Here is a 72,089-nt window from a genome sequence, read left to right as displayed (position 1 = left end):
ACGTTATTTTTTTTAATCCAATAATGACATTAGTTTATATTTTTTTTTTCCTTTCTTTTTTTTTTTTTTTTTTTTTTGAAAATTCCAAACCAATAAGGACATTTGATAAGTGTATTTTTAGAGTAATTTTAATATAGTTTTTATTAGGATTTTTTTAGTAGTTTTAATTACTTTTTTTAGTTTTTATTTAGTTTTATTCATATTTTTATTCAAAGCTTCCTTGAAACATAATTTGCTTGATCTTAAGGAAATTTGTAGGATTTTGGCACAGAAAAGAGAAAAATAATGCAAAACACTCAAGCTCTAGCACGCCCTGCCCGTGCCTCACAGCACACTCGTGCTAAAAATCAATTATTGTTTTGAGTCGAACATGCCAGCCAGTCCCTACCACTTGCATGGGCCCACCTGAGATATTTTCCTGATATTTAAATAAGATCTAATCCTATTTAGGCAAATGGAAGAGTTCTAATTAATAAGAAATTCAAAACCTAAACAATTTCCTATCTCCAAAAAGATTTCTTATTTAATGAGGATTCTATTTCCTAAATGAAGTCGGATTTTCTCCTAGGAAGTCTATATAAAGAGAGGAGTCATTCATTGTAGAGATCTCCATTTTTGATAGTTTTTGTTCTATTGTTTTCTCTCTCTCTCTCTCCAAGACTTCAAAGTATTCAAGATTTATGTCAAGATTCAAGGAAGCCGCCCAAGCCAATCATTAACTATTTTTTATTTCTAAATTTTTTTCTTGTTTTATTTTCAATTTTCATGTTGATTATGAGAATATTTACAAGTTTAATTGAGCTTTATTTAATTACAATGTCAAACTAAATTCTCATACTAAGGATTGATGTAGCTTAATTTCTATTCCAATTTATAACATTAGATTTGTTTTTCCTTGTTCATGATATAATTTATTATTGAACTTAATGTTTCCAAGCAGAGTTACTCCCCTGGATTGATTTATTTCATTAATCACTATCAGGAGAAGGGTTTTTAATATGAATAGGGTAACAAATTACATCAGAATAATAACTTGATGCGGAAACTATATGGTTTGACTCACGGGGGTTTTTATAAGTTAATGACCTTAGGTTATGAATTCACAAAACAAACTATAAGACTTAATGATTTAATTCATGTTTGATTGTGCTATTGGAAGATAGGTAATTAGACCAGGTTAAAATAGCTAACAATACATCGGGAGAACTTGTTAGTGATTTTAAGGTTGTCTCCCCTATTTGAACAATTAAAATTGATTAACGAACTAATAAAATAAATTGGATAGAATTAAGTGAAGTCAAAATCCCTAGTAGCGTTAAATCCTTAATTTCTTTTCTTCAAATACTATTGCTTGATTTCTTCTTATTCTCTTTTATTTATTTAAGTTAGTTCTTAAGTATAATTCTCTTTATTGCCGTTTAAATAATAATAGGTTAACATAATTTTGGTACTTAGTACACAATCCATGTAGATACGATATTCTTCTCACTCTATCGTACTTGTTGAAAATGCGATTTCGTATGCGAAAATACACTGTCAACATTTTTTTTTTTTAAGTCTAGTCATAACGTTAGTTATTATTACTATGAAACTATAAAAACTGAGTATCAACAATTGTTTTCAAATGCAATTAAAAACAATAATAACATTCTTAATATTTTTTTTAGTTTCCAAATTAATTACTTAAGTCAACAAATTTCTTACATCAATTAAAAATAATTATTATGATAAATGTTATTGCTTATATAATTTATTAATTAGCATGGAATATTAGTGTACTTATTTATATGAAATTTATTATTTATATTTTAATAAAAAATGACAAGTTATTATATTGTACATAATAAATATAATTAGTGTTTATTATTTATTTTTATTAAATTATTATGTCAAGGCTGTTACAAGAAATAAAGACAAATGAATTTTTATTTAAGAATTTATTCTAGATATAATTTTGTGGAATTCAATTGAATTTCTTATTTTAAATTATAGTATACCAAACATGATAAATTCATTTGCAAATGAATTATACTTGGAATTCATTTATAAATGAATCTTACAATCATGATTCATTTGTTTCAAACTGCCTGTAAGGATTGATTTGTCACTTACATATTATTCACTTGATTTTATTCTTAATTGAATCAAACATCATGCCAAAGTATAACCAAATAAATTTCCAATGTAGAAATTCATAAATTGATATCTAATAAATTCCTTTAATAAATAAAGAAAATTAAAGAAAGAAACACATTAAAACAATAAAGAAAATTATTTGAATCAAGAGCAAAGAAGATTTGACAAATATTATGACTAAAGAACAGTGAACTGGAAACAAAAATTCAAATTGCACCAAGTTTTGTTTTAAAATCTTGATTAAGTAAAACCATTGGTTGGGTTCAAACCAGAGTCAAACCTAAAATTTTCTGAACCAAAATATGCTTGGAACTGTCGGATTTTAAAATAAAACTAGAACTAGCACTTCATAGGACAGTTAGGGTTCGTTTTCCTGAAAAAAGAAAATGAAGTTCAGTTCAATTCTCTGTAGCCCATTCGAAATGCCCAGCTCCAACACAATACCATGCAGTTAATGCCTCCCCACCTTATGTAAATTTTTTATAACACTTTAACTTTTTTTTCTTTATACAACTTTTTCAATACATTAAACCTTCTCTTTCCAATTTTTCTATTAATTTATTTATTTTATAAAATTGATTTGTAAGATTAAAATTACAATTATTTATGATGGACGTTTTATTTATATTTCAATAAAAAAAGTTTTGTGAGTACTCTAAATAGGGGTGTTCATCAAGTATAAAAAAAAAAAAAATCCGAACTGCTCAAATCAATCCAAAAACTATGGTTCTGGAAAATTAATTGGTTTCATTTCTTAAAAATCGAACTATTGGTCCTTTCATGGTTTGGAAAAACTAACAACTAATTAAAATTAAATACCTTTATTTTTTTAACCAATAGAATTAAAATCATTCAAAATATTTTTATCAATCCTAAACTTAATAGGGGCATTTTAGGAACCAGTCGCATTTAGCAATATAATAATTGCATGTAAATTCTATATTTAAATATACTAAATAAAAAATTATATTTAAATAGAAATACTAATAACCAATCAAAATTAAATTACTTTTATTTTTTCAATCAATATTAAAGGATTTATATTTAAATAGAAAAACTAATAACCAATCAAAATTAAAATTATCTTTATTTTTCAAATAATATAATTAAAATCTTTCAAAATATATTTTTTTTCAATCCATAAATTTAGTAGGAGCATTTAAGGAACTAATCACATTTTGCAATAACATAATTGCATATAAAGTTTTATATTAAATATACTGATTAAAGAATGAAAGCTGAAATAAGGTGTTTTCCAATTTCCTCAATACGATTGGATAAAATATTAATTCACTTTGAACGGGAAAGCCATTACAATAAAAGTTTCTCTAAAATATTAGCTCCATAGCTCGGTTTTGTGATTGAAGTGCAGGATCTAATGCACTTCAGGTAGATGTGTGTAAAAACATTTATGTATTTTTTTTTTTCATTGTTTTTTTAAGGAAAACTTCTTTGGCATTGTTGCTATAACTTTTTTTTTAGAGAAGAATTTTGTTTCTATAATTATCAAAAGACGAATCGGATATTTTAAAGTTTTAAGCATAGAAGGAGGCATTGACTTGAACTAATGGATCCATAGTTAGTCTTAAATTGGGCTTTCATTTTATGGACCTTCTTCCAGGTCGGCCCTCTTCTTAACTAATAAGAATAAAGTATAAGAATTTTTATAGCTTCTTCCGATTTTTTTTTTTTTTTTTTTAAATTCTCTTATAACTTCTCAAATAAAGTATAAGATTTTTTATGTACTGATCTTAAAAATTTTATTTTATCGGCATGGCCGGTTCAGTGAACCACCGGTTCGAGATTTTTAAAATTTTGAACCGGAACCGATCCTTGAACCTCCGGTTTCGGTTTCGGCACGGTTCAGCACAGTTCCAGCGAACCGACAGTTCAAATTACGGTTCTGATTCGGTTCCGGCATTACGCAAATTTTAAAAAAAATAATAAAATTTTGATTCCGAATTCATGAATAAATAATAATTTTAAAATGTTTAAATTTTATTAACTAAATGAATTATTATAAATTTTAAAAGAAAAACTTCTATTAACTAACTTAGAAGTATTATTACATTAAATTTACAATTTTTGCTAATTTAATAATATAAAAAACTATAAATGGAATATAAAATAAATGAAATGAGTTGGAAATTATTATTTTTAAATACTAAGAAAATTATTTAAAAAATCAAATGAAGTAAATTTATAATGGAAAAATTTGAGATTTGAAATTGGATGTAAGAAAATAAAAAATAAACAATAGATAATTCCAATATTAAGAAAATAAAGCAATAGAAAAAATAATAAACTATGGAAATTTGAAAGAATTTTGATTGAGAATAAGAGAAAAATTATGATATAATTGATTATTTATTTATACATGTTTATTATTTATTAGTTTTCCAAATTGTCCTTTATAACAGAAAAATAACAACTATATTTTTAGATAATTTAGTAAATTACAGTAAATAAATAAATAAATAATTAAAAATGAATAAAATTTATTTACAAAAAAAAAAATAAATAACACCTATCATATCAAAAACTATCCGTTACACTCTTTTTTTGTACACTTGAAAGTATTTTTTTTATATAAATCAACTATTCATGTACCATTTTTTATATAAATTAAGTAAAAAAAATGTGTATTTTTTTCAGAACTTTTTATAACTTATGTATCATTTTACTTCTCTTCACCATAAATCAAATCAACTACAATAAAATCAAGTGATATAAATTTTTTTATAAAAATTTTAAGCTATAATTTTTTGTGCATCCGATTCAAACCGGACCGGAACCGCCGGTTCCAGGTAGGTTCCGGTTCATATTTTAATATTCACATGAACCTTAACCGACCCTTGAACCACCAGTTCTGGTTCAAAATTATGAACCGCCGGTTTCGGTCCGGTTTCGGTTCGTCTACAGTATGGTTCGGTTCCGGGTCGATTTCAGTTAGAACCGAACCGGTGGCCATGCCTACCTCCACTTTATTTTCTAGTAGTGTTCCTTATTGGAAAAATAAAAAATGAAATCTTAGAGTCTGTTCACAAAATTAACTGTTTTGATAGCTGTTAGTTGTTTTAATAGTTTTTAGCTATTAGCTATTTAAGTAGCTTTTCATAAATCGCTAAAACTAAACGTTATATGAGCTAACTTTTTATAAAATGTTACGATAATTTTTAAAATCTACTTCAAATACTATGTTATTCAACACTATAAAAAGTAGTATTTAATATTTTGACTGTAAAAAATTATTGCTGAACACCTTCTTAAACTTATGAAGATAGGTGTAGCAAATTTTTCTTATGGAAGAAGGATAATGAATCATGACAAAGTGATATCAAATTCAACTCAAATCTTGATGCTCCATCAATTGCCCTAAAGATGGGGTGGGAGTAAGAATTTTCCTATTTACACATTGTAACCTATTCGAAATAAAAATGTTTAGTATGTGGGTATGTGTACACGTGTACATATTCCTAGCTTAAATATGTTATCCTTGGGGTACAGCATGCATCCCTAGATATATATTAAGCTAGGGTAGGTGCCCTTAATTCTTGTTCCCCTGCAGCTAGGTCTATCTTCTAAAATATTGTTCACTGCTTGTCTGCCATTTTATATAGTAAATTCAATGAATTTGATCATTTTTTAGACATTGGCTAATCCCTAAGACATTCAAATATTTTATAGAAGATTCTTCCACTGTTATAAAGGATTATTAGATAGACGTTCCGCGGGTTGAAGTAATAGTTATTATTATTAACCAATAAATTATTTATAATTTTAATTCTATAATTTTAGATTATTTTTGTAAATCCAAATAAGCGCTTATTAGCTTCATCAGCCCTTATTCATTTTTTTAGTTATATTTGATAGTTGTTGCCTTTCCGAGTTTTTCTAGATGTTAAAAAATTAGTCCTATTTTTTTCTCGATAAGCTCAACTTTTTCAAGAAATAAACCGAAATTCAAATATGTAGTGTTTCTATGTTGATGTATTATGGTGTTTGCATATTTATGCATTATCCACGGGTCAATCCAACTTCAAGATCTTTCATTACTTTCGATTCAAGATATTTCATTACTTCTCTCTTTAGGTCAATATAGCTTGTGAATATTGATTTGATTATTAAATCATTCACCTTTACTTATTAAACCTGAGACAAAACACAAAAAAGTTAAAAAGTTAAAAATTTTAAAAGAATTAATTAAAAAAAATTTAGTTTGGCATATATTCATTAATCTTTTTAGCTTTAATATGTTTATTTAACAATAAATAAAACAAAAATCAAGTCAAGTTAAACCATATGAAATAGGCCAAAAACTGAAATTGAAAACCAAATTTTTTTTTCTCTTTAATTAGCAATATGGTGTGGGAAAATTTAAATTAAATAATAAAGTGTAGTCATAGAAAACTAAAAAATGAAGAGGTGAGAAGCATATAAATTACTAATTCATAGACAAATTCAAGTGCAGCAAAATGCAAATATATATATGGGAAAAAGCTAAAACATATCTTTATGAATTAGTAAAATTAAAACAGTTTCATATTCAAATATAATATGTGGCTTAGAAAGGCAATATTAACAGTTGTGTGGTTGCCTAGAAAATAGAGTTTAGCTTTCTCAATATTGTTAGGAATCAGCTCTGATACCAGTTGTTGAGAAAAATTACGCACAATCCCCAATAAGTCAGATTTATGAGGGAGCAAAAGAAAATAATACACAATTTGATAACGGAGTTCGGTCAATCTTGCCTACGTCTCCGGACCGCCACTGATCTTTTATAGGAGAAAAATAAATAAAGTGTTTACATACACTCACAACCCTCTATCCAAGAATACCCGAAAAATTAAGCTTAATTTTTCTTCTTGGATAATCTCTCTATTTTTCTCTCTTACAATTGCTCTCTCACAATTGCTTTCTCATTTACTGATCTACATTTTTGCTGTCTTTCTGCTTGCTGGTAGTAGGTATGTTTGTATGCTGCCTCTGCCTCTATTTATAGGCAGGTTAACGCATAGGAATGCCGTGTACAACTCCATTGCCTTCCATTTTTGACTGCGCATAGGAATGCCGTGTACAACTCCATTGCCTTCCATTTTTGACTTCCTTTATCTTTCTTTTAAATTTATTGTGGGTCCCACTTGAGTGGGTACCGCACAACAAATCTCCCCCTGCACACTCAAGTGGGGACGTTAGCCATACTCTCCATCATCCTTGCAGCGAACCGACAGTATTCGACTGTCATAAAGTATCTGATACCCTTCTTGATGAATTCCGAGTTCATTCAAGAATTTCTTCAGTCACAGCAACTCCTTGTGCCTCAGTTGTCAACAGAGCAACATACTTCTGTAATCTTGATTGCCACGACACGGCTCCCCTTGCAAATGTGATTGGATATCCTGAAAATCCATTTCACTGCAGTCCAATGTTCCTTTCCAGGATTTGAAAGAAACCGACTCACTACTCCAACTGAGTGAGCAATGTTTGGCCGTGTACAAACCATGGCATTCATCAAGCTTTTAACTGCTGAAACATATGGAACCTTTTCCATTCTTCCTTCTCTCCATCCGTAGAAGGGCACTGTTTAGAACTTAATTTAAAGTGATTAGTAAGAGGCAACTAACCGCTTTTGCGTTCTCCATTCTAAACCTTTGAAGTACTTTCTCAATGTACTTCTCCTATGACAACCATAATTTCTTGGCTCTTTGATTCCTTGTAATCTTCATGCCAAGAATCTGTTTTGCTGGTCCCAAGTCTTTCATAGCAAAAGACTTACTTAGCTGTTTCTTCAAGCTAGTAATTCTGACCAACAATCAACATATCAACCACATAGAGCAAAAAAATGTAGTCATCATTAGAGAATTTCTTTATAGAAACACAGTGATCTAAAGTAGTCTTTCTATAGCCATGCTCCCCCATAACTGTAACACCCACCGGCCAATCCCGGAGAACCAGACGGCGGATGCCACAAGCGGTGCCGGAGCACCGTCTTATGTCACTTATTAAAGTTAGATCACAAATTAGAAGTGGTTAAATTTTCATAAGGAGGCAAGTAATTAACATTTTGTTTTTTTTTTTTTTTTTTGTTAACGAAAATAATATTTAAGGAAATTCCTACGAAAATTTCGCAAGAGTTTCCCCTAAAAATTAACTTGCCACACAAAGAAAATATACACACTTCCAATTTTCTCCAAACCCCAAAACTCCAATTCAACATAACATACCACAAGCACTTCTAAATATCCATCAACATACGCATCATAGTCTAAACACATTCTTTTCAAGGAATATATAATCATCATACACCAAAAATATAATAAGATGTTATTTCCTTCAATAATCATAACTCTTAATACATTATAAACTTATTATATACAACCTCCATAATACAATCTTTATATACATGCCAAAAATCACCATTTACAAAATATCCTACCCAAAATGTGATATCTACTCTGATGCTTGTCCTCTGGTCTTGAAGAACACCCTCCGCTCCTAACCTGCGCGTGATAAAAATCAACGCGCTGAGTGGAAGACTCAGTGGTGCTAAATAACCAACAATTAAATTAAATAGAAAAGCCAAGTCAAATATGAAATTACTCAACTATATAAATACCGAAATCGCATTCATTTAATTCAAATACTTTGAAAGCAATGAGAAGATTATAAATACAAATATGTCTTCATTCTTTTATAGCAACAATAAAATTTCATTTTTTGTTGAGGCTCGTACTCATGCAGAATGAACATAAGCAGATCTGATCGTGGCCTATATTAGCGCCACCCCCATCACATACTCGTGGCCTATGAAAGCACCATCGTGGCCTATGAAAGCACCACCCCCATCACACAATCGTGGCCTATGAAAACACCATCGTGGCCTATGAAAGCACCACCCCATCACACAAATAAGCGCGTCCGCCTATTTATAAGGGCTGATAACCCTAGCATATGATCATAGCTTCATAATAAGAAAATCCATCTCATCATACCACGTCTCAATCATGCATAGTAGAGCCCAAATCAAAATCATTCTTTCACAAAAGCAATAATTCTTAGTCGAAACCTCTTCATTTAGTACTCATCAGTTCAAAATTTTTACTCAAAACACTATAGATGTATATATACTTAAGATAGTATAAAAGTACATAAATCAAGAACTTTTCAGCATTTTCATAAACTTGACCTTTGCAGGGTTTTTAACACATAAGTTGACTTATGGGTCTCCAAATTGAATGAAATCAGGTTCATTAGAAAGCTAAGACAAAATTATACAAATGTTCAGAAGGGACCACAGCCCAGATCACACAGTAAGATAGCAAACAAAAGCTCAGAACACAGACCAACAGATCAGACCTGATTCAGCAGAACCAAGTCCAATGTTTCTTGAATTCCTACTTCACCAAACACTCAAATGAAACCAATCCAGAACGAGCGAATTCTCAAGACACAGGGAAACAACTTTTATGAAGAACTCAGAACCTAATCTTGTCAGTATAGTGGTCAAAATGGGCACTCAATTTAGTAATGCATGTGGCCCGACACAACAGAGTCAGTTTGGGTGTTTCAGCCATAAGTTGAGTTATGTATATCCAATTTGGACACAAGAGGATGGGTTGGAAAGATAAGAAGTAAAGCTATAACTTTTATGAAGAACATAAAACGTTATGTTTCCATTTGGGTGGTCAAAATGGACAATCATTTCGGATAGACAGGTAAGACATCATAACAGAACCAGTTTTGGTATTTAAATCATAAGTTGAGCTACAAGTATTGGAATTAGACATAAGAATATGTTTTGGAAAGCTGAGAAATAGAGCTACAACTTTCATGAAGAAGTCAGAAACAGATGGGAAGCATAAAGGGGTCGAAAATGAGTTCCAATCCCACGGCAGAACACATCTCACATTAAAATTCAGCAATTTCAACAAAACATACAAAGTTCCCAAAATATATTCAAAACCCTAACCATGTAAAAACAACTTAAACAAGTGAAATTATGATTGCACTAACCTTATTAATAAGCTTGAAAAAGCTTGGAAAGCCTTACTCCTTGGCTTTCTCTTTCCCCTTTGAGGATGGTTCTCCAACCTCTTCAAAGCATGAAAAATCAACATTACAAGCAAAACTTAACAAAAGAAATAGTTGGAGCATGATTTAATGCATCAATAACATGTCTAAACCATGAATTCTACTTAACAATTCACAAAACTCAAAAACCACAACTTACTTGCTTCAATGGTAACTTCACTTCTCTTTGCTTTTAATCACCAAACTCAACTTCTACTTCTTAATTCTTAAGAATTAAGTACTAATCTATGATTTAATTAGGTAGTTTGGTGGTAAATTTGGAGGTAAGAAAATGAAGAAATGAAAGAAAGAGGAAGAAGATGGAGATGGCGTGGATAAGGAGAAGAAAAGAAAGAAATAAGTGTTGTGGTGTTTACTTTTAAGTGCCAAAGTCAAATTTGACTTCCTAAAATCTTGCAAAATGTGTGGCTAAGATCAAGTCCTAAGTAATCTCATCCAATGGCTCTAAATATTCCTCAAATAATTCTCTTCTACTTCTTATTTAACTCCACCAATTAATTAAATGAACTCCACTAAAATAATTCCTCATTTATTTCTTAATATACCACACTAGAAATATTATGCATTTAATACATAAACTTTCCAAAAATATTCATTAAATATTTTCTACCCACCTAAATCATGCAAACATGCTCCAAAAATAGTAAATAAAATATTAACTATGCATAGTAATTTTTTCGGACTAAAATAATACCAAGTCCTGGACCGATGGTACTATTCAAAGACCGGTAAATCACTATTACCGACACTAAAAGAAAAAAAAATCAGTCTGTTACAATAACAGACTCAAACTTCTTGTATCACTGTCTCAGTGCCTGCTTTAAGCCGTACAAGCTCTTCTTCAGTTTGCAAACACAATCCTTTTTTTCTACGAAACCCTCTGACTACTCCATGTATATTTCTGAGATATCGTCCACCTCAGCAAACACTGGCCCACTCTGCTCTGAGTCGCTGGCAACCTTGTTATATCTGTCGTCCACCTCTGCAACACTTGCCCACTCTGCTCTGAGTCGCTGACAACTGTGTTATATCTCTTGTCCACCTCTGCAAACACTGGCCCACTCTGCTCTGAGTCGCTGGCCACTGGACTTTCTGAGATATCGTCCACCTTTGCAAACACTAGCCCACTCTACTCTGAGTCGCTGGCCACCATGTTATGTCTGTCATCCACCTCTGCAAACACTTGCCCACTTTACTCTGAGTCGCTGGAAACTGTGTTATATCTGTCGTCCACCTTTGCAAACACTGCCCACTCTACTCTGAGTCGCTGGCAACTGTGTTATGTCTGTCGTCCACCTTTGCAAAAACTGGCCCACTCTGCTCTGAGTCGCTGGCCACTGTGGACTTTCTGAGATATCATTCACCTCTGCAAACATTGGCCCACTCAACTCTGAGTCGCTGGCCACTGGACTTTTTGAGATATCGTCCACCTCAGCAAACTCTAGCCCACTCTGCTCTGAGTCGCTGGCCATTGGACTTTCTGAGATATCGTCCACATCTGCAAAACACTGGCCCACTCTACTATGAGTCGCTGGCCACTGTGTTATGTCTATTGTCCACCTCTACAAACACTAGCCCACTCTGCTCTGAGTAGTTAGCAACTGTGTTATGCCTCTTGTCCACCTCTGCGAACACTGGCCCACTCTACTCTGAGTCGCTGGCCACTGGACTTTCTTAGATATCGTCCACCTCTACAAACACTGGCCCACTCTGCTCTGAGTCGCTAGCCACTGGACTTTCTGAGATATCGTCCACCTCTACAAACACTAGCCCACTCTGCTCTGAGTCGCTGGCCACTGTGTTATGTCTATTGTCCACCACTACAAACACTAGCCCACTCTGCTCTGAGTAGCTGGCAACTGTGTTATGCCTCTTGTCCACCTCTGCAAACACTGGCCCACTCTACTCTGAGTCGTTGGCCACTGTGTTATGTCTATTGTCCATCTCTACAAACACTAGCCCACTCTGCTCTGAGTAGCTGGCAACTGTGTTATGCCTCTTGTCCACCTCTACAAACACTGGCTCACTCTGCTCTGAGTCGCTGGCCACTGAACTTTCTGAGATATCGTCCACCTCTACAAACACTGGCCCACTCTACTCTGAGTCGCTGGCCACTCTGCAAACACTGGCCCACTCTACTTTGAGTCGCTGGCCACTGGACTTCTTAAGATATTGTCCACCTCTGCAAACATTGGCCCACTCTGCTCTGAGTTGCTGGCCACTGGACTTTGTCAGATATCGTCCACCTCTGCAAACACTAGCCCACTCTATTCTGAGTCGCTGGCCACTGTGTTATGTCCATCGTCTAGTCTTTTCTTTTGCTGTGTTGAAGGCGGCATTACGGGAGAGCATTTAAACGAATAACTCCGAGTGCTTGTCTGTCTAGAAGATTCCAATCTTCTTCCTTCATAGCCTCTGGCTTCGTTCTAGAGAGAGGTTTGAAAAAACCTTTATGATACAGATAATCCTCTATCTGCACCGTCGAATTTTTCAATTTTCGACTTTCCTTCATCTACGGCCATTGCTCCCACTCAAGTCTGACTCCGCCTTAGTATACGTGAATAGTAGCTGTGAATAGTAATAATATACGTGAATAGTAACTGTATGCGTAAATAATAATCGTACACGTAAACAGTACTATACGTGAATAGTAATCGTACACGTGAATAGTACTATGTGTGAATAGTGCTGGCTTACGCTAGGAATAACGCTAATAGTACTGTTCACTACCAAGAGTTACTATTTTACTATTCATCACTAAGTCGATTCTACAACGTCTTTCCGAGCGGACAACACCAATGGACTCGTCGTAATTTTCTCGTCGTCGTAGTATATTTATTTTCAAAGTATATCCACGAATCCGATACTGCTATCTGACCGGCTAGACCTATCGAAACCTTCGGCTATGATACCAATTGTTAGGAATCAGCTCTGATACCAGTTGTTTGGAAAAATTACGCACAATCCCCAAGAAGTCAGATTTATGAGGGAGCAAAAGAAAATAATACACAATTTGGTAACGGAGTTCGACCAATCTTACCTACGTCTCCGGACCGCCACAGATCTTTTATAGAAGAAAAATAAATAAAGTGTTTACATACACTCACAACCCTCTATCCAATAATATCCGAAAAATTAAGCTTAATTTTTCTTCTTGGATAATCTCTCTATTTTTCTCTCTTAAAATTGCTCTCTCACAATTGCTCTCTCATTTACTGATCTACATTTTTGCTGTCTTTCTGCTTGCTGGTAGTAGGTATGTTTGTGTGCTGCCTCTGTCTTTATTTATAAGCAGGTTAACGCGTAGGAATGCCGTGTACAACTCCATTGCCTTCCATTTTTTACTGCACATAGGAATGCCGTGTACAACTCTATTGCCTTCCATTTTTGACTTCCTTTATCTTTCTTTTAAATTTATTGTGGGTCCCATTTGAGTGGGCACCGCACAACAAATATATCATGACAAACACACGATATTAGTAAAGCATAAAAGATTTATTACATTTTTGAAGAAAATGCTCCATTTTGTTGCCACTGTATTCTATCTTTTCTCTTGAAATGGCTCTATTTGACTCTCAAATCACACCATAATCAATAACATACACAAGAATGCTAGTAAATATGGCACACTTCCAATAATATTTTTTCACTTTAGAAAAAAATCATAACTGTTTGACCATTTTTGTTGTTCATTAGAATCTATACACAAATGACAAAGCTTTGTATATAAAATATATTATGTAATGTAATATTGAACCAAATCATATTATTCAATACCATTTTTTTTCAATTCTCACTAACCAACAATTAACATTTAGTAACCATAAGCCTCTAATACATGTACAGTTGGGATTAACAATTGATCTCGAGTGATCTGGAAAACAAAACATAAAAGAAAGAGCATAGGACCAAGAAATGGTATTCCAGTAAAAGGGAATACTATTATTGACAAAATAACTAATTACTGTTAGTAAAATTAATAGCATGTTGAAAAAAAAAATTCAAATCACATAAAGATATGAAAATGAAAAAAAAAAAAAAAGAGAATTACCAATTTAAAAAAAAAATGATAGTGATAAGCATTATAGTAGTAGAAGTTAAAACGGGAGACCATGAAATACTTCAAGGAAAAAAAAGAATTGATCGATATATAAAGAAGAAAAAAAATCAGATAGATTTCTGCATCTAAAGGTAATCTCTTAATTTTAAAATTCAATATATTTTTTTTGTTATAGAGATGATTTTGTAATTATTTAATATTAACATTCAATCAAATTATAGTAAAATGAAAGAAAATTCAAAATTCTATGAAAAAAGATAAATAGAAATACTGAATGTATAGAGCATCTTAAACTTATTTTTTTCTTCAGAATCATATATATATATATATATATATTTCAAGTAATTTGCATTTGCATGAGATTATAATATTTAGCAAAAGTAAAATGTTTTTTTAGACAATTTTATCTATAAAATTAAAGATTCAGAAATTAAAATCACTATTGTTGAAAGATTTTACTTGAATATCCTCTGCCCAAACATTAACTGAGAGAGGGTGTCATATAAGCGGCCCCCAAGCCATAATTATTTAAAAATTTTATCTTATAAACTAATAAAAAATTTTAATTTTACCTTTTAAAATAGTAAGTTTTTAATTTTATCCTCCTTTAACTCTTGAAAGTTTTATTTAGCCGTCTTAGCTTTGATTTCTCACCGTGGATCCAAGCATAACGCAACATGTTTAAACAAATGTTTATAGATTTTTAAAGAGGAGCTATTAAGATTTAAATTTTTCACGAAAATAAAAAAAGATAACTCAATGTCAAAATCTTTAAATATTAAAATTTTTAAATAGAAAATATACGGAAAAAAATGTCAGGATTTTTCTATATATTGTACTGTGGAGCCACTTACAAGTAAGTGATTACCTAATATTGAATTTTTTTTTAAAAAAATCTGTAATGGATAAGGTGATCCCACTGAAATTATTAAACTAAATCTAAATTTTAAAATATCAAGTGACTTTTGTTGTTCTTTAAGTTGCAATAAGACATTAATTATTACATTTTTTTTGAAAATGGATATTTGATTGTTCATATTGAAAATGATATGTTCAATAATATTGATAATGAGACAAGTACATATCAACTTCAAATGAAAAAATCAGTATGAAATATTATAATATATAGTATTTTGCTATTTTAATATTATGAAATATTATATTAATATGATAGATATTTTTCATTGCACTAAGAGTCTGTTTGGTAAAATTAACTGTTTTAGTAGCTATTAATTGTTAGATATTAGCTTTTAGTTAGTGGCTATTTATTAGCAGTTTAAATTAGAAATGTTCGGTAAAAATAACTATTTGATCAGCTATTTTACTTAAAATGACAAAAAAAATGTTAATTGTTTAATTAGCTGAATTTAGACGGAAAAATGATGGGTATGATTGTCAAAAAAAATTATAATTAAAAGTTAAATGCTAAACATTAAAAGTTAAATGTTAGAGTGTTTAACGTTTTGTAAAAAACCTCTCTCAATTTCTAAAAATTATTATAAAAACTGTTGCCAAACAATACCTAAAAAAGATATATATTTTGACACTTATCGAAAATATTAAAATCGTTTATGTTTTATGACCAGAACTAGATGATAGCTCCCAATTTAAAATATATATTTTTTTTTGACACTTATCGAAAATATTAAAATCGTTTATGTTTTATGACCAGAACCAGAAGATAGCTCCCAATTTAAAATATATATATTTTGACACTTATCGAAAATATTAAAATCGTTTATGTTTTATGACCAGAACCAAATGATAGCTCCCAATTTAAAATATATATATGATATTAAAAAAGTATCACCATAATAAAAAAAAAAAAATCTTGTCTCGCCACTACTTTCATATTAAATCATTCAACTTTTTTTTTTTAATTTTTGAGGATCTTTTATGAAAAAAGCAAAATTTATGATAAAAATAAAGAAACCACTTGAAAAGAAAAACCAAGTTATATATACACACCTAATAAAAACTTTGGTTATTGATCCAGAATACCCTGAATCTTGCACCATCTTGCAATTGTACCCTAATTATTTAATGGAGACAGAAGCAATTAACTGAGTCTGTATTAAATTGAATCAAATTCAACTCTGACAGCCATTTTTATGATTTAAATTGCTCCAAACCATAGTTTCGCTTTCCGTTACAATTACACTCGACGCTAAAGCATATAAAATAAACCAAACATTGCAACTATACAATTGCATTAAGATATCCCAATTTTAAACTTTTTATCACATTTTGCACTCTAAATTCAAATTATTTCAAATTATACAAATTATTTAATTATAATTTCATCTTAAATTCAAATTTTATCTTATTTCGATAATACAAACCCTAAATTACTGGAGAATAAGTAAAGGAGATAAAGCTTGAAATAAAGCAAAACATTTTGCGATCTCATAAGGTGCACCGTTTTTACTAACCAATACTTTGGGTTAAAGTAGTTTAATGTGCATATATGGACCAATAATTTCTATTTTCATTCAATAAATATGTCATAATTTGAATTTAGAATGTTTGGAGATTACGATCATTTTGGGGTACACCCTGTTTTCTTCACTAATCTAGGATCTGCACATCTAAATGAGATGAAAATTGAATTTAAAATGTAATTATGGCTTTATATCTGCCATAATTTTAAATTAAAGATGAAACAATTATCGAAAGTTAAAATTGGAGTGTTTATAGGGATTCAAGTCATTTTAGAGTGTAATAATACACTCGCAAAGTCCGAGATATTTTATATAGTTTAGCCAACTCATTTTGAGGGATTAACTAACCAAGTATGAAATGTGGAATCCATATTTAATATATTTTATTGATAAATCAATTTCAAATTAAAATGTGATGAAAAATTATATCCGAGGGACTAAGTTAGATTTTGGGTGCAATTTATTACAAGATGAAATTTTTTTTTTCTTTTTTAATGGTTTATTATATGAAGCTAAAAACTTTCAAATCCTATTATCAAGCAATGAAATTATTGGAAACTGAATATATTTGTTTTAGTAATTGATAAATTGGATCGACAAATTTATTTAAAAAAAAAAAAATTACAGTACGATTAATTCTTGTGATTTAGGAAACACAGTTAATCGGTCTATGTTTTTGAAAATAGATTTAAATTCTTTGATAGTTATTATCACCAGACTATAAAGTTTGTTTGTCCAATTTTTGTATCTTTTTTTGTTAAGTGTTCTATGAAATGATGAAAATATCATTTTATCTCTTCTCTTTTCACCTTTGGTATATTCTTAAAGATATAGGAACGAATTAATTGCATTTTTCAAACCACAAGAATTGTATTTTAATTTTTTGGTATTAAATTTGAATATAAATCCTTTGATCTCTATTTTTTTTTTTGTTGACTTAACAAAAAAATACAAAAATTGAACAAAATAACTTAATAGTATAATATAAAAAAAATAAATTGATATATTTTTAAAAATACATAAATAATCTAGTTGTATTTCACAAATTACACAGAAAATGCCATAATGTTTTTCATTTATTTTCATCAAAGTGAGGAGAGAGAGTGAGTTTTATGTTGGTATGTTGAATGATATGGAAGTGGTGACAGAAGGTCACATGGATACGACACAGAAAAGTATGCCCAGTTAGATACTTTCTATTGTCAGAAGAAAAAATATATACAAACGTCACCTTCAAAAATCAAAGTGAATGGCCATTTCCTAACTTCTCCTTTTGTTCTCTTCTCCTCCCAATCTCTTTGGCTTCTTTCCTCTTGAATTGCGTGCTTAGAGCTTCCTTCCCCCTCTTTTTTAGTTAATTCATAAGAAATTTTCAAACTTCTTTAATATTTTTTTATATTTAAGTAATTTTTTTAAAATTATGTTTAAGTAATTTAGAAAAACAACAATAACAAACTAGTGAGATTAGATTTATGAACTCTTTTTATTCATTCCATAATATTGATATCTAATTCCGCATTAAAGTAGATCAGTGATAAATCATTTAAATAATTTCTTTACATTGGTTTTAAGTTTATTAAAAAATTTTCTTGATCTCTATAAATTATACAGTGTTTTTTATTTATATGTCCTAAAATATCTCTATATATTTTTTATAAATTAAAAATTTTTAGAGTTAATTTTCTTAATTTTCTTTTTATTCTCCAATTAAAGGATGTATTTATTATATCATAGTGATATGTAATAGATGTAAAAAGAAAAATGATAATTAGAGGGTAACAATCTATACAAGTAGCGCAATAGTTAAATTTATATGACGAATTTGAAGGATCCATGATATCATGATTCGAGTTTCATAAGCATTCCCACGAATCAACTCTTTAATAACATGATTCCGGTAAAATTACTTTACTTATAATTTGAAAGTCATGGATTTGAGTTATTAGATCACCTTTGCGATATAATTTTATTTATTTATTAAAAAAATATATTTAAATATAATCCATTAACATGCCTTACCTAATGGTCTCCAACTTAGTACAGAAGCTCTTTGTATATACATGACTTTGTATATATATGTATGGCTTACCTAATGGTCTCCTATAAAATTATAGAAGATTCAAATTCCAACTTCTTCTCTCCTTGATGGCCTACAAAATGCAATGGATGAGCCCCCTCTTACTAGAACTTTCTCAAAGCAACTCCATGCAAGCTTTTATATGCTCCAAAAACATGATTCTAAAGCACCAACAGCAATTAAAAAGTTAAAAAGGAAAAAGAAATGTAAAGAGAGAATCCTTTTCTTTTTTTTTTTTTTTTCCTCCTTATCAGTGGCCCATGCTATGACAGAGCTGGAAACCCACTCACTGGCACATGCACCTTATACCATAACAAATATTTTTTTCTATTTCTTTTCTGTAAGAGAGAGAGAGATCCAACCAAACCTAACATGTGTGTGTGTATATATATATATATTAAAATCAATTCAAACAATTACGGGTAAGAAAATTTTCAATTCAAAACCTGTAAAAATATCCCCATACTTAATTTTCAGAACAATTTCATATACTCATCAAGATTGAAAATTTGTTCACTTCTCTATACACCATTGATCTACAATTAATTAACCAAAACAGAATATATAAACTCATAAAAATGGTAGGGCAAGAAACTAAAAATAACAAAAAAAAAAAAAAAACCCTAGTTTAATTCTTCAATTAAGCATAAGGAAACTAGACCACATTTTATGATGTGTATTAATTATTGGAGAATTGGGTTTGGTTCAATGAGAAAGGTGCATGCTGCTCTTGCCATGGCCAAAATCCATTATGCTCTTCAATTCCATTGAACATATTGCAGAAATTTTCTTCTTGAACCAAATTGTCAACTTTGAGGCATTGAAGGTCTGGTCTTGATGAGCTATGCAACAATTGAGTCATGCTTGTAGGCCTTATTGATGTTGTAGTGAAAAGATGCTTAGTGCTTAGTTGGGTATTAGATACTGGACTTGTTGCCACTTGATGAGTTCTTGAAATATCTAAGTTGTTAGCTTCACAACTATTCTCACTTCCATTGCTCCAAGAGCCCTCATTTTCTTTCTTTGCGTTTACTTCATTTGAGTCTCTACATTTTAGAGCCATCAACTGCAAGAAAATTTTATACTATTATTAAATATTGAAAATTGTAAGCTTATGTCAACTTTATTATAAGAATTAATTTAACTTTAGCTTATGAAGAGGTTCTTCTGACACTGACATTTACAGAGTTGTGATCAGCTAATTTATTTTAATAGTAACCTAAGGAAATGCTATATAACCCGGAAAATGACATCGATCAAGAACTGATAGAAATTTCTAGTTAATATGATAGAAACATATATGTATAGAAATTACCTAGATCAAAGATTTGGATGTTTCCTTTTAGTATATTATTTGGAATCAAAATTGGCTAATTAAGTAATTATGATCCTTACCTCTGCATGAAGTTTCTTGTTCTGGGCTTGAAGAGAATCATTATCAGCCTTAAGAGCATCAAACTGTTTTTTCAAGACTTCATAATCTTTCTCCAGTTGCTTAGTCTTCCATCTAGCCCTTCTGTTTTGAAACCATATAGCTATTTGTCTTGGTTGCAAGCCTAAAGCCTTAGCCAACTGCATTTTCCTTTCAGGTTCAAGCTTGTTACCCAACTCAAAGCTTTTCTCAAGTGCCTTAACCTGTTCCAAGTTAAGCCTCTTCTTCTTCTCCCCTAGTTGTGATCCATCATCTGATAAGTCATCATCTCCATGCACTTCTTCGCACTTCTCTAGCCCCGAAAATGACATCGATCTCTTCATCAGGAAATGACCTCCACCACCTGCACACAACATCACAACCACAAACCCAGGTCTCCCTCATTTTCGTACTTGTAAATGACCACATATAAGTAAAAGAACAAATCATTATTTTTATACCCTGGTAGTCAAATGACGACTTATAGTACACTTGCAATGAGATCATAACCAGGGACGAAGCCAGAAATTTATATTATAACTCAGAAAGGGGCAAGCTGTTAAGTACACAGCTAAAGGTCCGGCAGGTATAACCATATATGTACATAAAATTTACAAATAATTACATCAAACCAATGAGTTTAGGCTCAGTGATTTACGACTTTAAACTACCAATCAAAAGTCAAATTAACCCAAAAAAAGAATCAATCAAGTTCTTATTTCGTTATATAAGAGATCAGAAGTCTAAATACTAATTGCCCAGAAATAAACAAGGAGAGAAAGACTCTACCAGGAAAAAGCTGGGGAGGACATGAAGGGAGAGAGTTGAGAGAGGAAGGAGAAGGAAGATGATCATTGTCTTCTTGGGAATGGAACAAGAAACCATGATGATGATGATGATGATGAGGGAATGCCATACGGTCAATCAGTTGCATGAAATATGGAGCATATATTCATTAACAGAGGTATGAATGTTTTGCAAGATTTAAGGGGGAGAAAGTGATATGGTACAGTCTGACTATGATGAGTGATTCAAAGATGACAAGTTATAGGAAAAAGGACATGGTGGGTGGTGATGGGTGTGCAGAGACTCTGAAAGAAAGACAGCGATTTTTAGGTTCAGAGAGAAAGAGAGAGAGAGATGGAACGAGAGGTGTAAAATTGTGTAATATATCACACAAGGGGAGCTTTCTTGGGGCCATCCCCTGATATGGGTCTCTCTCTGTCTTTGTCTCCCTTATTTCTATCCCAAAAGGGCCAAAAAAAAAAAAAAAAAAGAAAAGAAAAAAGAAAAAAAAAAAGAACCACACTCTCATTCCTCATGCTCAGATTAAGTTTAGTATTATTAAAACTACGCTAATCATTTGACATTTACTTCTAACCCGCAAACAGAGGTTTTGGTTAAAAATTAATTATTTGGAGTTAAAAAGAAAAAAACATATGATTAAAGTTATGATTGGTATCAAAGATATTGTTTTTTATTTTATTTTAACCCTGTGATTTTTTTAAAGGAAACCCTGTGATTTAAATATCTTCTATGCTTTGTATAATGTAAAAAGTTTCCAATGCTTTATGGATTTCCCCCCTTTTTGTAGAGGGAAAAAAAAAAAAAGAAATGTTAATTTTTTAAGTTAATCTCAAATTACATTAAAATTAGTCATAATTCTTAATTAGGGTTAAGGGCAAAGGTGATAGTTTGAAACTATCGAACTTTGTATTAACATACCACAGGCACTAAGAAATTATTTCTTTTAACTATACGTGTTGCTAAAACATAAACACTTAATATTAACAAGAATTCTCAAGTAATATCACCATATAAATAAATTCTTCTCATAAACAAACATATTTATGATACTAATATAAATATTTATATGGCAGCACTATTAGTATATTAAGCTTCGGCAAAACTATTAAATGTTTGTTTTTTCTTATGAGTATCCTAACTATGAGTCTAATCTTCTTATAAAGAAAAAAATATTTACAGAAAGAGGCAATCACGAACTTGGAAATGAGGTTAGTCTTGTACGCATTGGAAGGTGTAATTTACCTCAAGCTTTAAAGCAAAATACTTTTTCCTGAGGATCGAACTTATATTCTTATCCTTATGGGATTGAAGTCACTTACTACCTCAACCAACACGTTGTTGGTCGATTTGTTCTAATATTAAGGCAATGTAATTTGGTATTATTTTCTTTTTTAGTAAAAAATTAAAAATTTTACTATATTTTAGCAATTATGAGGTAACCTTTCCATTTGAATACATTTACAAAGTTGTTAATAAATTTTTTGGTAGAGAGAACTCAAATTCAAGACCTCTAAAAAGATCAAACAGATTATAAATTAATCATATTCAATTACTTTAGAAATAAATATTTTCAATAATGATCCCTTTTATGGTAAATTTGAATATAATTGGAGTTGGAACTTGCAAATTTAAAGTTAAAACAAATCTAGCATCCTGGATTTGAAACTCATGGATATAGGAACATTTAACTAGATTTAGACATTTATTTTCATTGTCATTTCATTTCTTACATTAGATGCACCAAACCTATGCACTAATATATGGAGCATGTTGATACCATTACTTGCAATTCACTAAAAAAAAAAAAAAAAAAAAAAATCCTTTCTCTATCATCCATATCAACACCATCCAATAAGCATTAAATTGCAAATTCTTTAATTTTTTTTAAAAAATATTTATGTGGATCATTAATCAAATTGAAATTGAAATTTCATGCAATACAGCCCATGTGTGACGAGGAAACTTGTCAACATGAAAAGCCCAGAATCCAAGGAGAAAAATAATAGGCAAAATGCTGTATGTGTCTCATAATCATTCTATAAAATCCATCTATAGTGGACCTTACAATACTATTTATCATTAATTTATGACTGCTGAGTCTGGCATTTGTTGTAGATTTTTCATTTTAAAGAAAAAAAAATTTGAAGATACTCAATTTTAAAGATTTAAAAGTGGGATTAAGATTAAGAAATTATAACCTTATTATTTCTTGTCATATGCCTCCGCAGATGCAGGCATACACTGTTAAGAATAATTTGTATATGCAAAAGCTTTTGATTGTTGTGTTTTTGTATTAATTGTATTATTCTTACCTTTTAGTTTTTCATATTGAATCTAAGTTTAACTATCTGATTATACGAAGCAGTACAATGATCGAGTATCTATCTTTTTAGTTTCTTTTTCTTTTGAATGATCGAATATTTACATAATAATTATAAATATAAAATGTATATATTCATAATTTAGCAATTTATTTTTGCTTTTAAAATTTATGATTTAAAAAAATGAATGTTGTTATTTATATCGATGGATTGAAGAAAATTCAGGGTTTGATTCATATAAATTTTTATCGAAGGAATATATTGGTTTATATGTATATATACATATATTTTTTGCGCAAGGAATTAGAAAAATCAAGCAATAAGTTGAAGCCTGATGGTAAAATGGGATTCCTTTTGAGGGTAGAATAAGAGGTGTGTATATACATATTCAGATTTTGGTACCCACTTGGTTACTTTAGGATTGATGTCTCTCTCTTTGCCTTTTCAAGGAGAAGCAGATAGGGACATGAAGAGGAAAATGTATATGGGATGCCTAAGAATGCAAGTCCTCATTTATCTATTGATGGAGAAATCATTTTCTGCTTTAACTTTTCTAGAACTAAGTGTATCCAATGGAATTTTGAGAGACCCACCATCCCTATAACTATAGGATTTTTCTAATATATATATATATATATATATATATATATATATATATATATATATAAAGAAACATTATTTTTTTAATGGTGGAGCAGCCAGCAAGAGGTGGGGAGTGGGTCCTAAAATGTACTGCTTTTCACATGCTTTTATTGGAAGATTAGAGGTACAGCTTTGTAATAGGGTGGATCCATGTTATTCCCTGTTGCTCTTCTCCATATTTATTTACAAATCAAAAGCATTTTCTGAATCTTCTCCACATGCTCTCTCTGTTCCCATGTGCCTTGCTTCTCTCTCTCTTTCTCAACCACATTGTTAATTCTTCTCCTTCTTTATTTTCATGCGTTAGATATATAAGTGATTTGATTTATTCAGAAATATTATTTCAGCAGAGTGAGCTTAATCACGTATGTCTCACACTAACAGTTATTGTTGATTCAAATAGTAGAGTTAATATATTGGGAAATGTTTTAAATATAATAGCTCTAAGTATAAAAGAGAAATCACGTATCAAATTAATATTTTGCATATAATGTTAAAAAAGTTATTCTTGTTATATAAAATCGATTTTAAAATTTAGGATATCAAAAGATTTTTTTATTAAATTTGAGGGATTTAATTATGTATTCTATCAAATTGGCCAAAAGGGAAGTTATAAGACTAGAGGTTTCATTACTTTAAACAATGTTTGGCCTTGTTGCCTTACATTCACAGGGCCATGTCCTATTACTGCACCTGATTCGTTAATTGCTTAGTTTTCATTAGGGTTTTTTTTTATTATTTAATCATATTCTTACTTTATTTTATTTTATTTTCTTTATTTTCTATTTAGATTATTACTAACTAACAGTTTGAGCGTGTCAGGTTTTAAAATTTACTAATTATAGGAGAAATTGTGTCACCTGAACTTTTTAATCAGAGAATTAAAGGGTTTGGCTCTAAGGTAAATGCTTCACCGACTACTTGGAATTAATTGACAATGTTTGAAAAATAAAGATTACAAAAAGTTTTGTAAAATAAGAAATTGCTTGAAATCGAAATTGTTGTATTAACAAGGATTGAAATTGCAAAGAGAATCCAACAGTGGTTGGAAAGAAAATTACAATAAATATAAAGAAAGTTGAAATTGAATTGCTATTTGCTTGAGAAATTGTAGTTGAATTATTCTTCATTTTGATTTTTGAAGTTCATTGTTGGGGTCCTTTTTATGTTTGAGCTTGGCTTTAATAAGGCATTTGGCAATTATCACTTTAAGCACACGGCATCTCAACTGTCCAGGTAACTATTCAAATAACTTCTTTCCATCGTGCATATTGTGATAGTTACTAGCTTAATCTTTTCTGTTAACCATCTCGGATTAACTCTCAATACATTTACTTAGCTATTAATTAATTAATTAAAATAAATCATAAAATCAGAAGTTAAACTCATAATACAAAAGTAAGTAAAATATGGTATAAACATATTGTATTTTATTTACGGTTAGTAATTTGTTTCATTGTTAAATTATAATTCCTATTTCTCCTTGTTATACTAAAAAAAAATTATAATTCCTATTTTGTTTAGACCTTTTATAATTATTCCTACTTAGCTTAGTCTTTATTATTCCATAAATAGCCATCGAAAGATATTATAATTAAGTTTTTTAAATATAATTTCAGAGTTTTTTTCTTCAATTAAAGTTGAGTTGGCTTTATTTTATTCTATAGATGTATTTGGAATTAATTTTATTATTCAAGTTTTAGATATCATCTTTGTCACTACTCATCACCCGCCATTAGAACCTGGGTGGGTTTAAAACTGTCAATGCCCATTGCTATCTCAAACAGATGCTCACTAAGCCCATCTCGTTTCAATAAGTAACTCATATCAATAATTGACTGGGCCCACTTTCAATAGCGTGTATCTCAATACATATATCTCCAGTGGCGAAGCTACCTCGTTGAGAGGGTGGGCAATCTTAAAAAAATTCGTTAAAGAGCTTACTTTTTCTGGAATTGGACCCTGGTCGTTCAACAAAATAACACACTTCACCATTTTGCATCCCTAACTTATACATTCAAGTATTTGTCCCCCTGAATTTAAACCCTAGCTTCGCTCCTATCTATCTTAATTACAAAACTAACTAAATTACAATGATTTTCAATTTTAATAATCTCTATAAATATTCTTCAAAGCTCCTTCTACATGATCAATCGTAGAAAGGATCTACAATCTAGAAAAATAATTGAGACAAAGGTGAGCGCCTCAACTCAGTAAGTAGAGCTAGATAACTTTCTCACCCCACACAATCGCACGAGATGATGATTTCTACGCAATATTCTTTAACCCTTAGATGACCACATCCCATTTCCAATGGCAAGCAGGAACATTCACATGTAGTGGCCATCAACTATTTACATCATTGGATGATCTAATCCACTAGAATCACTTCTGAAAGTCAAGCCATCTAACGGGAACTTTAATTCCTGCCGCTTCCAGACTTTCATAACTAAGGTGAAGCCACCTGTCAGGGTATTCAACCTGTGTCGCTTCTAGGCCTCATATTTCTAGTGATTTTGTTTCATCCCAAACCATCCAACTATGACACAACCAATAGCATAACTATACAACTTCAAATCAAAATGCATTAATCATCATTTGAACCATATATTTATATATACAAACTCGCACAAACACACAATATATCAATGGCACTATGCTTCATGTATGCATGGAATCATAATTATCCGTGTATGCATGAATGCCAAGTAGGCAATCAATTTATCTAACACTACTCACAATTATTTATAATTCTTAATAAAAAAATCTTTATGTTTTATCCTTTACCAGCTATCGACATGGCAAATTCAAAATCTATATACAAGCATTTAGGAAACAAATTCTAAATGAGAACTTCTAACTTGTGGAATTAAAACCTCATTTAATGGTTGCTCATAATTACTATAATTATTATTCTAATTTATTGACTTGACGTATTATAATTTTTTGATTTACTTATTTATTGTAATTTAATATCATTACTTATGTTATCATCCAAACTTAATGATAATGATAATCTTTTTTAGTAACTAGTTTCCTTTGAGGATGTGAAAAATCTATTTACTTATGGGCATTTTGCCGCAACATCTCCCTTAAAAACTAGACTAACTTTCTATTTAAATATCATAATAAATCAACATATCAGCTCATCCATCGGGAAAATCAATACCAATCATATCTCACCCTCCATTTTGCCCATCTTCAGCACAATCTATAATCAATTCATTTCTTAATCCAATATTCGATTTAAACAATAACCAAGTCATCCACGGTCTTTTATCAGTTGTTAACTAAAGTTCGTAACAAATGATGCATGTCTCATAGTAAATCATAAACCCAAACTTTGATATCAAATCCATCATATCATTTCAATTATTAAATATACAATTATATCTACAAGTCAAATAGCTAATGCTTAAGATAACATCTACAAGTCAAATAGCTAATGCTTAAGATAATTATTAAATATACAATTACATCTACAAGTCAAATAGCTAATCTCCTTAAATCATTTAACCAATATTAAAACATCTACAAGTCAAATAGCTAATGCTTAAGATAACTAGTTAAATTTCCTCCTTTTTATCGATTCCTAGGTTAGTTAATTCCACCTAGCTAGTTTGAATCACCTGCAAGCTAACTAGTTATATCATACTAGCATTAAAGCAACCATAAAAGTATCGATTTTATCTGATTTTCAATATAAATAATATAATCCTAAAATCTTAAAACTTATAGAATTTGTTGTGAAAAACTCACGGGAATTTAATTTAGATTACATGATTGTGATTAGGTTGAAAAGAGGAACATTTTGTACTTTTGACTTCACCATAGGCTTGTAGGATCGCTACCACATGGTGGTTGAGAAAACGAACTACAACCAAATCTAGGATGAAACTTTGTTTGAGACAAATACATGCCAATTACAGACCTACCGATTTCTAAGCCTAGAAAGTATCTTACACGACCCAGATCTTTGATAGTATAATCTTGATGTAAGAACTATTTAACTTCAAAAATATGTGATTTTAAACGCCCAATAATAAGAACATCGCCCACGTAAACTATGAGATTAAAACGATTATCATCAGTATCCTTAGTAAACAAGCAATGATCTATAAAAGATTAAGTAAAACCATAAGTGAGCAAGAAAGCAGTGAATTCCTTGTTCCACTGTCTTCGTGCTTGCTTAAGGCTATATAGGGAATGGTTTAGCTTATAGACTTGTCCCATAAGGCTCTTAGTATAACCTTCTAGTGGTAGCATGTAGATATCCTCATCAAGAGGCCTATGTAAATAGGCAATAGTAATAAAATTTATAAATAACAATTGTGTTAGCTAAATGGTCAATTTTATCTTGAGATTTTGATGATTTTGTAAAACAAATAAATTTAATATTCTTGTATGTGCTAAAGTTATTTTATGCAGATTTTTAATATGGGAGTTGCTGAAGAAATCAAGCTCCTACAATCCAAGATTCTTTGAAGATCTTGAAGATTTTTGAAGATCTTTTAGTGGTTAGTCTCTTATGAAATATTGTAGGATAGAGAGAATATTCCTTTATAAGCACAAAAATATTTTTCTCTCTCTCAAAATCATTTTTAAGATATTTTTTGCCTTAAAACCAAAAGTCAAATCTTTGCTCTTTTAATTTCACTTGCCTAAATGAAAAATATCTTGGCAAAAATAATTTTTGGCAACAAATAAATGAGTACATTAAAGATTCATGTGCATCATCTATTTTTGGAACGTCAAAGACACTCGTTAAAGCTAAAGATCAACGTCTTTTATAAACAGTATTTTTATTCCTTTTATAAAAATGTTTTTCCTTTTTCGAAAATGTGTGATTTTTGCAAGAGTAAGAGTCCATTGATTAAAAGTTTTAAATGTCTCAAAACTCTCTCTTCAACCCCCCCCCCTTTATTTCTTTTCATCTATTTGCTTCAAGAGATATTTTTTAAGAGAAAAGAAAACTAGTAACAACTATTTCTGAAGAACAGTTTTGAACTTTATTTCTATTTTCAAAATCTGTTTTATGTTCTCCTGTGCTTCTAATTGTGTTTCTCTCTGTCTATATAGATTTTTGTAATATGTTGTCGACTAGAGGCTTTTAAATGAAAAACTTTTGTGAGACAGCTTAAGTGAAAAACTATGTAGTAAAATGTTTTCAAGTGACCTTCTCCTTATGTGAGATTCTAATGTCTTGATGTGAGTTTTTTGTTCTCTGCAAAACAGAAAGAGTATAGGTTCACTAGAACCTTTAGAAATCTAGTGGGACAAAGGTTAGATCTAGGTCTTGATCTATTTTCTTGTAAAGTTGGTTTGTCTTTTACCATTGAAAAGAGATAACATAGTGAAAGATCTCAAGATGAGTCTTGGGAGTGGATGTAGGGAAGTTAGTGCCGAACCACTATAAATCTCTATGGTTATCTTCTTTCATTTTCTAAAGTGTTGCTTAATTATATTCTGTTTACACAACTGTTAATCTTTTCAAAAATGCAAAGTTGTTTGAGTTTCTAATTCTAAACGTGAATAAAATTTATCTCTGTGGAACATTAAAACTCTTAATTTCTGTATTGTGATTATACCAAGTTCTAATATGTCCTTTTATATTCCGTTAAATCACAATCTGAGTTTTAATCAGTTTTCTAATCTTGCATAAGTTTTGTGAAGTAGTTCTAAATACAATAACTATTCTTCACAGAGTCTTTCTAATCTTGCAACAGCTTTGTGAGAAAGTTCTAAACTTAATAACTAACTCTCACAAATGCTTTCTATTTCCGCTGTAATAGAATTCTGATCTGTGTTTTGAAAGTCAAATTTTTAGAAAATTCAATTCACCTCCCTCTTAGGTTGTGCCATACATAAACAGGACCCACAAATTGTATTTGATTAAGAGAATTTGAGAGATTATAATGTATCTTTTTTTGAGTTTAGGTACAAGTACAAAGAACTAAATGCCAAGCGAGAATCTCGAAACTTAATACCGAACTCTCGGGCTTTAATTAGATAATGAATGAGCCTTCACCGAACATTATTTATTTTAAAATGGTTAAGTAACGCTCGGTCAATTCTTCAATAATGTTACTATCAATAGGCATTATTGATGTCTAATTAGTGAAGAGGTCATGATTTTGCTACAATTAAGGCCAATAGAACTCTCATACTAACTAATTTTGAAACAAGGGAAAAGTTTTCAATATAGTCCAAGCCTGAAAGTTGATTATAACCTTTGACTACCACACCAGCTTTGTATCTATCAGTTGTTTCATCTGGTTTATATTTAATTCTATAAACTCACTTATGTCCTATAGCCTTTTTACCCTTAGGTAAATCAGTTATATCCCATATGTCATTTGCTTCTAAGGCATCTAACTCAACTTGCACAAGTTGTAACAATTTGTCATCCTTTTCTGCGCGAGTAAAAGATTTCGGTTCATAGATTTTAGACAACTTATGTTGGAAAGCTAAGTAGGAAGTAGAATATGATAAGAAAAGTTCAGGATACTGACCTTTGTTATTTTCAGATGATGAACCATAACTATAGGAAGAGGTTAAAGCTACAAAATCCGATAGCCAGAAAGTTTTATTTCTAGACCGAGTACTTTTCCTTACAGCAATATCTGGTTAAGATGGTTCAGGTAAGATAATTTATTGATTGCTAGAAGGGTATGGTTATTTTTTGGACTGCCTGTTGTGGTATTTGGTGATTATTAATTAGGAAATTGAATAGGTGGTGTATGTGTGTTTATTGTGGTGTTGAATGGGACTGAAGGTGAGATTGAAGTGTTTTTTGTGCTGATATAATATGGTGTTGGGCATTGGGATGAATATTGGAAATTCTCATTAATGCATATAGGTACTAGAGGTAGATTTTTGGTTATGAAATGGAAATATGTTCTTTGAAACTGATATCACTAGAATGAAGTTTTCTTTAGATGACAAATCATACAACCAATATCCCTTTTGTGGGGTATAACCGAGTAAATTGTAGGGACAACTCTTGCATCAAACTTAGTTTTTGCAGGTTTGACATTGTCTGCAAAATACAAGCATCCTAATTCTAAAATAGGTAAGGTTAGGAGCTTTATTTTATAAAATCTCATATGGTGATTGGCATTTTAAGATTTCAGTGGAAACCCTTTTTATAATATGTGTAGTTGATAGTAGAATTTTAAACCAAAAGATTTTCGGTAGTTTATATTGTAGCATAAGGGCTCTACCTATTTGCAATAGGAATTTATGTTTTCTTCCTACTCTGACATTTTGTTGAGGGGAATAAGGACAGGATAACTATTGCATAATCCCTTTTTGAGTAAAAACTTTTTGAAATTGTTTGTTTACAAATTTTGTCTCATTGTCTGTTATGAATTTCTTGATATTGAGTTTGAAATCGGTTGGCTATCACGTTAATGTAATATCTAGAACCTCAAACACTTGTGTTTTATCTCCAGTCATGTAGATCCAAGTATACCTAATGTGGTCATCTACTAGGGCAACCATATTTTTTGCACCTGTTAATGATTTAACTGAGTAGGAACCTTACATACTTGCATGTATTAGATAAAATTTGCATGTGCATGGCTAGTACTGGAAGGGTAATCTTTGTTGTTTGGATTAAGGGCAAATGAAACAATCATCAAATTCAACACATGCATTCAATATTTATGGTATATATCTCAATATGTGATTTGAAATGTGTGCTAATCTAGCATGCTAAAGCATTCCCATATACTTAATAGATTATCACAAGTAATAGTGGCATTATATGTAGTGTTTGGACAAAATGATATATTGTTTAAGAGATATAGACTTCCTTCGACCTTTCTTATAGCAAGAATCTCATCATTCTACATATCCTAGAGTAAGCAGTGGTAAGTTTTGGTTTTGACTGAGACCTTACATTTTTTTGGCTAAGGTATTTACTGAAATCAAGTTACATTTTAAAACTGGGAACAAGTAGAACATCATGTAATATTAAACTTTCATGTAGTTTAATTGTGCCTGCATAAGTAATTGTTTTGAAAGAGCCATCAGATAGGTTGACAAATCTAGGTATGGATAGTTTGTATAGGTAATTAAAAAGGTTGTTACTGTGAGTAATTAAAATACATCTGTTTGTATTTTAGTAAAATCGTTCTAACTAACTTGTATAATTGTGTGTGTGCTGGCTTAGATAACTTAGTTGTGGGCTTCTTCCATGTCGTCGAATCTTTATGGTGGGGTTTTGTATTTTCTTAAGCCCAATATTTTGTTTGCAACACATTAACCCTAGTCTTCTTTGAAACCTCAGCAACGCATGAAACCCTAGCTCTGCTTTCGTCCCTTAGCTTGTTCAAGTTTGCTGGATAAGGACTCAGACTCAATCAAGCCAGGGTAAATACAAGCTTTGTAAAAGGGGTTGTCGGCCCCATGCACCAAATACATTATTTTTTAACCTCTTAACTATTTGGGCTGTGTTCACCATGGACGAAGTACCTTGCTTTCACACTCAGAAAGATAGTGAGAAGAATAATTATTAGCTGTTAATTAAAAATTTAATTGTCAAGAAATGAGAGTTGTTAGAATTAAAACTTCTAATATTTAAAAAATACGAAAAAAGTCAAATTAGTAGACTGCTAGCTAAAATAATATATTATTTTTATTGTACTACTTCAGAGATATTATCTTTAACTATTTATAAAAAAAAAAAAATGCATGTTCTTGATTAAATTTGTTTTGCTTCCCTAGTGATTCCATGTTGGGTGGTTGGGACTAAATAGTGGAAGGAAGCTTCTAGGCAGATAGTATATTCATGTATACTTGCACTTCTTAATATTGTTTATTCAATTATTATATTTTAATTTTTCTAATATTTTTTTAAAAAAAAACATGCATTTACAATTATAAAAAGTTAATTAGGTCTTAGATTTTTTTTTTTTTTTTTTTTTTTTACAAAAATATGAAATTCGTATCCAGATTTGTGCCCCCACAATGATTACAAATTTCCATAAGGATTCATTTGTTTTAAAATAATAATTAAGTTGCTAATTAATTATGAAGTTAGTGTTACCGTGGCTTGTAATTAAGTCCCCAAATGTTAAAATATTTATGATTTAGGTGATGGGTGAGGGCCATGAAATCTTTCAAATGTCTTATTCAGCATTATATATATGTATATATGTATTTAAGGATTCTTTTTCACATTTTTTATTTATTAATTCTTATCTTCCAATCTTTGTTCTTCTTTTACTGATAGTAAGATATTATCAGGAATTAATTTTTGAGCATCTTATGAAATCGACTTTTTTAGATTGAAAATTATTCATATTTGCCAACATAAAAAATTCTTATTTATAACATTTTTATTGTCAACTAGGCTTGGCCACGGTTCCGGAACCGGCGGTTACTGTTCCGGAAAAACTGGAACCGGAACCGAACCGAAAAGGTCCGGTTCCGGTTCCGGTTTGGAACCGTCCGGTTCCGGTTCCGGTTCCGATCCGGTTATAAAACCGACGGTTCCGATCGGTTTTCCTGCGAATCGCATAATTTTAAATTTTAAATTTTGAAGACCGGTTTAAAAAAAAAAATTATTTGAACATAAAAAATTAAAAAATACACCTAAAAAATTAAAAAATACTTCAATTAAATTTATTTTTTTTAAAGACTTGAACATAATTATTTTTTTTAAAAAAAATTTTCAACTGAATTTATTTTTTGTTTAAAAAAGTTTGAACATAATTTTAAATTTTGAAGACCGGTTTAAAAAAAAAAATATTTGAACATAAAAAATTAAAAGATACACCTAAAAAATTAAAAAAATACTTCAATTAAATTTATTCTTTTAAAAACTTAAACAAATTTCACAACAAAATTTAAAAAAAAAAAAAAACCTGACAGTTTGGCTAGAACCGCCGGTTCGAACCGGTTCGAACCGGCGGTTCTAACCGGCCGGAGAACAGGCTGTTCCAGTCCGGTTCCGACCGGTTCTCTGGAACCGCCGGTTCCGGTTCCAGAAAATTTGGAACCGGAACCGAACCGGAATTTTCCGGTTCCGGTTCCGGTTCGGCCCGGTTCCGGTTCTCACCGGTTCCGGTTACGGTTCCGGACCGGTTCGAACCGACGGTTCCGGTTCCCGGAACCGTAATATGGCCATCTCTATTGTCAACTGAGTAAGTCTTTATTGTTTCTCTTCTAACATTTTTAATCTATTATAAAATAATCTTCAATTCATTGAATTTTTCAATGTACAAAATAAAATACTACTCTGGAACTGTATATTTTAAGGACTATATATGTCTGTGTGCGTTTGATTTTTTTTTTTTTTTTTTTTTTTTTTTTTTGTTTTACATTGGAGTTTGGAGATAGTCAATTATGTCTAGTTTTACCTTCTTTTTTTTCTTTCCCTCTTGAACTAGAGAGATTTGTAGAGGGATTCGCTGATTGTAAATCCCTAATATTAATTTAGCTTTTCCTTATAAATTTGTGCGGGTTACTTACTTAGATTTCGTCTATCTGTTGGGCAGGGATCATATGTTAATGAAAAGTAATTTTTTTTACTATTAAAACGAGATATTTCTAATCATTCGCTAACAAAAAAATACAATAAAAATAATTTTTAAAATTCTTTATTTTAATTGGTTTGATTCGTATATAGACAGGGTGACCGTAGTTTTGGAACAACCGGTTTTAATTTCAAAACTGACGATTCTGGTTCCAAAACTGAACTAAAAATTGACATTTCTGATTTTGGTTATTTGACGGTTCTGAACGATTCTTTGATCGATTTTTCAGGTAGTTGCATAATCTTGAAACCAAAAAATCTAACATACATAAATACCCTTAACGTAACTAGACGTTGTATAGTAGTTTATAGTTGTTAGAAAGGTTAATTTGGTGATTTTGATAAAAAAAATTTTAAAAAATAAAAAAATAGTAAAAAAAAATCAATAGGAACCGTCGATTCTAATTGGTTATCAAAACCTTCAATGTCGATTGGTTCTTGAAACCATCGGTTCATAGTTCTAAAAAACTTAGAACCGAAACTGAACCGCAACCTTCCAGTTTTGATTCTAGTTCAACACGATTCCGGTTTCGATTCCAACTAGTTTTAGAAATCGAAATACAGCCACTCCTGTGTATAGGCACATAGACCAAATCTAATCAAGTCGAATCATTTTATTTTCTTTAATACTCGCTCCGTTTCTAAATATATGATACATTTAAGTTTTCATATTTCTTTAAAAAATCATTCAAATTTGTTTAAGTTATAATAATTATTGAGTGAATTGACTATACTATCATTAATTGTCTAAGTTATAATAAATTATTAAGTAAGTGAAACAATCACTATTGATCATATATAGAAATAAAAATGAAAAAAAAAATTATTACTTATGTAATCCTCAAATCATATACTACTTTTGTTCCATAATACTTGTTACATTTAGAATTTCACGTCTCATAAGAAAACTATTAAATTTGTCTAAATTATTTAATAAATTGAGTATATTATCCTTAATTTAATAGTAATTCTCTAAGAAAACCATTAAATTGAAGTAATAATTATTGGTCATATACAAAGGGTAAATATGAAAAAAAAAATTTACTCCTTGGAACCATAAATATAACAAGTACTTTAGAATAAATTATTTTATCAAATATGATGAGTATGATGGAACGGAAGTAGCATTTTCTGAAATGTTAACAAATATTTGGGAAGGATTAATTTGTAAATCCATTAAGAAAAAGTGTACTATGACTCGAACCTCAATCATGACCGATCATAGGATTTGGGTCAACTTAGCACTTCTTATCACAAGCCTAAGAAAATTAAAAATAATAAGTCCTTAAGAGATACATTTACCTGCAACTAGATCAAAATTTACCACTTGTCAATATTAACAAAAGCAACACAAAATTTACCACTTCATGTAAGGATTGTAACCTATGAAAGTATTGAAGTCATATATTAATGTAGTTATTTGTATATAATGTTAATTTTTATATATTGTCCAATTTAATAAACATAGCTTAGAGCAAAACTCATTTCCCCTCATATTTTGTTTAGAAGATGTTTTGTTGCTGGAATCTCACGAGAAAATGAGTTGAAAAAGTTGGATTCTAATATTTGGTTCGTATTTTCTCGGAAAAATTAAAATTTATGACTGTCTATACCTCATTCCTAATTTCTATATATGTAGAATAATATTTTTCCGTCTCAAAAGGTGGGAAAATTATTCAAGTAGAAAATAAAACATTTCAAATTAGATAATAACTTTTATTTTCACAATTATTCTGTTTTACCAATAGTTTAGATCCAATCAGGAGAAGGAAACTCTTATTATCATTAACACAATAATTTAACTTTGCTATAATACTTTCTTGGAATTCTAATTTCTAGAGTAATTTTTCATAAAAAAAAAAAAAAAAAAAAAAAAAAAAAAAAAAAATTGAATTCCATTAGCCAAACACAGCCTTAGGGTAAAGCAACTTATAGAAAAGGCCGGCCCATCAGAAGTGTGGTTTGTTTGTGAACGAAGTTATTGGATATGGATGAAATAGGCCCAAAAAATTCTGTTTGAGCCATGATTTTAGGCCTTAGGAGGTTTCTAACTCTGAATTGGAAATTAAAATTGTGGGCATCTCATGAATGATGAACCCATGTGAAAACATGTTGTAAATTTGGGAAGCCTATTGGGATTGTTTCTATTTTATTTTGAGAATAATTATTATATTCTTTTCTATTGTATTATTTTTTTAGTTTATTTGTTACCGATAAAAAGGAGCATTGATAAGATATTATGTGTTCTTAATAACATTGCTCAAATAATTTTTTTTTTTTTAAATTATTGAGGAAGAGATTCAAACTTAGATTTATGTTGAAATATTATATACACTTATATTACTTTAAAAATAATATTACTCACCGCTGAATTTTGTTATTTTAACTTTTTATATATAAAACACTTCAACTTATAAAATTATATCTATTAAATATTTTAATTTTCAAATTTATTTTATTAAATATTTTAACTTGTAAAATTAAATCAATTAAACACTCGTTAAAAAGTGAAATTTATAAAAATTATTATTCCAAAATTCATGCTAACTACATGTCAAGTCGATATTTTACAGATAAAAGTTAAAACTCTAAAAAGTATTGATTTTAGTATCGAAAAGTGTGTAATATCACCAACATTTACAAATTCAAGTACATAATAGATTATCCGCAAAGTTCAGAGGTGAATTTATATATTGTCTTTTTTTTTTAATTCATTGGAGGTATTTATGGACCAAAATAACACAGTCGGGTAATTCTCCCCTTGGCTCCTCACATAAGTGAAAAAATCAATCAGACCACCACCCGATTGGCAATAATAAACATATTCTTGTGATTAAAACTAAATTTAATTGCATTATAAAACTACAAGAAACTAGCCACTTTAATATTCTTATCTAACACAACCGTTGTACTGTAAACATCATATTGTCCTTTTCAATTTTTACATATGTTGGTAGATATATTGATATCGGTTGTTTTAGTACAAGGCTTTACAGGTCACTTTCTGGAACAACTGTGGAGGATCAGTTTTTGGTCTAGCTTGCTAAAAAGTTTCCAAACTTTAATGTCAAAAACTCTCATCTCTCTGTATCCGCAAGTCTTGTGCTAAGGTCCTTAATTTGATTTGATTTGATTTAACTTATTGGAATAGAAGTATACGCTTCCATCCGTTTAAAGAGAATATATGGATAATTATAAATGAGTTTGAGATGGGTATAGATAATAAAATTACTACCCATAACGGAAGGTAGGATACGGGTATATATTTTTAGATACCCGCTATATTAAACGGGTTTGACAGTGGATATCCGCAGATATCATATCTATTATTAAGATAAATTTTATTTTAAATAAATTCAAATTTAGATAGTTTAAAATTCGTGATTCCCTACATATATAAGGGTATTTTTAAATGGATTTTAGATATATAATTCAACGAGTTCAGATATGTGTACTTCACTAGATATTTAAATGAGTTATGCAAGTTTAGATAATTTAAAATTCGCAGATACTCCCCTCGCTTCTAACCCTAGATATTTTGTAAAATTTTTAGATGCTACTGTGATCTCTTACCTCAAGAAATTCTACTTAAACTATTTTCCTCATGCTCTAGTTTAAATTGTACTATTTTCTTTGAATTTCAGTCATAATCTCTTTGAAACATTGAGCTTCTAGTGATGTATTTGAAACAATGAGCTTCTAGTCAGTTCTGAGCATACTGGGATCTTATTGATTTGAATTTAGCTCTCAGTTACATTAAAGTTTTTCTTGGACCATATTAATAAAATTTTTAAAAAATTATTTGCTGATAAAGAAAATATTCTTATCTAACAACTTAATTAAAATATCCAACTTGAACTTGAAATGACATTTAGCTCTCGGTTGCATTAAATTTTTCCTGAACCATATTAATAAAAAAAAAAACAATTATTTGCTGATAAAGAAAATATTCTTATCTAACAACCTAATTAAAACACCTAAATTGAACTAGAAATGGCTAAATTATAACAGAAATTAAATTAGTGAATTTGTGATTTGATTCACACAATATTTATTAAAATTATATTAATGTTTCTCTCTTTTTTTAATGTATTTAATACTTAGTTCTCATGTGTAAAATGACAATTTTTTTCTTTTACTTTTCATTTTTAAATTTTGCCCTTAAAAATTCTCATCTAAGATAAAAATAAGGGGTTGAAACAATTTTTTTTTTTTTGACATTTAATATTGGTCATTTATTATTAAGAGAAAAAACGAGTAATACAAGTGGGAACAATATCCCAAGTTTGAAAACAAGCCCCATGAGGAACTGATTTAGCCAATACATGAGCTATATCATTTGCTTGTCTTTTTATCCAAGCCAAAATGACATTTGGCAATTGGACTAAAAGTAGCTTATATTCAGAAATAACTACTCCAAACTCAGACCAATCTTGGACAGAATTTCTCATAGCACAGTAAACCTGCAGACAATTGGTCTCAATCTGAATCTTCAGGCTGGAGATTGAATCTTCAGGCTGGAGTAGCTCGATATCAACCAAGATAGCACGGTTCTTGGGTTGAAACAATTTTTAGTTACTGATAAATTGAATTTATGAAAATTATTAAGGTTGGTGTTTTTGTGATGAGAGAGGCAATTCGCAATTGTCCTCCTCCTCTAAAAAGGTAGCTTTGTCACTGGCGGTACCTATGCTTTTGTAAAAGAGGACAATGATTGAGAGGATCCGAAAAGATGAGCAGAGCCGCAAAATGAAGGAAAAAATAGCATACAGAAAATGAGAGGAAGAGATAGGAATTAGGATGACTATTCAGAGAAGCAATTAGCATAAAGTGACTTTTTAATTATCGATATATTTTGTATATATGTTCTAAAACAACTTATATCAATATATATTATATATTGATAGGGTCCAAAAATCAAGGAAATAGAATTTTAGATAATTTATTTATATTCGTGATTTAATATTTTAATAAAAATTTATATATAAATATGAAAAAATTTTTAATTGAGTTTAAATATTAATTTTTAATAATATTTTTCTTATTTATTGAATTTTGTATACTAAAACGTGATTTTTTTTATTTTTAATATTAGATACAAATATTAGTCGTTATTGTAATAATTGCATTTAAATATTAGTCACTTAATATTATAATTTCATTGTAACATTAGGATCATAACTAAGTTTAAATATTAGTTTTTAAGACCGCTATTAGTTTATGAAATAGGTATTTCTCAACTTATAAGAATCTTTGAATGTAGAAAATGATTCTAAATCTTATGTTGAAAGATATTTTACACCTGGCTGATATAACATTTCTTTATAAAAATTTAATTTTATATTAAATTTTAATATATAATCATTGAATTTTATAAAATTTCGCATTCATATATATAGTTTTTTTATTATGTCTAATTTTACTATTAAAAATGCGATCTTTCATGGTCAAGAGTACTTTTTTGTACTCAGTTATAATTATAATATAAACTAATAAGCCAATGAAGTCTTAGCATGACACTTAAGGAAAAGATATTTTATGTTCGACATTAAACCTCATCCTCGTTTAATTTGTAACCTTAACAATAAGATATTTTATGTTCGGCATTAAACCTCATTCTCGTTTAATTTGTAACCTTAACAATAAAGAAATGATATGATCAAATATAGGATCATTTTATTGATTGAAAAATATTATATTTTTTATAAAATTAATAAATAAACGTTCAAATGAAATATAGAAAAATTAATTTGTATTTAATAAATGGTGGTGACATATTATGTCTCTATAGAGCAAACTATGCAATTAATCAGTGACATTCTTCCTTTGTAAAGTTCAAAGATATAGTAAATCTAAGGCTCGTTTAGTTCTAAACAATAACTTTTTGAAAAATATTTTTCACAATTTATTTTTTATTATATGATTAAAATATTAAAAATTATTTTAATATATTAAAAATATCATTTAAATAGTAAAACAAAAAAATCGATTCCAATACTAGGAGCCAAGCCAAAATTTTTGTATGGAAACTCAAATAAATTATTGATAGTTAAAGAAAATAAAATTTATTTAACAAAAAGAATAAAATTTGTGGTTGGTTTTTTTCCAGAAAAAATAAACATATATATCATAATATGGTAGGATAAAATTTCCATAACATGATTCTAATTTCTAAACAAGATCAGAGAAAATATCTCAATTAGGATTTTAATATATACTTATTTAACTTTGATGAAAAATAATTTTATTTTATTTTACGTTTAGTAATATCTATAACATGTATAATATCAATATCCGTCATTTAAATTATATTTGATTTATTATATATTTTTAATATAAATTTTTTTACGTTTGTCCAAACATTTATGTTAATATTAATATAATTATATATATAATAGTTCTTAAAAAAATTTTAGTTAAAGTAATTTTTTTGTTACACAATCAACTTACTAAATTAAATTTTATATTATACATTTTTAAATAATATTTTTTATTTTATTTATTATCCAATAAAAAATTTAGATTTAAATAGAAACTAATATAATGAATCAAATCAAATTACTTTTATTTTTAAATCAATAAAATTAAAATTTTAAAAATATTTTTGTTAATCTATAAATTTAATAAATATATTTTTGCTAACCTCAATATTTTCTTTCCTATTTCCATTTATATATATAGTAGATTATATATTTAAAATCTTATTACGTGGAATACATCTTGTGTTTTATTCACCAAATTTTGTATCGCGCTCAACATATCTTGTGGCTGCTTCAATATAACTGTGTCACGTTCCCAGATTTTTATACAGAGATTTTTGTTATTTCGTATTTTAATTAGAAATTTTTTGTATTTTTATTTTATTTATTTCTCATTTTATTTAGAATTATTATTTTCTTAATTTCTTATGCTAAATTGAGTGATATAGCTGACGGAATAGTATTTACTTCTCATTAGATTTAGGTTCGTAGTTTTACTCTTAATTAATTTAATACTTATAACTCTAAAAAAACTTTCAATATTCAGTATTATAAATCATTTTTTTATTATAAATTTGATAATTTTCTCGTCAATAAAGTTGTATTTGCTTCATATTATTCTAAGATTCTGGATTGAATCTTATTATTTGCAAATTTTAATTAAATTTTTTTTATTTTTAAGGAATAAATCGTGTGTTGATTCTTTACTATACTATTTACCATGCAATAATTGAAAAATCCCAAACTTTTCGGAAAAGGAAACAAATGAATAAATATATACGCAATCGCGGAATTAGGAGTGGCCAATAATATTAGCGCCCCTAATTTTAATTTTTTTTTAATTTATATTATAAAATATGTAAAATTTTAATTTTACTTATCTAATTTTTTCAATATCGCTCCCTGTAAATTTTAAATATTTTTTTTCACCATCTCTAATTAATTTTTTCTGATTTCGTGACTGTATATACAATCATTTCTTTTTTTAGAATAAATCATATCAACGGATGAGATAAACAAAGAAAGAACAAATGTCGAAACAGAGGATACGACCTCATCCAAAAGCTTCCGAAAAAAGGGAAAGATCTGATCCAAGAGAAATCCCGCTTCGCTTATTGAGCGCAGCTGATATGCGGCTAGGGCTAGGCGATCATATCATGCCATAAAAGACTTTTATATGTATAGAGAGATAGATCCCATAGAGATAGAATATGTTTCTATATTTTTATATAGAAACTATAATAATAAACTATTTAAATAAAGAATAAAAAAAACGGTTTCTGTAAAAGACAAGTCAAGCCAGCCTAAGTAGCCTATAATAATTATAAAGTATAATATAATTTAAATTATATAATAATAAAATGTATAATAGAAAGCACAAGTTAGTGGTGACCAAGAACTTAAATTGGAAGCAATGAGCAGACAGACATTCCATCCCAAGGAAACACTCTCTCCCAAAACACCATCTTAACCCTAATAAAATCTGGTCAAAGATAAATCATTTTCTCTAAAACTAATAAGATATTTATAAATGACAAACAAGTTCTAATTTTATGAACTTAAGCCAACCTTTGACATTTTATTATATTAATTTTATGTTCCATATATTGTTTTGCTAAAATATACGTGCTCACGACTCACATGGATATTATTAAAGAATTTGGCCACCTCAAGTTTATAATGGAATATAAATAATAATGATAATATAAATAAAATTTCAAATAACTTTCATTTACACATGGAAATAAAATTTAATAAATGAAGTTCATAGGATTCATATATAGTAAATAAACTTTTTAAATTTTATTTATTTGACCTAGATTTCATTTGCACAAAATTAATATGTTGTCATTCTTTTGACCTAGATTTCAATGTATATATATATATATATATATATATATATATATATATATATATATATAAAACAAAGTATGAGTTTCTTGGTTATTTTATTTTTTTTACTCTCTCTTTTCTGTAAATTTATTGACATTCTTTAGCTTATAATTGTGATGAATGGCGCAATGCAATATGTTTAAAAAGAAATAGAATTATAAGCTTAAGTGCCTTTCTAAAAGCTCCATATTGACCTTATCAAGAAAGTAAATGAAGTAAAGTTTCCCTTTTCACACAAAAGTTGACCTTATCATTACCTTCTCTATGCCCTACAATTTGTCTCCCAACATGAACGTGAAGCAGAGATGTGAAATAAAATAGAGAAATAATTTCTTTTTTTTTTTTTTTACTTATATATAAATAAATCTAATAGACTAATTTGATAGTTAGAAATAATTATAATATAGTTATATTGGAAATTTTATACTATCTAACTTCTTTTTTTTTTAATTTGCTTCTGTCAATTTAATAAATAATTCATTGAACATTTATGAATTTTGCTCATATCAGTCTTAATTAACTCAATACTGAAGATACATGCTAATATAATATAGTGGTAAATATATATGTGCAATTAGAATTGACTTAAGTTATATTCTATTTTACCCAATAATTTAAAAAATTAATAAATAACTAAATTATCCAATTCCTCTAGTGAAAGGAAGATTAAATTCATTTAGCTCTAAGAAACATTAGGAGGCCTAAAGGCTAAGTAGGCTCAATTTTTGTGGGAAAAATTAACTAATTGAATATTTTATTTATTTAATATGACTATTTAAAACAATTTATTTGATATTAAGTGTGAAACTATAACTTGTTAAATATATGTTAAATGTGAAACTATAACTCATTTTGGTAGTTTTTATACAAAATAAAAATTATTCTTTATTAATTTAATTAATTTTTGTAGATTATTTATCATTGCAGATTACTTTTTGTATTGCACTGAAACCACTAATTGAGTTGAAATTTTTAATGCAACATTCTCTTTCTAGCAGAACAAACATTAAATTTGTAAATAGCTTTTATTTAGCATTGCACTTGTAAATAGTTTTTGTAAGAGTATTATTTTTGACCAAATCCTTTTATTAGGTATTTAAATAACGATAGAAAATATAAATTTTGAAAGAAATGACTTACAAATTAAATGGAAACAGATTACAAGAATATATTCATGTAAGAATTAAATGGCTGATTTCATCATGCTATAAATACTACATCTGACCCATAATACTTATCATATTTGAAATTTCACGTCCCTTAAAAAACCATTAAATTTGTTTAAATTACAATAAATTCTTGAGTAAATTGACTACATTACCCTTAATTTAATATAAATTTTCTAAGAAAACCATTAAATTGAAGTAATAATTATTAATTATATACAAAGAGTAAACATGAAAAAAAAAAATTTATTACTCCTTAAAATTACAAACGTGACAAGCATTTTTGAACAGACTATATTCTCAAATGTGACAAGTATTATAGAACATAGGTAGCAGTAATTTATCCTATTAAAAATATTATTGTTAAATACATTATGCAAAATTGAGATGTATCTTGAAAATCGATCAAAAAGAAAAATTAAGTTTGTCTAAATGCAAATAACTATAAGAGAAAAGGACTTGTGGTTGTTCAAATTTCTAAAATCTTGATCAATGTGCTGCATCTAATTTTAAAAGAAGAGAAGCATTAGGTATAAATTTTCGAGAATAATAAATTTTCTGCAGCTCTACATGTTAAACTAAAGATCTTCAAAATGTACAGGAATACATTTTTATTATAGAAAATTAATTTTTATAACTAGCGCAATAAAACCCTTCTCTGTCTTTTTTTTTTTTTTTTTTTTTTTTTAATAGTCGCACAATGAGATTAATAGAAACAGTAAAGTAATATTTTTCTATGGAACTTAAAAAAAATGAAAAATAAAAAATAAAAGTAAAGAACATAAAGAAAGAAAGAAAGAAAGAAAAAAAGAAAGGGTAATACTCAGACACGTGTACCTTTTATGAGCAGATTGAATTGCCTCCTCAACCTCAGGCAGTTGCAGTCATTATTAGGAAGGGATAGGATTGATCCAACCAAAGAAGAGGAAAGCACGTGCCATCACGTGGACATGGTTAAAATCATACTTATATCTATGTAATAATGAACTAAACCAATCCCAAGCTCCTTCCATGTGCTTTCCTTGCTGTAAAATAACTAGTTGGTTTTGAATTAATGGATCAATCATTGCCCTGTTTTTTCTTTAAAGCAAAAAAAAAAAAAAAAAAAAAGGTTAACTATCAATTATTCCATTTTCTTATACTTAGGGTGTTTAAAAACAAAAATATATATATATATTTTTTAGATAAAAAATTATTTTTCAAAACCAAACAAAATGCAAGTAAAAAAATTTATAAACATTGTATGAGCACAATATCAACAATAAATTAAGTGTGAAAATGAATGGATATTTTTACAATTTCAAATTAAAATATGAAAAACATTTCCGTCTTATCATTAAATAAATATTGTATTATATCACTAACCATTCTATAAAAGGAAAAGATCATTGTAAATCAAGTGTCCATTTTGTTCAGGTGTTCATAACAGCTGATAGTTGATATCTTGATAGCACTTGCTAATAGCTAATGATTTATAACTGATAATGGTTAGTTATAAATATTCATATTTTGCAATGGTTATTATTAAAAAATAAAATAACCATTAAAAACATAATTGTTTATATATATATATATATATATATATATATATATATTAAATATAAGATGATTATATTATCTTTCACTTTAATGTATTATATAAATAAGAAAATTAACTATATTTGTTAAAATAATATTTAATAAAAACTTTTACTTTTAAATAACCATAAAAAATTGTCATAAAAAATATCAATTTAAAAAATATTAGCAATTATTTTTTATGAAATCAATAAAGTCTAAATATAATATAAATATAAATGAGCTATCAGCTCATACAAAAATGCTTCAATAGTATCAGCGACCTCCTGCTAATTAAAATGTTTGCTAAACACATATAATTTATTTATTGGATACGAATCAACTATGGGCTACATAAATTAGTAGAATAAACATTCTAAAAAATTATAAAAACATGCCTCACTGTGAATTAATAAGCAGAATCGACTCAGATTTTAAGAGAGGAAACGTGTTTTTTTTTTCTGATTAAATTCCTTATTATCTATTTTTGGGGCATTTATAAAATCATTTCATTCTTGTGCTTCAAAATATTATATGTTAATAAGCAAAGGCAAAGTTAGAAAAGCAAATGGAACGTTCGTAGGGAATCAAAAATTCAAGATATCCCACTTTTTTTTAAAAAAAAAAACAAAATGATATTATATTATTTTCTAGAAGAGAAGAAAATTATTCATTTTCCTTTTTATGGACTGACAAAGTGTAAACTTTTCCCTGTAACTACTTTGGCATTTTAGATTTATTATATGATTTGTAATAGAAACATTTTAAAAATGGAGATTTTTTTCACTTTAGCAGTTGTCTGGCAGCTTTTTGTCAAACGTGTATAATTTAAAAAACTCACCCTCGAACAGACTCTGTCACCTAAATGATGTCGGAAAGTAACTTTAGGAACTTTTATGCATAGTTATTAAACGTGAGCCTCCTAAAGGTTTTGGTTCACAGCTAGAATTAAATCTGAATAATGTTATTTGGTACTCAAATTTTTTATTTTTTATTTTGATTTTTAAACAAAAAAATTACTATTAATAAAGTGTCTGAACTTTTTAAAATTTACAGTAAGGTATTTCTTATTCAAATTTGTAATCAGAAGATACATTTGACTTACATGGGCCTATGCATGGCTGTAAATGAATTAAACTATTCGAGATTTTGCTCTATAAAAATTCTCAGTTCGAATTTAGTTTGTAAAAAAACCAAGCTTGAGCACAGATAGTTCAATTCGATAAGGCTCGCGAACTATCTCATTTGTGAGGTTCATGAGCTCATAAATGAGATAATCATTGGTATTAGCTCTATATGAAGTTAACGGTTGGTATTAGTTCCTTACTTGGGGGTGGAAATTTGCGTGGTATAGATAATTGTTTATTAAATTTGCATTAATCGACTTCTTGATATATTGATTGAGTACTTACCATTTATCGACTGATTTATATTATTGATTAAATAAAGAATTTATCAAATTATTGATTTTCTAATGGAGTTTTACAGTTTTAAAGGTTCATAGGTAAAAGGAAAGTGAGAGCAAAGTTTCTTGAGAGATCAACACATCTTAAAGCTACAAAATCATGAAGAAGCTGACATGTCTTAAAACTATAAAATCACGAAGGAACCTGCATAAAAAAAAACTACATTTTATCTTTGAAAAGGGTTTAATTTTATGTATTATTCCTAAAGTTATACCTCTTTTCCTTTGTCATCCCTAAACTTCAATTCATCCCTTAAAATAGTCAATATTTTACAAGTGTAATAATAATAAGTTCTTTAAACTATCAAAATGCCAGTTGGATGACACATTGGCTTTGCCATGTCACCATTTTCACACGTTTTTGGATCTGTTCAGTAAAATTAATTGTTTTCATAACTGTTAGCTATTTTTAGTAGCATTTAGTTATTTATTGTTTGAGTAATTTTTCATAAAACGCTAAAAGCTCAACGTTATATGCATTAACTTTTTATAAAATACTATTTTAACTTTTAAAAGCTAGTTCAAATACTATATTACTGAACACTATAAATAACAGTTAAAACGCTAAAATCTACTTAAAAAACTTTTGCCGAATACAACTTTCTTCTCATTCTCCTTCTCCTCTCTTGTATCACACATATCTCTCTTCTATCTAATCAAAATGAAGAAGTGACCAGGATTCATGGAGAGCTTGGTGTTATAGGGATAATTAACCCAATCTGATGGATATTTGGTTCGATTCGATCCGAATGGAGTGAATAAAAATTGATTTTAAAATAAAATTTAACGTGGATATGAATTGGATTCAAATTGCCTTTTTGTTATATTTATAAACTTGTGCGTTGTAATTCTACATGTACAGATGCTTTTATTCTTATCTTCCTTCTTTCTTTTCATTTATATTGTAACCTTTTTTGTATTTTTGTAATATCTACACCAAATAAAAGAATACGAGTTGAATATTACAACCACTAGCGTGAATTTCTTTGCACTTAACAATTGTTAAAGTCTCTTATAGTTGTCATAGCATACAATATTTCTAATTATTGTTAGGGATTTTTGTGTTTTCAAGCACAATAAATAATATGCATTTATTAAAGTATTGTTCTGTTTTCTTTTTCTTTTAAACATAATAAAAAATGGATAATATTTGATTCAATCTGACCTAATTCGACATCCGATCCGATCTTAACGAAGCAAATATGGACATTGATATATAAAAATCTTCGTGGATCGGATATAAATTTTGCATAATCTCATTCAAATTTGATCCAAGATCATCCCTACAGTGTTAATTAAAAGAAAATTAGCTTGCTTAATAGAGTCCATTCCAATATTTGCCGTCACCAATAATAGAAGCAAAGGCTAACGCATCTTCACCCTTCTCGGAATTACTCTCTTTATTATATTATTTAAATCTAAACTTGATTACAAATCAGGTATCTAGACTTATTAAGTAAAAATTATAAATTATATTTTGGCGTAATAAAAAATATAATATCAGTGTTAAATATAATTATAACATTAATTATAGTTAGAAACGTGTATATATAAAATTTTCTTTAGAGAAAAATAATTATTTTTAAATTTTAGAATATTAATTAAACAGATAACGGGTAGTAAGTACCCGAGTCCTTAAATTCAAACCCGATATAGATATTAAAAGTAATATCCAAGCCCATTTATTTACTATCCAAACTTGCAAAAATTGAATTTGATCGGATCGGGGACTCGCCAAATTGAATAAAATTGTCATTCTTATTTTATTTTATTCATTAGAAAGTTTAATGAGTCGAAATAACACGATAGACTTCTCAACAAATTGGTAAAAATAACGGTGGTAAAAAAAATTCAAACTCAAGAACTCACACTCTTTACATTAGTAAGAAGATCAACCAGACTACAATTGGTTATCATTACCATCTGTATTTACAATTACCCAACAGTATAATTTCAATAATATATATTAGTTAACAATACTACAAAATTATAAATAAATGAAAACTCTCCTGGTATTATACTGATGCAAAATATCCTTGTGCCTGAATTAATGAAGTGACAAATGTATCCTCTATATAGGTTGTTCTTCATAGAAGTACATTTGGAGGCAAAGTTATGGCCCCATTGATTAATTAGATGATCCAAATAAAGATATTGCCTTATTTATTATTTTTGGTACTACAATTAAACTTTACATTCACAAAAAGCATGTGGCATCTCTACACCTTAATTTTTGAAATTAGCAATAACTCCCTGAGTTGGATATAATGTCAAAAATAGCATATTACAAAAATCAATAATATTACTCTTTATTTTATTCAAAACTGATCTACCAAATAAAAATTCATAACGTAGATTATAAGTATCTTAATTTTTTTCCACTAAAATGGATTATATATATATAACTTAATAATCGCCTGTCTATCTATTTTGGAATACAAATGGTTCAAAAATCAATTACAGAAGTATTTGATGGATTACCATAATTCAATATTGCTATGAAATTACTTTATTAAGAGAATACATTAAAAAAAAGCAATTTTAAATTGCATTTATAATCTTAGTTTAAATATATTTTATTTGCCAAATTCTTATATTTTATGCAAAAAATTCTATTATACATTTAAATTATGAATTTTGATAATATTATACGCTTCTCCACTCTAGCAACAATAGTTTTTTTTTTTTTTTTTTGTATTTTTGGCTTTTATATATAAAAAATTGATTTGATATCTAGGTATTAGAATTTTTGAAACAACAATTTATATATTTTTCAATTATACAATTAGTGTCTAATCAATCTAATTTTACAAATTATAATTTTCAGCAGAAAAATTTTGTACAAGTTAAAGTATTTAATAAATATAATTTTATAAGTCGATGTGTTTAATGTGACAAAGTGAAAGTTGGGAGTATTATAAAAATTTTTGAGTGAATTATAGAGACGAATTTATATGTTTACCTGTTAATTTTATGTACTTAATCTACAATCATACAAAAACACAATCTATAAAACTAATACTCATTCCCTCCTATTTTGTTTGCATGGTTTGACAAAACACGCATATTAAAAATTTAGTCAATAAAAGTTATTTTGCCCTTTTTTACCCATATAACTCATTAAGATACTAAAAGCCCTCCATTCAATAAACGATTATAAATATTATTATGGAAAAAATAATTGTTTACATATCTAAATTTAGAAACCTGACAAACATTTTGAGACATCTAAAAAAAGAATAACAAACAAACAAAATGAGACAGAGGGAGTATAATGAAATTTTTATCATATAACCAATTAATATAAAATATAAATATTGTTAAAAAATCACTTAATAAATATAACTTAGTAAAAGATTTTTTTTTTTTTGAGTATTGTATTGTAAACAATAGTATCTAAAAGACTAGATTTGACTACATATTTTATAATTAAAATTATCAAGAGCTTTTATTGGAAGTATGACATAGGTTACTTCAGCGCCGTAGTGCTTGGTACTCGAACATTGGCTCGAGGTATTTTTTCTACCCCTTCTTACCCTGAAAAAGCAAGGACACCGTGTGTCCTTCTTTTATATTTTTAAATTTTTTTTTGAAAATTTATTTTTCACCCTTTTAAGCATAAATATAATAGTGAAATACATATTTAGAATCGAATTTTTCTGAAAATATGAAGCTTGTACACAATTTATGCAATTAAAAACCAGCAAGAGCAATGTATTTTTTTTAATGATGGTGTAAATTGAATAAATGAAAAGAAAAATTTCACAATAAATTGTTTGAATAAAAAAGAAATTTTGATAATTTATAATTATAAAAGATAAATAAAAGTATTTCAAAGAAAATATGAAATGCTCAATATATATTTATATGTGAACAATAGAGGAATAATTTGGCTTATACAAGGATCGCCATTTGAGCAATAATTCCCGCATTTGGCGATTGAAATTCCACATTCCCATTTTCCTCATTTTCATATCCTCTTCTCTCTCTCTCTCTCTCTCTCTCTCTGTCATTATCTCTTTTCTTTATCAAACAAAAAGACAACAAAAAGACTACAAACAAATACAAAATAAATAAAACTCAAAAATAATAATTAAACCCTTTTCCTTTATTACTAGTCTCATACACATACCTCTCTCTCTCCCCATTGTTATGATAATCTCCTTCCCCACCCATTCTATCTCCAAACCAAACTCTCCCCTTCTCTTATTTCTTTTCTTGTTCACCACTCGCCCTGTTTTTTCTCTCTCTAAAAATCCTATAGAGAAAAGGAAAGATAATAAGAGAAAGTTCTTGTGTGAATAAGGTGACGTTTTTATTGTTTCAATTGACTGCACGCCTACATTCTTGACTTTTGATTGGAGAAGGAACACTTTGTATAATATTTCTCTTTACCCATTTTAATTTTCCCTTCAAATTCTAACAATTTCTCCTTGCAGAATAGAATTTTCCTGGATTTTAATTCAAACCCAGTTTTCTTTTTCATCTATGTAATCAATTCACGGGTTTGTCGAGATCCAAGAATCTTCTATCTTGTCTTCTTCTCTTCACAGAACAGAGCTTTCCATTTCATTTTAAATAAAATTTTCTTTGTGGGTTTTCTTTTGCTTTTTATTTAGATCATAAATTAGCTTCTATCATTTTATTTACCTTTGATAATGCTCGGTTTCATTGGCAATTAAGACCCTATTAGACAATTTGTGTAAGCATTATTAATATTTTGTTCTTCTCTGCAACTTATACGCGTTTTGATGGATCTGTCCTTGCAGTTTTTGTCTTTATTTATAAAAGCTGGAGACATTTCTTGATCATCAAATCCATTATACATTTTTCAATTTCTCTATCCATAATTACATTTACTCAGATTTGCTCCGTTTTTTCTTTATTTATCTTCAAGACTTCAAGTTTCTCAATATTCTAATTTTCGTTATCTAATATTTACCAAAGCCTTTTTATGTCTATAAGTTTATAAAGTTTGCTCTGTTTTTTGGCTCTTGAAATTTCCCCTGTTTTTCCTCTGTTTCTTTATCCGAGAATTGATGGGTTGTGCAAGTTCAAAACAAAAGCGATGCAGGACGCGGTGCCGGCACTGTCAAGCACCGTATTCTCCCATCGAGCGGAGCTACTCAATGCATGTTGTTCATCCTCCGCAGAAGAAAGGCGACAGTTACCATGTAGTGGCTCTCACCTCCACCACATTAGGTTCTCTGCCTGCTGATTCGCCCTCCAATTACAAAGACAATATCAATTCTGCTAATGCTATTGATATTTTAGCGAGGCAAAAAGAAAATCACGACGGAAATATGAATTCAGATGTCGTTTTTGGTGATGGAATGGATGGGTTTCTCAAAGAGAAAGAATTGAAGTTGAAAAGCAGGGAATTTTCAATTGGTCTCATTGAAGCCAAGTCATGGTCTAATATGATCCAAGAGAAAATCCCCAAAATCGTCCCAAGAACTCCGGATAGGACTCCACCAGGCGAGCCAGAAACAATAAATGCTTGGGAGTTAATGGAAGGACTTGAAGACGAAGATAGTTCTGTGCATTTGCCTCATAGATTCCGAAGTTTCTCTTTCGATGTGTCTCGAGATCCTAGTCCAGTTCCTGATAGTCCTAAAATGAGTACTACATTTTCTCCAAATCATAAGCCTATTTGGCTTCAATTAGCAGATGATGAAGATGCAAATTCCAAGTGTTTAGAATTTGATCCTCAAGTTCTTTCCACCTTCAAAAAATCCCTGCAAGAATTATCTCCAACACATCCCTTCTATCTTAAATCAATCGACGAAGGGAAACTATCACCTCCCTCCGCGGTGGCGAAAGATTTTAGTAAAGGAGAGAAAGAAAAGGTTGTCATTTACTTTACAAGTCTACGTGGGGTTCGAAAGACATACGAAGATTGTTGTCATGTAAGGATAATATTAAAAAGCTTAGGTCTTCGATTGGACGAGCGTGACGTATCGATGCATGCGGGATTTAAAGAAGAATTGAGAGAGCTACTGGGAAATGCATACAGTGGCGGAGGGCTGCCAAAAGTGTTCATCGGAAGAAAATACATCGGCGGAGGAGAAGAGATAAGAAGAATGCATGAAGATGGACAATTACAGAAAGTTGTTGAAGGATGCGAAATGGTAGAGGATAGTAATGGACCTTGTGAGGCTTGTGGAGATATCGGGTTTGTGCCTTGCGAGACATGTTCAGGAAGTTGTAAGATATATAATGAACGGGACGAAGATGAAGAGGAAGAATTGGAAGAAGAAGAAGAAGAAGAAGAAGAAGTAGAAGAAGCAGGTGGTGAATATGGATTCCAACGTTGCCCTGACTGTAATGAAAATGGATTAATACGTTGCCCCATTTGTTGTTACTGATTTGCAGAGAGAAACATTTTTCTTCTTAACTTTATTTTATGTTTTTCTTAAATGGGTTTTTGTTTGGGAGTTGTTTGTTGTACAGTAAGGAGTTTTTTATCTGTAATGATGAGAGATATTCATATTTCATATGAAGAAATGAAAAAGTAGATGAAATAGGAAATAGAAAGTCTGTGTGTTACTAGCAGATTTTTACTATAATCTCCACTCCAGTCAAGTGTCCAAATGTATGTATACTTACATTGTATTCCAAGGAGAGAATAAAGGAAATAGAAAAAAATTTTGTATACATCTTCCTTTTTAGAACATTGATACTAAATTCCTTTTGTTCTTGTTAATGTGATGTTTAAGTTATTCTAGTTGCGACATATATAGAGCTTAGGTTGTAGAAATAGTTTTCTGCAAGAGTAAGAAGAAAACAGCATACACTGATCCATTCATAGTTAAAAAATGTGAATGTTTGGCCCTTGGGGGACATCCGATAAAAAATGCGAATGTTTTATGTACTGAATAATCGTTTTGGTCAAATCGAAAATATGAGTTCTATGAACTCTATTATTTTTATTTTATCTATTATTTTTATTTTATCTTTGCTTTATTTTCTGCGTATGATTAAAAATATTATCGTTTTAATAAAAAAATTTATTTTTATTAATTTGGTCCACACGAGTTAATAGACTCGGTACAAACAAATTCCATTAATATCATTGGATTTCGAAACACAAAAGCTTAATTTAATTTATGTAATTGCAGAACAGCTTCATGTTGACGGTGGTAGACAGTCCAATTCTTGTTTTGATTAAATATAAATTATAAAATAAACCCTCTAGAGCTAGGCTAATAATTGTTAATTATTTGATGTTGCATGCAAAAAAGAATTAGTAGTGGAAGCAATAATATCACAAGCAAAAGTGGGTGAAGTGAAGGATTATGGGGTCAGCCGTGACCCTAAGAAGAGGGAGAAGGTCAAATGTTTGATTCTTTGGACTTAAAAACAAATAAGCTACGAGAGAGTGGTTGCCCTCAAAGCTGAATGTGAGTTGAACTTTCTGCGGAAAGACCAATTCCCATGGATAGTGACACCAACCACTCAATCAAATCTTTTATTTTAATTGTTATAAACACCATAAAGGGAACGGCATTTTTTGCTTGCTTTATTCACTTAGGTTCCAAGCAATTGCCTTTTCCACGTTGGGACTTGCTTTATTTTGAATTTTATACTCTTTTATTTTCGTAAAATAATTTACACGAATATATTTTTTATAATTTTTTATTGTTTAAAAGTATTTAGAAAAATAAGTCAATAGAAAATATTTTTTTATCGAAGAAAAATCAAATCATTTTTATGGAAAATAACTTTAAATTTTCAAAAGATTAAAATATTTTTTGGATATTGATAAACTTATTATAACTTCATAATTTTTAATCATTGATAAACTTATCATCGTTCACCACCGACCACCACCCCTGGTGACCACCACTACCATTAGCCACCATCACCGGTCATCGACGAGTTTCATAATTACCTTTTTCTTTTTTTTTTTTGTATTCTTCTCATATTTAAAATATAATTTTTAAAATACGAAAATTTCTATTATTATTAATATTTTTATGGTCTTATTAGTTAAAAATTGTAATATTTTTAATATTGCAACCAAATAACAAAAAATAAGTCATTTGAAAAATATTTTTTAAGAAAAATCCAAATATAAATTATTTTCCAGAAACAAACGTATCCTTAGATTTTATAAGATTGGCTAACCAAATATTTCTGTTGTCAAGAAAATGACTTGGAGGCCTATACTTGATCATGGCCCTGGTAACTACCCGATCCACCCTGAACAAAAAAAAAAAAAAAAGAGTTTTTAGGTAACTTTTAGTGAGCGAAGTTCGTTTAAACCAGTTGATAGTTGATTCGTACCTAACAATTGGTTGTAAGTGTTTCGTAAGTCTTTTAATCAGTAGTTGATAACTAATAGATTCAGATTTAGCTGCTAATTCCATCAACTACATTTTGAAACTTTTTCATATCAACTGTTTATTGATTTATATTTATATTATATTTAAATTTCATTAACATCTCCGAGCTTGATTTTGAAGGATGTCAGCAAGAAAGGAAATAAGAGGAAAATGTGGGATCTGATTTCCCATCATTTCCTCAATCAGTACACATAATTAGGGAATAACTATAGGAGGAAAATAATCATCTTTTATTTCTTACCTCGTATAAACATGTACCTTAGCTATATTAACAGTGTAAAGCAACAGAATAATCAATGAATATACGATTCATTCAAAATATGCCTCAAATTATATTATTTGACTTGGTATCAGAGCAGGTTCAGTGATCCTAGGATCAAATAACTTCAATTGCTCATCATCTACCAACTTACCGACAGAAATCCAGTCACCATGTCTGACGACGGCAACTCCTCGTCAGCCACCAGTGTGCCGACCCAGAAGACTCCGGCCACCATGTCTGAAGACGACAACTTGGAGAAATAGTCTGGCATCAATAAGGATGACCTGACAATTCAATTAGCAAACCTTATCAGAAATGGCCTCAGCAACCAAAACCAAAAACAAACCCTTTCAGATAATTTAATCATCAGTGTTAAATTGAATAGCCAGAATTATGCGTTATGGGCATGCATGATTAAAGTTGCAATTGGAGGAAAGTCCAAGGCCTTATTAAGCCACCTTACTGGAATTCCAGCTCCACCGCAAATCGGCGACTAGAAATACGAAAAATGGGAACAAGATGACCTCATTGTGTTCTCATGGCTAATCTAGAATATTGAATCCCAATTAGCAAACAATCTTACCGAGTTTCCCATAGCAAGAGCACTATGGAATGCCCTTATTACAACATACAGCAGTGCCAGGGACAAGTTACAAACCTTTGATCTTCATTCAAAGGCAAACGGTATAAAACAAAATGAAGCTCCTTTAGAAGATTTTTGGATTACCATGCAAGGTGTATGGGGCAAGATCGATCGGCGGGAGCCAAATCCAATGACGTCAGAGGCAGATATCGCCACATATAACATCATACGCCAAGAACAAAAATTGTTCCAGTTCCTGAATGCAATTGATCAGGAATATAATCAAATAAAAAGGGAAATTTTAAGACATGATCCGTTACCCTCATCGGAAGCTGCCTACGCCACTGTTCGGAAAGAGGCGGCCCGTCTCAACATTCTAGGACCAGCCTCTAGCGTCTCGTCACAATAGGGCATAGGAAGCGGCTTGGTCGTAACAGGGACTGAAGCCATGGGAATGGCGGCATAGGGACAGCGACGGTCGGGCTCCACCGGCAAGCCAGGCGGTTCATCATTCCGCTCAGACAAGGCGAAACTCAAATGTACCCACTGTGGGATGAGCAAACACACAAAAGAAAATTGCTTTCGGATTGTGGGATATCCCGATTGGTGGAATGATGGACATAAAAGGGACGGTCAAGCCACAGGAGGAAGAACCGCCATCGCCGTGAGCAACCCTAAGGCTACCAGTAGCGGTGATGGTGGCCAACGAGGCGTCGGGGAAGGAGGCAGCGTGGGAAAGGCTATGGCGGCTAGGGTTGAAGAAAGTGATAATATGGGTTATAAGAATAAAGGAGTTGGAAATTTTCTCCTAAGTCCTTTTAATTTGGCCCAATTAATTTCTACCCTAAAATTATTACAAATTGATCCAAAAACTATGTCTATTGCAAATATGGTCTGGATTTTTGATAAAAGTAAGAATGCATCATGGATTTTTGATTGTGCAGCCACCGACACCATGACATTCGATGCCAACGATATTAAAAAATAGTCCAAACCCACAAAACTACATGTTGGAGCAGCTAATGGGGAAATAGTTCCTATAGAGGGGGCCGGGTCTATTGACATATCACCCACACTAAAACTATCAAATTGTCTTTATGTCCCTTCACTTTCACATAAATTGCTGTCTATTAGTCATGTAACAAAAGAACTTAATTGTACCATGCTAATGACACCACTTTCTGTATACTACATGACATTAGGACAGGAATGATTATTGGACGTGGCACTGAGCACCAAGGGCTGTACTACGTGGATGAAGTTGCCCAACACGGTACTGTGATGCTAGCACATGGAACTGCGGATCAGGAAGCTTGGCATTGGCACCGGAGATTAGGACATCCATCCACGGGTTATTTACATCTTTTATTTCCTAAACTCTTTAAATCCAATAAAATTTTGCAGTGTGAGACTTGTGTTTTGGCAAAGAGCCATAGATAAACTTTTCGGCCAAATAATACTAGGGTAGATTTACCTTTTTCATTAGTCCATTCTGATGTGTGGGGTCCAGTATCTGTCATGGGAGGAAACGATTTTCATTATTTTTTGATATTTGTGGATGACTGTACTCGCATGACGTGGGTATATTTTCTGAAAAACAAGTCAGAGGTTGTTGATAAATTTATCTTGTTTTATACCATGATCCAAACCCAATTTACTAAGACAATTAAAATTTTAAGATCTGACAATGGGGGGGGGGGGGGGAATTTGTCAACATCGCCATGAAACAATTTTTCCCACAAAAAGGGTTAGTACATCAAACTACTTGTCCTCATACTCCTGAACAAAATGGTGTTGCCGAACGAAAAAACAGGATTCTCCTTGAAATGACTTGAGCTCTTCTGATTGAGTCTCGGGTCCCTAAAAGTTTTTGGCCTGAAGCTGTAGCTACTGCCAACTATCTTCTAAATAGACTCCCAACCAAAATCCTTGACCTTCAAACTCCACTTCAAACCTTGGCCCAATTTACCAAAATTCCTCCGACCTTAACCCTTCAACCACGCATTTTTGGTTGTTCTGTCTTTATTCACATTCCAAAAAGTGAACGTTCTAAATTTGACCCATGTGCCGAAAAATGTGTATTTGTTGGGTACGGGGTTAATAAAAAAGGGTACCGATGCTATAATCCTCAAACCAACCGTACATTCACCACAATGAATTGTGATTTCCTTGAAACCAAATATTTTTATACCACCCAACTCAGTGGTCAGGGGGAGAAGGAATATATGGACACACTGAGCTGGCTTCCAGAATCAGTAGCCTCACAGGTGGATTTGGATCCTCAGGAAGAGAACCCACAAGTTACAGAATAGGAAGAAAATTGAGAATAGGAAAGAAACAGTATTGTTGGGCCAACTTCAGATACTTCCATACAGTCTACGGAGCCTAGTGTCTCAGAAAATACTATTCCTAACCTGGTGTTCGAGGTAAGAGAACCTGAAACCCCCGAGTCTCCTGTTGTTTCTACTAATTCCAGTGACTATAAGACTGTAGCAGAACAAGTGGCAGAACAAGAAGAACGATATGTATTACCACCCAGAAGCAATAGGGGAGTTCCACCTAACAGATACTCTCAAGAAAAAGAATCTCGGAAGTCTAGATACCCAGTAGCAAACATAGCCAGGGGGAGTTTATCCAGAGAAGCCAAGGCGTTTATCTCAGCTCTGTGTGAAGAAAAGGTCCCGACCACAGTAGAACATGCCCTGACATCAGAAAAATGGACCAATGCAATGAAAGAAGAAATGAATGCTTTGATCCAGAATCACACATGGGAAAAATGTGCTTTACCGACAGGAAAGAAACCAGTTGGGTGTCGCTGGGTCTTCACAGTAAAGCATACGCCAGATGGTTCTATTGAAAGGTACAAGGCGCGGTTAGTGGCAAAAGGATATACCCAGACTTATGGCATTGATTACGCAGAGACTTTTTCACCAGTAGCAAAAATTGACACTATCAGGGTGTTGTTCTCAATAGCAGCAAACAAGGGATGGCCACTTCATCAGTTTGATGTGAAGAATGCTTTTCTGCATGGGGACCTGAAAGAAGAGGTTTATATGGAAGCTCCACCAGGTTTCACAGAGGAATTCCAGAAAGGGGAGGTGTGTCGGTTGAAAAAATCACTGTATGGGCTGAAACAGTCACCTAGAGCCTAGTTTGGTAGATTTACACAGGTAATAAAGGGATATGGGTTCAAACAGAGCAATTCTGATCACACTTTGTTCCTAAAGCAGAGAGGTAAACTTGTAACCTGCTTAACCATTTATGTTGACGACATGATCTTTACAGGAGATGATATGGAAGAAATGACCAAGCTAAGGGAAAACCTATTCACAGAATTTGAAATGAAAGACCTGGGAAGACTGAAGTATTTTCTTGGAATTGAGGTTTTGAGATCAAAAAGGGGGATTTTTATATGTCAAAAGAAATACATTCTAGATCTGTTGGCAGAAACGGGAATGATTGATTGTAAACCGGTTAACACACCAGTGGTGGTAAATCATGGGCTGAAGATAGTAGAAGGAGCAGAGCTAACAGAAAGGAGAAGTATCAAAGGTTGGTTGGAAAATTGATATATCTCTCACATACTCATCCAGATGTAGCTTATGCAGTTGGAGTGGTAAGCCAGTTTATGCATCAACCTCAGACAGACCATATGGATGCTGTATGGAGGATTGTAAGGTATCTAAAAGGGACATCTGGACATGGCGTTCTGTTCAAAGTGCATGGACACCTAGAAATACAGGGGTATACTGACGCTGATTGGGCAGGCAATACAGTGGATCGGAGGTCCACATCAGGATATTTTACTTTTGTGGGAGGTAACTTAGTCACATGGAGGAGCAAAAAGCAAAAAGTTGTAGCTCTGTCCAATGCAGAGGCTGAATTTCGAGGAGTGGCACGAGGTTTGACTGAAATATTGTGGTTGCGAAAATTGTTAACTAAAATTGGGTTCCGACCTTCTGAGGCTTGCAAGATAATGTGTGATAACCAGGTAGCGATCAGTATTTCAGAAAATCCGGTACATCATGATCGGACAAAACACGTGAAAGTTGACAGACACTTCATAAAAGAGAAGTTAGATGCAAGTAGTGTAGAGCTAACCTTCGTATGCTCTGAAGATCAACTGGCAGATATATTAACAAAGGTAGTGAACAGAAGAATCTTTGGTGAAGTTTTGGGCAAGTTGAGCATTGGCAATCCCGCTACTCAACTTGAGGGGGAGTGTCAGCAAGAAAGGAAATAAGAGGAAAATGTAGGATCCGATTTCCCATCATTTCCTCAATCAGTACACATAATTAGGGAATAACTATAGGAGGAAAATAATCATCTTTTATTTCTTACCTTGTATAAACATGTACCTTAGCTATATTAACAGTGTAAAACAACAGAATAATCAATCAATATACGATTCATTCAAAATATGCCTCAAATTATATTATTTGACAAAGGAATCTACAATCAACTCAATGCTTGATTTTAATGGAATCTACAATCAACTAAATGCGACCAAACCAAACTTAGAATTGAGTAAATAAGGTAAAATTTAGTGGTGCCTATTCTTTCTAGCCAATAGTGGTGTGCATGAGACTTGTTTTTAAAAACCATTTCAAATTTTTCGTCTCGAAAAATTTGATATAAATTTAATATTTCCGTCTAAATGTCACTTTAGAAGGGGACTAATTTTTTCATTAAAACCGATATATATTATTTAAATTTCATCCAACTCGTCCCCATACCAAAAAGCGGATATTCTCATTCCATCCTTTTACCTAGAATTTTTATTTTTTATGAATCTCAAATTATGTGTATGAAAATTAGTTTCATTCTTATATTATGTAGTTTTTTCTTTTTTATGATACCAATCAATTATTAAGGTAATGATATGCATTAAAATGGTAAAAATTTTCTAAACATAAAATGGATAGCAAATTAAATATTTTTCACCCCTATTTATACTGGTGTTTTCTTATATATATATATACACATTGAATTAAACTATTGATGGAGAGCCAATTACAAAAGGAAATTTTGATGTTAAGACAAATAAATAAAATAAGCAATATATGCCAACAACAAAAATAAAAATAGAACATGTTATTTTCCTCATCTGCTCAATTTCCCATCTCAAAATACTGTCACTGAATTGAAGTTCATGAGGCCCTATGCCTTAGAAAATCACAACATGCTAAGTGACACTTAAATTCAATTTGAATTTTTAATTTATTTGTTTGGTTATATTATAGGTAGAGAATAATTATAGTGTTGAAAATGAAATGAAAGGTGAGAACAAACCTACATAGTTATCAACCAACTAGACAATAAATGCTTCAAACAACACTTCTAGTACTAAGTTAAAGGCATTAGTTAGTTAGCAAGCATCAACCCTTTCTGGATTGGTACTAAATGGTCCCATCCAAACCCAACAACTCTTATTTTTTAATGCTTGTCTTATTTCGAGGATATTCTATTGGAATGGTTAATAGTAATTTCAAGTTTTCTTTTTCTATTTCCAGCCATGAAAATAAAGTGATTAATTATAGAAATCATATAGGTAAACTAAAATGAATCTGGACTTGTTTGACCAGTTGACGGTTAAATATAGTCGGTTCACGGGGTTAATGAGTCGACTATTTCTAGATAAATAATAAATTCAAACAAAATCTGACTAGTTCTTAGTTAAACCAATTGAACCAGTTGGTTTGAAAGTGTAAACTGTGAAGAAGTAGCTTTCCCCACCGAACTAAAATATAACTATTGTCGAAAATATTCAATATGAGACTTCACACTAGTCAAGGAGATCAATCAGACCAATACTTGATTGGTTTTAATTTAGTAATGACTAGCAACATCCCCGTGTTTTGCACGGTAAAAAAAAAGTAAAAATAAAATAAAATTGAGAGAATAAATATATAATTTATAGATTCTTGAATGAAATTTCTTTTATTATGCTATTAAAAAATATTATAAAGTTATATCAATAGTAAAAAAAAATATAGCGTGATTTTTTATTATTAAAGTAAAAATTAGTAGATAGACATGTGTTCAATAATATGTATTGAAAATATTGAAATTTATAGAGATAAATAAAAAAAAAAGTAAGATGAAAGGTGGTAAAATTCATTAATTTAATTTATTTAAAATTAATGTAAAAAATAAAATTAACTCGCTATTTCATTAAAATTCATGAATAAATAATTTATTTTAAATAATTAAAAGTGGTTTAGATCTTCAACTTATCATGTTATTAATATTATAACTAATAAATTATATTTAACATAATTTAATTTAATAAAAAATTTTAAATTTTTTAATATTAATAATAAATGTCTATATCATTAAAATTTATAAATTATGAAATTTATTTATATCATTAAAAGTTATATAAATTATTATTTAACATGTTATTAATTCTCTAACGTTATATTAATTAATTATATTTAAGAAGGTTTAATTTATATCATAAATTAATTTATTTTTAAATAAATATAAAAATAAACAATTAAGCCATACACATATCATTAATTTGAAATATACATGGCAACAACAAAGAAAATTCTGTCTACTTTATATATTAATACATTAAATAACCAAACCAAACCAAACCAAAAACATTAATTCAAAATAAGTCCAAATCAAACCAATACATTAATACATTAAATAATCAAATCAAACCAAATCAAAAACACTAAGTCAAAATAAATCTAAAACCAAACCAATACATTAATACATTGAATAATCAAATTAAACCAAACCAAAAATACTAATTCAAAGTAAATCCAAACCAAATCAATACATTAATACATTAAATAATCAAATCAAATCAAACCTTTTAAGTATAGGCTAATGTTTTTTTTTTTTTTTTTTTTTTGGTCCTCACTGAGACTGAATCCTCAAACTACTATTTTCAATGACATTGATGACTTATTTAACACACCCTAGAACCAATTTAATTAGCCATTAATAAAGTATTTTCCACATTAAAATATAACTTTTTCGCTATTAAACTCCTGAAAATATATATTGTCCGTATTGATCCCACGAATTATATATTAGTTTCAGCAATATTGAACACTGATTTAATGCACCTAAGAAATGATTAATTTTCTACTGAGGTTTTGCCATATTAAAATTGCAAAATTTTCAAAACTTTTTGGGTTTCTATCATACATATACTTTTTTAAAAGAAAAAACATTTGTGAAAATTCTACTAAGATTTCTCATTAGGAATGACTCAATTTGCTATTAAATTTTTACCATACTAAATTATAGAACTTTAATACAAACTTAATTTTTTTATTTAAAATTTATTTTTTAAAAAAAATTGTGAAAAATTCTACTAGAATTTTTCATCCATAATGATTTGATTTACCATGACATCATAAAATTTATTTTTAAAAAAAGTTTTCTTTCAGTGTGAGATATAAATATTTATGTTCAACAACCGAAAATATAAATAACCAATTATTCCATCGTGATCCTAAAAGCTCGAGTCATTACTTGAGATGAAGATGAACACAAACTCATTTCTTTTCTTAATTTGCAATTACTACCAATGGAAATAAAAGCATATCTATTCATTATTTGAAAAAAACAAAAAGGCAAAATTTATGGCTAAACTCAATAGTTATTGATTATTTCACAACTTTTCGTTCCGAGAACTAGTGACGTGGCAAATGCTTAACGAGAAATTGAGTCATTTCTATGGAATTTCTATCAATCCTGAATGTGATTGACAATAATAATTTAGGGGATCAATGTCAATAAATAAAACTTTTTAGGGTCTTAACCAAAAAGTGCTTGGATGTGTTTAGCATTATTTATATCAATTATATTCGTTCTATACTCATTTATTTACACTTTTTTTTATCTATATAATATTAAAATATAAATTTTTATTTAGATTAAAATAGATATAATTGTTTAATTTGTATTAGATTTTGTCGTACAAGCTATTTCTAATGCTATCTCTTATATATTTAATTTATTTTTATATAATGAAAGTGGTCTCAAAATAATCTTCAACCTCATCCCTAGATTTAATCCTTTAGTCCCTAATTTATAAATGAAGATTCTTAAAACCCTAACATGTGTCCGAAAAGAAAATCAAGTCATCATTTAATCTCCAACTCATGCCCTCAATCCCAAATCAATATCTATAAGATATAATGAAAAATAATTATACTGCTAGGTAAAAAAAAAAGAAATAAGAAGATGATCTGAATTGCTAATGACAATCACTTTAGCTATAGTGACTATATTACTTACCCAGTGAATTGGAGAAAAAAAATATGCACATACACAAATTCTTTAAACTCCAAAAAGTGATCCAAATTTAGGCTCCGTTTGTTTCCGTAAAATTACTTGCAGGAAAATATTTTTCACTATTTTCCATTGTTTGGGGCGTTCAGGAAAATAAGCAACGGAAAATATTTTCCTGGTCAAGGGAAAATTAAGTCATTTTTTAAGAAAAACAACTTCACATTTTCAAGAGAGTAAAATATTTTTCAGTCATTAACAAATCTTATAAATCTATATTTTTTTTAATTTATTAATCATCGTAGTTACCACCATTAGTCATCATTTATCACTGACCATCACAACCGGCCATCAACAGCTAGCCACCACCATCGGCCACTGGTGGCTTTCATAATTTATATATATATATATTTTGCATTCTTCTCATATTTAACAATAAAATTTTTAAAATTTTAAATTTCTATTATTATTAATTTTTTTATGGTCTTATGAGATAAAAGGTTTAATATTTTTAACTAATTTTCAATATTACAATCAAACAATGGAAAATAAGTCATTTGGAAATTATTATTCAAAGAAAATATTTTTCATGCAAAATATTTTTCAGCAAATGATTTTTCTACAATTTATTTTACGGAAATAAACGGAGCATTAGAATATAAGAAAAAAATATTAAAAATACTTAATCATCAAGCAATGGATATATAAATCTCGTACTAAATTAAAGTGATATTAGTTAAAAATTAATTGAGTAACGAAAAAGAAAATAAAAAATGAATATTAAGAATAAAACTCTTTTTATAACTCAATATATAATAAAAAAATTACCAATTTGAATTTTGAAAATCAACCTCTTCTTAGTTGGAAATATCATATTTTAATGAAATTTAATGTTGATGGACAAAAAAAAAAAAAAAAAAAAAAAAAGACTAAAGCTAAGTCAATAAATTGAAATTACAAAGCAAATCATTTTAGGATTCAATATTGATCAATTAATGAGTTTATGTAACTAAGCCTCTGCAGCCTAGGTATCTGTAAGGGAATGCTGATTTTGCTGGAATCTAATTCCTTTTTTTGGATTTATTTATTCTGCCGCTACCTGATTTTGATGTTGTTTTGGAGGTTAATTGGCTTTGCACATTGGGACCCATTCTTTGGAATTTTGCTGTCATGTGTATGTCTTTTTTTTTTCAACAGGGATATTTGATAGAATTGCGAGGCATAAACTCTTCACATTCTACAGACCAACCTGAACTTAAAGCTATACAGAAAGCCACTGACAGAGACACTTAATTGCAGAAATTATTGGCTAAATTTGCTTCCTTATTCAGTTCTCCAACCGGGCTGCCTCCTACCAAGTCATGTGATCACCAAATTCCCTTGGAACCAGGAGCAAGGCCAGTTGTGGTTTGGCCATATAGATATCCCCATGGACAGAAAGATGAAATTGAGAGATAGTGTGCTGCCATGTTACAACAAGGCATAATTCGCCCTAGTCGTTCATCTTTCTCTTCTCCAGTGATCTTAGTTCCAAAGGCAGACGATTCTTGGTGTTTATGTGTTGATTATAGAGAATCAAACGCCAAAACCATCAAAGATAAGTTCCCTATTCTGGTAATTGATGAGTTACTAGAAGAATTAGGAGGAGCCAAATTCTTCACAGAACTGGATCTTTTGTCCGGATACTACCAGGTTGCCATGCATTCTTCGGATATTGAGAAAACTGCATTCTGGACACATCACGGTCACTTTGAGTTTTTAGTGTTACCGTTTGGACTCTCCAACGCCCCTTCAACCTTCCAGGCCTTAATGAATGAGGTACTTTAGGCTTACTTGAAAAATTTTGTTCTAGTTTTCTTTGATGATATTTTGGTTTTCAGTCAAACATGGGCAGAATATCTTCACCATTCGCGTCTAGTGTTCCAGCTGTTGACGCAGAACAATTATTCCTCAAACACTCCAAGTGTACTTTTGCTCAGACTCAAGTTTCTTATTTGAATCACATCATTTCGCAAGATGGAGTGCAAGTGGACCAGTCCAAGATTTCAGCAATCATGGAGTGGCCTAAGCCCAGCACTATTTGGCTTAAGGGGATTTTTAAGGTTAACGGGTTACTACCGAAAGTTTGTGCAGAATTATGGCATCATAACCGCTCCTCTCACAGCTATGTTATGAAAGAATTCTTTTCGCTGGACTGAGGAGGCTATTACTGCTTTTGAAAGATTGAAAATGGCTATGACGACAACTCCAATCTTGATTCTACTAGATTTTGAGCTAACATTTATTGTTGAATGTGATGCTTCAGATACAGGAATTGGAGCAGTTCTGTTATAACAAAATAAACCGGTGGCTTATTTCAGTCGATCAATGGCCTTACGACATCTAAGCCTTCTAGCATATGAAAAAGAGTTGATTGGCTTAGTTAAAGCTATCAAACACTGGCATTCATATCATTGGGGGTCGCAAATTCATTGTCTGAATAGACCACTACACCTTGAAATTTTTATTGGAACAACGTTCTCTCTCATCTCCTCAGCAACATTGGGTCAGTAAACTCATGGCTTTTGTTTTACAGTTGAATACAAAGCTGGTAAACACAATACTATTGCTGATGCTTTGTCCCAATGAGATGCCGATCCATCTGTTCTCATGGCAATTTCTATGCAACAATTGAGCCTATTTGATGAAATCCAGAGAGAATAATGTGATTCTAAGGAGGTCCATCAACTAATCTCTGCAATCAACAATGGCAGAGCAACAAATAAGTGGAGTTTTAAGCAGGGTTACTATTTTACAACAATAGAGTTTATCTTTCCCGAAATTCTCCATCCATTCAAATTGTGGTTAGTGCTCTCCATAACCAAGGTCATGAAGGTTATCTCTCAATGGCACAAAACAGAAATGCTCCAGCCAGTAGGTCTCCTTCAGACTCTCCCAATTCCAACTAAGGTTTAGGTTGATATTTTCCTTGACTTCATAGAGGGAATTCCTACTTCCTGAGGGAAGAATGTGCTGCTGGTGGTCATCGACAGATTTTTAAAATATAGCCATTTTGTTGCTCTATCTCATCCGTATACAACTGTAAGTGTTGCTCGATCCTTCTTTGACAACATTTTAAATTACATGGGTTGCCAGAGACTATGGTTAGTGACCGAAACATAACTTTCACTAGTTCATTTTGGAAGGAATTATTCCATTTGTGTGGTACCAAATTGTGTTTCAGTTTAGGTTATCATCCACAGTCAGATTGCAAGATGGAGGTCGTTAACCGTACCATTGAAATGTATCTTCGTTGTTTCACAAGTGCTCAACCACACAAGTGGATTGATTGGCTATCTTGGGTTGAATTATGCTACAATACAAGCTACCAATCCCGCTCTCAAGTCCACTTCTTTTGAAATAGTATATGGTCGTCCTCCTCCCCGGTTGATTTCATATCTACCCAGTAGCTCTTCTATTGAGGCTGTGGACACTGCTCTTAAAATCATGGATGAGATGATGCACGCTTCGACAAAACCTGCAGCGAGCACAACAAAAAATGAAGCACAACTATGACCAATCTCATCATCACTTGGAATTTCAGGTTGGTGATAAGGTTTTGATTCGTTTACAACCTTATCGTCAGAGTTTTGTTGCTAAAAGACGAAGTCATAAACTTTTAGCCAAGTTTTATGGACCCTTTGTGATACTTGAGAGAATCGATTCCATGGCTTATAAGCTAGACTTACCTACAAACTCAAAGTTGCATCCTGTTTTCCATGTTTACACCCTCAAGCGTTATCATGAAGGATAAGATTCTTGTACTCCAGTGCTGCCACCAACTCCACCAGATGTTCCTTTTCAACCTCTGGCTATTTTAGCTCAGCGTGTTAAGGGTGGACAACTTGAGATTTTAGTCCGTTGGTGTAATTCTTCTCTAGCAGATGCTTCATGGAAGAATGCTCAAGATTTTTTAGTCAGGTATCTTGAATTTACGCTTGAGGACAAGCGCCCTTTAGGGACGGGCAGTAAAGCCTCTACAAGTCTACACATGTTTCACTCATGGGCTCAAGACCAAACAACCACGCATTAAACTCCTAAACTAACTGGCATAGGGATTTAGCTCATTCAACTATTTCAATTTCTTTATGCATTCAGCTAGTTCTTTTTGTGATTCCTGTTTTGTAGGAGGGAGTGCCTCCACTTTCTTTTCATGTTCCTAATTGAGGAGGGTGTTCCTCCACTTAGAATTATTGCTCCTTTGATGTAGGAGGTAGTTATGCCTCACTTCTATATTTAAATAATTGGGAAATAAATCGAACTAATAAGAATAAAATGGGGTTTACAACAAATATTTAATTATTATTAAACAGGATTCGTAAATCGACTTAAAGTTTTCGGAAACCAAGAGAAAAACCAAATAACCAAACAAAAATCGAGCTAAATTGTTGAGTTGGACCAAACCGGTTCAAATCGAACTGAAATGGCCTGGAAGCCTTTAAACCCACCTCTCTCCTTTTCTTTCCTTCTCTTCTTCTTCTTCTTCGCAGCGCCTCCCTCTCGTTGCTCCGCTCAAGCTCCAATTCCTGCCATTACAACCAACAAACAAACACACCAACGTGATCTACTCAACGAAGCGAACACGTAGGTGACTTTAAGTCAAGCTATGGTGGCTCCGTTAGAGAGAAAATGATGCGAGGAGGCCTTGCTCATTGTGGCAGTCGGGTTGCCGTCGATTCCTCTTGAATCAGGTGACTCCAGCCACCAAGAAGAGCTCAGATCGATTCTTCATGCTGCTGTGAGTAATTCTACCTAAGAAAATCAAGATTTCAGTGACAATTGGAGGAACCACCATGAACGGCGGTGGGGAGAGGACTGTCAGGTCCGATCCGGCCAGCTAGGGGACTGATCTCGCTCAACTGATGCCAAAATCGGACTCCTGATTGAAAAATTGAGTCAAATGGTATAATCGTGATAAATTTCAGGGCAAGGTCGATTTTCTGGCCACCATGCACGGCGGCGGCGGTCCAGCGAGACTCTGGCGAGGCTTTAAGAGGTAGAATGACCTCCTCTTCACTTTGATCACGGAAATGGAGTTCGATTTTCAATCGGTACACTCTAAGGCTTAATTCGCAATTTTTGAATAAATCCCGAATTAATGAATTAATTGAGTATTTAAGTGAATTAAGTTGAATCTTGTTAAATATAGTTCATGAACATTAATTATAAGGTAGACATTGAAATAAGAATTCCTAACTAATAATTATGAAAGTTAATTTTAGGAACTTAAATAAATAGTCTTAGGAAGAACTTTAATTTATGGTGTAAACAAGTAAATAATTATAGAACAATTAATTATATCATGGGAATTTAGCTTGATTGAGAATGTGCCCGATGAATGGACTGTGTGAATTGAATGAACGAATGAATGATGGTTATGGCGGACAGGATCAGTTAAGGTGAATTGCCCGATGGATGGGCTGTGTGTTGATATGTGGAATGTAAAATTGGGTAGTACAGTTTATAGAGGAAATGCTGCAGAATTTTCGGCGAAACACTTAATACAGAATTAAATTAGTCATATCCTTAATAGTTAGTAACGACTAAAACTTTTAGTATTCTTATTATTACTATTATTATTATTATTATTATTATTAGTAATATTATTATTATTATTCATATTATTATTATTATTATTATTATTATTATAAAAAATATTACTTACCAAATAATTAGAAGTTTTATTTAAAGGTTATAAATTAGAATAAATAAATAAATGTGAAATACATTTCTCGAATTAGAATTCTTATTTTAGAATTTTCTTTTATTTTAGAGGTTTATAAAATTTCGAAATGCGAGGACAAAAGTTGGAAGCATGAAGTAATAAAGACAGTCCTTTTAAAGGACCATAAAGAACTGTGAGTAGTGTTAGATAATTTGCATCATCCGCTTGCATCTTTGCATTCATGCATTCACGGCTAAATGTTATCATGCATTTGTTAAATTGCTATATTGTGGTGCACTATTGTTGCGATTAAAATTTGCTTGATTACCTGTGTTGTGATATTGTTGTACCATTGTTTGTGTGCAATTGGGATGAAGTGGGTCACCGTGGGTTTGTGAGGACGGTCTATGAAATATGGATCCTGAATATGATGAAATTATGGAATTGTGGAATTTGACCATCGGCCGGGTAAATGGGAGATCGGCGCCTCTGTGTGCACCTGATACCATGGATTATATAGAAACCATAGGGTGCCTCTTATTGGGCGCACCTGATAATCTGGATTTTATGGTAGCCCGCAGGGTGGCCTCCTGTTGTGTGCGCCGACGAATCTAGATTTGATGGAGACGACCGGATTACCCCCCTGTTGGTATGGAAAAGAAAAGAGAGAATGAAAAAACAATGAGAGGACTGGTCATGTGAGGATTGGACCGGTCGGCCAGGTATGGGGATTGGCTCCCCGGGTGCACACGTCTGAGAGGATGGCCCATGTGAGAGTACGGCTCGTCGGGAGTTTCGGTGACGCCACTGACCAATTTCCACGTGATGTGATTACATGAAGATGATAATAATTGTGATTGCTGTTGTATTGCCATTTGTGTGATGAACTGCATAATCATATAACTAGTCATAGGACTTAAATGATTTATGATAGCATATGTGTGATTGTGTAGGGTGAGAAGGTTATCTAACCCTACTCATTCAGTTTGGCGCTCACCCCTGTATATTATTTTTTTTCAGGTAATAGAAATGAAGAAAAGCCCCTATGGAGTTGAAACATTACTTATAGAAGACTATTAATGATAGAAATAACAATGTAAATGTAAAGGTAGAGTTCCGCAATTGTATTCCAGTTGGGTTTTAAATGAATAATAAGAGTCCATATTAAATATATGAACTGTATTTTGGATACGTATGTGAAATAAGTTATTGGGCCTGAATCCACAATTATGAATAGAATATGAGTGTTAATAATATAGGCTTACTATGGGCTTCGGGGGCCTTAAACCCATCCAGGTCCTAGTGCCGGTCCGGCCCGCAGAAATGAGTCGTGACATCATATATCAAAAAATAGCAAGAAAATACATATATTTATTAGATCTAGTTTATTTTCTTCTTTTCTTTTTTCTTTTTAGCTTGAAAAGATGACTGCTTTAAATTCAAAAATTTAACAAGTTGCATTTTCACTCAAACAAAAACAATAAAGACAAGATAATGGTTATCTATCAAGTATTAAAAAAATAAGATTTAGGAACTGAAAATAGGAAAAGAAAAGAGGAAGAAAACATTTACCTCAACAAAACATATTAAAAGATTGGAAGTATAATTAAACTGGACAACTCACTCCTTCTTTAAATAGAATTCTTCATAGTTCATGATTTTAAAGGTTGAAAAGATACTAATTTCAGATGAAGGTGAAGCTTGAGAGAGGAGAGGAGAGAGCGATGGTGGATGAAGGTAATTTAGAAAAGTGAAATGGTGGATGGATGGGTAATATTGTAATTTCATATAAACAGTAACCTTTTATACCTTCCTTAGCTTATTTTCCTCCCATTTTGAGGAGTAAA

At 30.5% G+C, this 72,089-nt stretch overlaps 2 protein-coding genes and 1 long non-coding RNA gene across 3 annotated transcripts; 1 reads left to right on the top strand and 2 right to left on the bottom strand.

Annotated features, from left to right (window-relative positions):
* Positions 1-8,305: 8,305 nt before the first annotated feature.
* On the bottom strand, positions 8,306-10,534 carry LOC149492538 (uncharacterized). Its single transcript, XR_016318951.1, has 3 exons — positions 10,367-10,534; positions 10,150-10,229; positions 8,306-8,636 (listed from the first exon to the last, which is right to left on the bottom strand). It is a non-coding gene; the product is annotated as an uncharacterized LOC149492538 (long non-coding RNA).
* An 8,734-nt stretch (positions 10,535-19,268) lies between these two features.
* HB-3 (homeobox 3) lies at positions 19,269-21,397 on the bottom strand. The gene is made up of 3 exons (XM_012227787.4): positions 21,006-21,397; positions 20,201-20,580; positions 19,269-19,871 (listed from the first exon to the last, which is right to left on the bottom strand). Exons 1-3 carry the CDS (start codon positions 21,148-21,150, stop codon positions 19,485-19,487), a joined length of 912 nt encoding a protein of 303 aa, XP_012083177.1. The 5' UTR covers positions 21,151-21,397; the 3' UTR covers positions 19,269-19,484.
* Positions 21,398-51,134: 29,737 nt separating this feature from the next.
* LOC149492537 (Glutaredoxin family protein) lies at positions 51,135-53,746 on the top strand. Its single transcript, XM_089716768.1, has one exon. It carries the CDS (start codon positions 52,129-52,131, stop codon positions 53,455-53,457), a length of 1,329 nt encoding a protein of 442 aa, XP_089572894.1. The 5' UTR covers positions 51,135-52,128; the 3' UTR covers positions 53,458-53,746.
* Positions 53,747-72,089: the final 18,343 nt, after the last annotated feature.

The sequence above is a fragment of the Jatropha curcas genome, chromosome 11 (assembly GCF_041381405.1).
Source record: "Jatropha curcas cultivar XTBG-Jc1 chromosome 11, XTBG_Jcur_1.0, whole genome shotgun sequence".
Lineage (NCBI taxonomy): Eukaryota > Viridiplantae > Streptophyta > Magnoliopsida > Malpighiales > Euphorbiaceae > Jatropha > Jatropha curcas.
This window is presented reverse-complemented; position numbering and strand designations above follow the sequence as displayed.

Coding starts and splice junctions, on each gene's coding strand:
- LOC149492537 (XM_089716768.1), top strand. CDS start 52,129: ATGGGTTGTGCAAGTTCAAAACAAAAGCGATGCAGGACGCGGTGCCGG.
- HB-3 (XM_012227787.4), bottom strand. CDS start 21,150: ATGCAACTGATTGACCGTATGGCATTCCCTCATCATCATCATCATCAT. Junction 20,581..21,005: donor TCCTCCCCAGCTTTTTCCTG/GTAGAGTCTTTC, acceptor TGTTGTGTGCAG/GTGGTGGAGGTCATTTCCTG. Junction 19,872..20,200: donor ACAAGAAACTTCATGCAGAG/GTAAGGATCATA, acceptor ATTTTCTTGCAG/TTGATGGCTCTAAAATGTAG.